Below are 68,743 nucleotides of genomic sequence, written 5' to 3'. Positions count from 1 at the left end.
GCAGAGGCCAGCAGCACCAGCCCAGGGTGGCGATGACCATAAATGTCTGTAGATGTCACGAGTGTCCCCTGTGGGAGGCAAACTCCCCCCAGTTGAGAAGCACTGACTTAAAGTGACTTTTCATTCTTGATCTGGCAGAAAGGCTTGGACAGCAGCCAGGGGAATCCACACCTCCCTCCATGGGGCCTCTTGAAATCCACGCAGCAGTGCCAGGCTCCATCTGGGGCATGGCACAGCAGTGAATGCCAGGACTTTTAGCAGCTTCCGCTGGAGTTGGGGATGGAGGGAGATGAAGGCCCCTGTAGTCAGCATGTGACTTGTCATGGGACAGGCAGCGTCCAGGGATACGGGTCCTGCAAAGGGGACCATGGCTGAGTTGTACTGAGGCCCCCGGGAGGGGGACTGCTGAAGCCTGCCGTGGTCCCCTTAGCCCTGTGGTAGGACAAGCTCATCCTCTGTGATCAAGCTCAAAGCATCCCTAGTTGGCCTTAATGTCTCACTGAGTGTCTCTGACCCGGGATGTTTTCTGTAACTCTTCAGAGCTGTATGACTGTTGATGTCAGCTGCATTTCCTGAGGCCTGTGAGCTCTAAAGCACCCATGTGCAGTTTCATTTCTGTTGACCTGTCCTTGGTTTTCATGCTCCAGGAGGGACCTTTAGTTCCGGTATGCCAGGATTGGGGGGCTGTTCCCCCAGCTCCTCCCACAGGCTCAGCCCCAAGTCCAGGGTGCTCACTCACATTCTACCATCAGCTGTGACACCCGGGCCCAAAAGTGGCTTCTTCTGCATGGATGTCCCCTGCAGGGACTGGCCGACACGATGGTGCTGCTTATGAGCATAATTTGCTCTCTCTTCTACAGAAATACCATGTTGCTCAAGCTCTCCCAGCAAATTGCTCCTAAGCACAGAAGAAAGTGGGCTCAGAACATTCATTTATCATCTTCCTGGTGGGGGCCGCTGAGAGCCCCGCATGTTCTGGCATTGAGGCTGCATCAGTCAACAAAACAAAGTCCTTTTCCCTGGAACTCCTGTCCTGGGTCAGGAGGTCATGGCCTAAGTGGTCACCATCCATCCCAAATCTGCTGTGTTTAGGAGACCATGGGCTGGAAGACCCAGGAGTGGATGCTTTTGCCCCAACGATGGCTGTCACCCAGAATCCCATGGGGCCGCCACCCTCCAGCAGCTGAGAGGGACCTGGTGGAGAATCATAACCTTCCCTACCATCCAGCAGCTCAGAGGTGGCTCTGCTGGTGGGAGAATCACAACTTTCCACCTGTGAGTAGTTGGATGCTCCACGTGACACACTGGGCAGAGTCGCCAGTGTTTCCCAGACATCAACATGCTTTCTAAATAGAGGCCACAACATTGTGGCCAATTTAAGCACAGCTCTGAGCCCACCAGCTCAGAGCCCCATGAAGTTCCATGAAGTGGAAACGTCAGGTATCAGTAAGTTACACCTGGTTTGGAAATTCAGCTGAGCCCAGGCTTTCAACAGGCAGGCACACCTGTCTTCCAGGCTCAGGGAGCGGCCTCCTGATGTCCGTTTAGCACGTGGCGAAGGCTCTTCCAGGGCAGCTTACAAGCTTTGAGGCTGGCGTTTCCCACCATGGCGCCTGTCTTCGCAGTCCTCCAGGACGGCGCCGTTGACTGCATTCCTGTCTGGCGGGAAGAGGCGGTTCTGACCCCGCCTGGCCTTTCCTACCATCATGGCCCCCACTCTGCAAGTCAAGAGACCAACACAAGGGTCTTCCCATTGCTGGTCACTCACACGAAGCCCACATTGTGCATCTGAGGGAATGAGCCAGGCAAGCACAGGCCACTGTGAGGAGAGTGGAGCCCAGACCCAGTTCTCCGTCTGGCCCCCAAGAGTTCCTGCCTTTGGGCCTCCAGGAGTTAGCATTGATTCAGAGCCGCTGTCTAGAAATTGCCAGAAGGCCTGTGGAATGTGTCTTCCTGCAGTGCAGTGACCTGGAAAATGGCCCCTGCAGGCTCCCTTTGGGGAAGGTAGCACAGATTCCTTCTGTGGTGTAGCAGCATCTTCACTCGAGGGAGCCTAGAACCCCGTTCCCGGGCCCTGATCTGGCTTAAGTCTGGCCAGGGGTTAAGAGGCCGTGATTCAGGTCAAACCTCAGTTTATCAGGGTTGGAGGTTGCTTTTTCTTGTTTTATTTTTCCTTTTCATGATACAAATCAAGTAAGATTTGAGTTGGCTGTTGCTATGGTTGAATGTCTCCTCCCAAACTGTTGAAGCAGCCCCCAGTGTGGCAGTGTTGAAAGTGGGGGGGCCTTGAAGAGTGATTGGATCCTGAGGGCTCTGCCTGCCCTGGGGGATGGATTAACCTGTTCATGGATTCAGGGAGTAATGGGTTGCCATGGGAGGGGACTGGTGGCTCGATAAGAAGAGGAAGGGAGACCTGAGCTGGCACGTTAGCAGGGTCGGGCCCTTGCCATGGGATGACCTGAGCTGCATCAGGTACCTGCAGAGAGAATCCCCCCAGCAAGATGGCTCTTACCAGCTGTGCCCCTCGACCTTGCACTTCTCAGCCTCCATAAGCGTAAGAAGTAAATTCCTTTTCTTATACATTACCTGGTTTTGTTAGCAGTGGTGGTTATGGGTGTGGGTCTGCAGCAACCTCAGTTCTGACCTCCTCAGAAGAAAGAATTCAACTGAGAGGCAGAAGGCAGAAGGAGAGACCAAGGTGAGTTTCAGAGCAGGAGTGAACATTTATTAAAAATCTCTAGAGAAGGAATGTGAGGAAGGAAAGTCCACTCGGAAGAAGGTCAAGTGGGTGACCTGAGAGACCAAGTGTGTGGCTTGGCCTCTCAACTCAGGGTTAGGCATCGGCATGCTTCTGGGGTCACCTCCCCCCACTCCTGAGCTCTTATCAGGAAGCTGCTCATCACCAGCTTCAGGTGTTTTCTATTAGGAGCCTGGCTTTCCCTGGCCCCGGCTGTGGCCAGTTATTACTTTAGAGAGACAGTGTGACAACCGCCTGACCACCACCTGATGGTCGCTGACACTCCTGGGGTGAGTGGATCCTCTCCTGCCCTGCTCACACCACACGGGCTGCCCACTGTAACAGGCTTCGGTATTCTGTTACAAGCAAAAGAGAACAAACAATCACAGCTCTCTCCTTGAGTCCCAGGAATGCTGTGATTCACAGGTTGTCATCAGAGATCTCTGTGGGCCAAGCCATGGCCATGTTTGGGCAGTCCTGCTGCCCACTGCGTGACCACAGCCACCTCATCTACGACTTGCCCCCGGGCCCCTGCCCTTCTGAGATTTCGTTTTCCCATCGAATTTGGGGGGCTCTGAGATAATGGCAGCATCTCTCACGGTGACAGTGGCCTCAGATCACGGCTGTGGTGGAGTCTAACAGTGGGGGCTCTCTTCTCATCCATGCCGTGGGGAGGGGGGTCCTCTGGACTCTGGAGGAAAAGTGACGCATGGGTGAGAAGGTCATGCGTAAGAAACCCAGCCACGGCGACAACTCCCTCTCACGAGCTCTGTTTGTCTTTCCTGGTAGCATTTGGCTTCATTTTACCATAGCAGCCATCAAGTCTGTGTTTCAAAACTGTTAGAGCCACCGATGGTCACTCAGACCAACACAAGCCAGCGCACGCAGTCAGGGCACCGGTGGCCGAACGTTCCACGTCTTCCACCCTGGTCCATCACCCTTAGGAGCCATTGCCACATATATTCCCTGTGTTTCTGTCGACAAAAACAGGCAAGATCTTGCAGTTCTTTTTGTGTGCATGGTCCCTCCTCCTGGCTCTGACCCTGGGACTTAGGGCTGGTGCTAGGTGATAGGAGGTGACAGTGGACTCGAGTCTTTCAGGCCAGGAGAGGGTGGTCGGGGCAAGAGCAGGAAGCGGTGCCCTGAGTGACTGGGGAATTCAGGGTCTCAGCTTCTCAGATTCTGCCCACCTGCCTCTCCCCACCTATGTCACCTCCACCTGGAGAACCTGCAGGGCTGTGAATCCCGCACGGCTGACTCAGCCTGTTGCACTGGTTCCCAGAAATTGCAGACCTGTGGATCCTGGAGATAAGGGCTTCCTTCAGGCCAGCACAGGAAGTCAGGAGCGGGTGTTCAGAGTCCCAGGGCGATCCAGTCCCTGCACCCTGCAATTTTATGACCCTGGTGCAAGCCGCAGCCATGGGTCCTGAGAGCCACGCCATGTGTAAACATGCGCCAGGCTCCAGATGATCGCAGTGATAACCGCGTGACCACTCCGGGACCACGTGTGAGTGCACCTTCTCCACAGGTCCCAGGACCACCCATCGGATCAGGGATCACTCCAGACTCCTCTCCTAGAGGCGCTGCCACCCTGAAAGCACATCTGGCACTCAGATCATGTTCAGTCAGAAAAACGAAGCCACCGCGATTATGATTATGGAAACGTAGGGTTTACACGGGGGAGTTGCTGGGGAGGGCATTTCAGGACAGCCTTGATCAAAGGGCTGGGGAAATGGTCCAGGTGATGCCAACCGGAAGCCCCAGAGGAGGAGAGGAAAGCCATCCACTAGGGAACCATCGCCGGCCCCGAGGTCTGGGTGGGCCCGGTGTCCAGAGTCTGCCGTCTGCCTCCTGGAAATTCAGGCTTCCTTTCACCTGGGCCTCCCCCTCCTCCCCTGAGCTTCCCTCACCGGCAGGCCAGCCCAGCCCTCAGGGACAGCTGGTGGGAAAGATGAGAATGAACACGTCCAGCCCAGCCCTGAGCCAGGGCAGGTGCGATACATATAGGCTGGGAGGCCCGTCTCCCTTGGTTCTCATCTCCCCGGGTTCTAATCTCTCCTGAAGTCTTTTACACACTAAAGCCCTCAAAGCCAGCTAAAGCACTCGACCGTGGTTCTGATTAAACATTGTTCTGAGAAAGGAAATATTATCCTAAAAGCCCTAATACTACAGATGGGCCCTGTGTCTCTGGGTCCTGCCCCGTATGCTTGGAGAGGGGTTTGGTGACTCAGCCATGCTCCAGGGGGAGGCTTGCCAGCCTGCAGGCCCCGCCACCTTCCTGTAAGCGCTGGTCTAGCTGAACATCAAGGTCCCCGGAGGGCCATATTTGATGCTGTAACTGCTGGTGTCACTTTACAGTGAAGACATTCATTATGTCCCTTTGCAGAGCATATTTGATGCAGAGGAGGCCGCTGGAGGCCTGAGAGGAGTGAGGAGAAAGTGCAGGTCCCTGAGCAGCCCCTGGGCGCTTCGCCGCCCAGCTGTGGGCAGGTCAGCAAAGCTGAGTCGCAGAGAACAGGAGAGGCCTCTCCAGGATCCAGGGCCGGGGCCCTCGGAACTCAGCAGTTTCCGGTTTGATGGGGGAGGGATCAATCACACAGATGTATAAAATGTAATACAGAATATTGAATTGCAGTGAACAAGTCTAAGCAACTTTAAAATGACCTTCCAGGAAGACCTGTGATACGATTTCTCCCTGGTTTCCATGTATTCCGTACCTACATTTAAATGGCATGATGCTTTTATTTTAAGTATCTGTGTATTTGTATCTCACACCATCCCACATGGATGTCATCCCATAATCGTCCGATTTATCAGCCAAGCAGGACCCCTCCTCCCCCCACAGGCCAGGGTCTGGGTGGGCAGGGGCTGGTCTGACTCACAGCGCTTGTCAAATGATGGATAAGGATGAAGTGAAGAAACACATCAAACCATGGATAAGGTTGTGGTGAAGAAACGCAGACACACCCTCGCTCTCTGGAAGTTTCCGTGACTGAGGTTTTGGGACCAACATTGATTTTAAATACAAGGACAGCAGTTTTAAGGACTCAGTGTGGTGAGGACTCATCGGAAATAAAACGTTTGCCTACTTTACAGATTTTTATGTTTTCTAAAATAGGTCTGTTTTTAAAAAAGACATTTTAAAAGGGACATGTTACATTCAATGAGGGAAGAAAATGGTAAATGTCAGGGATAATTATTTTGTGCTTGAAAGCAGAAGAAAATGAATGATCCCTGATTTCCTGAAGCATTTAAACTAAAACAGAACAGCACCCTGCTCTGTGTAGGTGTGGAGAGAAGGGCATGTGTGGACAGTGTGTGTGTGTGGGGAGAGGGTGTGTGTGGGGAGAGGGTGTGTGTGGGGAGAGGGTGTGTGTGGGGAGAGGGTGTGTGGGGAGAGGGTGTGTGGGGAGAGGGTGTGTGGGGAGAGGGTGTGTGTGGGGAGAGGGTGTGTGTGGGGAGAGGGTGTGTGTGGGGAGAGGGTGTGCGGGGAGAGGGTGTGTGGGGAGAGGGTGTGTGGGGAGAGGGTGTGTGTGGGGAGAGGGTGTGCGGGGAGAGGGTGTGCGGGGAGAGGGTGTGTGGGGAGAGGGTGTGTGTGGGGAGAGGGTGTGTGGGGAGAGGGTGTGTGTGGGGAGAGGGTGTGTGGGGAGAGGGTGTGTGGGGAGAGGGTGTGTGTGGGGAGAGGGTGTGTGGGGAGAGGGTGTGTGTGGGGAGAGGGTGTGTGGGGAGAGGGTGTGTGGGGAGAGGGTGTGTGGGGAGAGGGTGTGTGTGGGGAGAGGGTGTGTGCGGGGAGAGGGTGTGCGGGGAGAGGGTGTGTGTGGGGAGAGGGTGTGTGGGGAGAGGGTGTGTGTGGGGAGAGGGTGTGTGTGGGGAGAGGGTGTGTGGGGAGAGGGTGTGTGGGGAGGGTGTGTGGGGAGAGGGTGTGTGGGGAGGGTGTGTGGGGAGAGGGTGTGTGGGGAGGGTGTGTGGGGAGAGGGTGTGTGGGGAGAGGGTGTGTGTGGGGAGAGGGTGTGTGTGGGGAGAGGGTGTGTGGGGAGAGGGTGTGTGTGGGGAGAGGGTGTGTGTGGGGAGAGGGTGTGTGGGGAGAGGGTGTGTGTGGGGAGAGGGTGTGTGTGGGGAGAGGGTGTGTGTGGACAGTGTGTGTGTGTGGGGAGAGGGTGTGTGGGGAGAGGGTGTGTGGGGAGGGTGTGTGGGGAGAGGGTGTGTGGGGAGGGTGTGTGGGGAGAGGGTGTGTGGGGAGAGGGTGTGTGTGGGGAGAGGGTGTGTGTGGGGAGAGGGTGTGTGGGGAGAGGGTGTGTGTGGGGAGAGGGTGTGTGGGGAGAGGGTGTGCGGGGAGAGGGTGTGTGGGGAGAGGGTGTGTGTGGGGAGAGGGTGTGTGGGGAGAGGGTGTGTGTGGGGAGAGGGTGTGTGTGGGGAGAGGGTGTGTGGGGAGAGGGTGTGTGTGGGGAGAGGGTGTGTGGGGAGAGGGTGTGTGTGGGGAGAGGGTGTGTGGGGAGAGGGTGTGCGGGGAGAGGGTGTGTGGGGAGAGGGTGTGTGTGGGGAGAGGGTGTGTGGGGAGAGGGTGTGTGGGGAGGGTGTGTGGGGAGAGGGTGTGTGGGGAGAGGGTGTGTGTGGAGAAGGGTGTGTGGAGATGGATATGTAGTGTGGAGGGAGGGTGTGTGAGGTGCCCTGTCCTCTAGATCAATCCTAGTGGGTCCGATGCTTCCTTCCGCAGGCTCCCGACACAGGTGGCTAATCCGGAATCCTGGTCAACAAAGTCTGCAGCCCTGCAGCCTGCTGCGATGTTTGCTGAGCAGCAGAGACAGGTGAAGAGTTGCTCTGATAACCCCCTGATCTGCTGCAGCTGTAGGTGAAGGAGCAGCTTAGGATAGAAACCAAGATAAGAGCAACAAACCCAGGCTCCCGCGAGAAGCCAGTGGGTGTCCAACTTGAGGGCGGAGGAAGGCCTGCACTGCCTGGACGAGGACTGACTGCGGCAAATTCACTCCAGGGCTGGGCGTCCACGTCCAGCCAGAACGCAGAACTTGCCGGGGTGGGCCGCTCACACAGGCCCCGCCGTCCCCGCCGTGAGGGCGCTCAGCTCTGCGTGGCTTGACTATGGGCCCTCAGGTGTCCTTGTCCAGGGCTCAGCCTCCCCATCCTCTGCAGTGGGGACATTCTAAGTGAGTGTCTTGTTTAGAAAACAAAGGTGGTAAAAACTGGAGTGTGAGAGGTTAACATGTTGGCTGCTCCTTTACTATGGGGGGGTCCCTGGCAGCTCCTCTGTTGAAGGACGCATGAGGCATCTGTGCCGCTTCCGTAGGGACGTTTCCAGGGCCTTGTGTGACTGTGTCCACGTCGGCCCCTCTCACCTCTGAGCTCCTCCCCACCGCGTTTGTGAGTGGAGCAGCCCAGGAGACTGTATGTGGGGTGTTCCAACCACAAAGCGTGGGGGCTTTGGAGTCTGACATGCCCCTCAGCATGGCCACATGTGCCTCTTTCTCCACTCCTGGCCATCAGCTGCCCTCAAGAAGTCAGCCACCCCTGCAGATGGACAATGAGTACCCAAAGCCAGGGAGGAAGGGCTTTGTCGGGGGAGCTTGGCGTAGGCGTCCACTTCGTCAGGGCCTCAGCTTTTTCCTGGTGATTCCTGTGGGCTGATGTACCCATCACGGGGCACAGAGTGGGACGCCTGCCATCCCGTCCTCCCTGCAAACCACAGCCAACGTCCAGGCCCTGCCTTTCACTCGAAGCTCAGTCCTTGTTCTGGCCGGGGGATCTGGTGCATCCTGCTGTGTCCAAGGCCCTTGCTATGGTCCCTGGAGTGGTCTCAGGGGCTGTGCCACACCGCAGGGGCCTCGGATGGCCCCCATGTCTCACTGAGCAGACAACCAATTTTCAGTATGCAAGTGACAAGCAAGAAGCGGCGTCACCCCTAAACCTTGAAGTTCTCCAGTCCTGGGCGTCCCCACTGCCTCCTTCCGGGTCACGTGTTCACAGAGCTAGAGGAAGACTGAGAGACTCCAACGTATCCTCCAGGACCTGCAGATGGGCAGAGGCAAGTCCAGCACCCGTGCCGTGCAGTGGAGACCCCGAGATCAGGCCAGGTGCCTGCATCTGTGCCGGCTATGCCACCGCAGTAGCGCTGTCCCCAGACACCTGGAACCGTCCGCATGCACAGGCTCGTGGCTGCCCTGGCAGACGTGCCCCATGCACCCCCTCATCTGATGTCAGGTATGCTCCTGCCCCAGGCCGGTGCTGTTGCAAAGCTGGAGTTTGTGTTCAGGCTGATTATCTTGAACTTGGGCTAATGTTCCACGAAGAGAGTCTCTATTATCTGATTCATTAATTACGGGCCCATTTATGGCTCCCTGGTGAATGGGAGCCACTTGCGCCTGGGACCGTCCCTGCCCACTGCGGGTGAGGGAGGCCCCGTGTGCTGTGAACACAGGGGCCTGGGCAGGAGCAGGGGGCAGGAAAGCAGGGGAGCCCCCGGAGCCCAGCCAGACGCAGAGAGCCCTCACCGGCCTGCCGGGAGCCTGCAGGCTGCACTGGGCTCCTAGGCTCTGAGGCTGGGAGTGCAGTGGCCGGGCCCTGGAGGAGGCTGGGCTGGCAGGTGTCATTCCCTCTCCCGGACTGTCTGGGACAGGAAGGCGGTGCATGTGAGCACTTGGGCGCTTCATTCTGGAGAGCAGCAGCCTCTGGGGAAGAGCAAGCTCGGGCCCCAGCACTGGGGGGCCCAGAATGGCTGAACTCCCGGGTGCTGGTCCAGGGCTGCCTGCCGACACCTGGTCCCACATGGGGTGGGGCAACTCCATCCTTCCTTCCAAAAAATGAAATAGGCCCCGGGGCCCTCTGTAGGTGCAGGCCTCTGATGGTTCTTCCAGCCCACTCTGAGCCTGCAGGAGGCTGTGCAAACAGATGTGCATATGTGTGTATGCATGCACATGTGTGTGTCCCTGAGTACCTGCATGTATTCCCACACGTGTGCCTGTGTGCCGCATGTGTATGTGCATGAGAAAATGGGAGAGGGACACATGGAAACAAACGGAGAGAGAAGGAGGAGTGTGTGAGTGTGAGTGCATGTGTGTCTGTGTGTGAGTACGAGTGCCTGTGAGTGTGTCAGTGTGAGTGCATATGCGTGTGAGTGCATGCATGCCTGTGTGTGTGTAAGTGCATGCATGCCTGTGTGTGAGTGCAAGGCTGTGAGTGTGAGTGCATGCATGCCTGTGTGAGTGCATGCGTGCCTGTGTCAGTGTGTGTGAATGTGAGTGCATGTGTGCCTGTGTGAGTGCATGTGTGCCTGTGTGAGTGCATGCGTGCCTGTGTGTGTGAGTGCATGCGTGCCTGTGAGTGTGAGTGCATGCATGCCAGTGAGTGTGTGAGTGCGTGAGTGCATGCGTGCATGCGTGCCTGTGAGTGTGAGTGCATGTGTGCCTGTGTGTGTGTGTGAGTGCATGCGTGCCTGTGTGTGTTTGCATGCGTGCCTGTGTGAGTGTGAGTGCATGCATGCCGGTGAGTGTGAGTGCATGCGTGCCTGTGTATGAGTGCATGTGCGCCTGTGTGAGTGCATGCTTGCCTGTGAGTGCATGCGTGCCTGTGAGAGTGCATGCGTGCCTGTGAGAGTGCATGCGTGCCTGTGTGTGAGTGCATGCGTGCCTGTGTGTGAGTGCATGCGTGCCTGTGTGAGTGCATGCTTGCCTGTGAGTGCATGTGTGCCTGTGAGTGTGAGTGCATGCATGCCTGTGAGTGCATGCGTGCCTGTGAGAGTGCATGTGTGCCTGTGAGAGTGCATGCGTGCCTGTGTGTGTGAGAGTGCATGCGTGCCTGTGTGTGAGTGCATGCGCGCCTGTGTGAGTGCATGCTTGCCTGTGAGTGCATGCGTGCCTGTGAGAGTGCATGCGTGCCTGTGTGTGTGTGTATGCGTGCCTGTGTGTGAGTGCATGCGTGCCTGTGTGAGTGCATGCGTGCCTGTGTGTGAGTGCATGCGTGCCTGTGAGAGTGCATGCGTGCCTGTGAGAGTGCATGCGTGCCTGTGTGTGTGAGAGTGCATGCGTGCCTGTGTGTGAGTGCATGCGTGCCTGTGTGTGAGTGCATGCGTGCCTGTGTGAGTGCATGCTTGCTTGTGAGTGCATGCATGCCTGTGAGTGCATGCGTGCCTGTGTGTGTGTGAGTGCATGCGTGCCTGTGTCTGTGTGAGTGCATGCATGCCTGTGTGAGTGCATGCATGCCTGTGAGTGCATGCGTGCCTGTGAGAGTGCATGCGTGCCTGTGTGCCTGTGTGTGAGTGCATGCGTGCCTGTGTGTGAGTGCATGCGCGCCTGTGTGAGTGCATGCTTGCCTGTGAGAGTGCATGCGTGCCTGTGTGTGAGTGCATGCGTGCCTGTGTGTGTGTGAGTGCATGTGTGCCTGTGAGTGAGTGCATGTGTGCCTGTGTGAGTGCATGTGTGCCTGTGAGTGTGAGTGCATGTGTGCCTGAGTGTGTGAGTGCATGCGTGCCTGTGAGTGTGAGTGCATGTGTGCCTGAGTGTGTGCATGCGTGCCAGTGAGTGTGTGAGTGCGTGAGTGCATGCGTGCCTGTGAGTGTGAGTGCATGTGTGCCTGTGTGTGAGTGCATGCGTGCCTGTGTGTGTTTGAGTGCATGTGTGCCTGTGTGAGTGTGAGTGCATGCATGCCGGTGAGTGTGAGTGCATGCGTGCCTGTGTGTGAGTGCATGTGCGCCTGTGTGAGTGCATGCTTGCCTGTGAGTGCATGCGTGCCTGTGAGAGTGCATGCGTGCCTGTGAGAGTGCATGCGTGCCTGTGTGTGTGTGAGTGCATGCGTGCCTGTGTGTGAGTGCATGCGTGCCTGTGAGTGCATGCTTGCCTGTGAGTGAGTGCATGTGTGCCTGTGAGTGTGAGTGCACGCGTGCCTGTGAGAGTGCATGCGTGCCTGTGAGAGTGCATGCGTGCCTGTGTGTGTGTGAGTGCATGCGTGCCTGTGTGTGAGTGCATGCGCGCCTGTGTGAGTGCATGCTTGCCTGTGAGTGCATGCGTGCCTGTGTGAGTGCATGCTTGCCTGTGAGTGCATGCGTGCCTGTGAGAGTGCATGCGTGCCTGTGTGTGTGAGTGCATGCGTGCCTGTGTGTGAGTGCATGCGCGCCTGTGTGAGTGCATGCTTGCCTGTGAGAGTGCATGCGTGCCTGTGAGAGTGCATGCGTGCCTGTGAGAGTGCATGCGTGCCTGTGTGTGTGTGAGTGCATGCATGCCTGTGTGTGAGTGCATGCGTGCCTGTGTGAGTGCATGCTTGCCTGTGAGTGCATGCGTGCCTGTGAGAGTGCATGCGTGCCTGTGAGAGTGCATGCGTGCCTGTGTGTGTGTGAGTGCATGCGTGCCTGTGTGTGAGTGCATGCGTGCCTGTGTGAGTGCATGCTTGCCTGTGAGTGCATGCGTGCCTGTGAGAGTGCATGCGTGCCTGTGAGAGTGCATGCGTGCCTGTGTGTGAGTGCATGCGTGCCTGTGTCTGTGTGAGTGCCTGCGTGCCTGTGTGAGTGCATGCTTGCCTGTGAGTGAGTGCATGTGTGCCTGTGAGTGTGAGTGCATGCATGCCTGTGAGTGCATGCGTGCCTGTGAGAGTGCATGCGTGCCTGTGTGTGTGAGTGCATGCGTGCCTGTGTGTGTGCATGCGTGCCTGTGTGAGTGCATGCTTGCCTGTGAGTGCATGCGTGCCTGTGAGAGTGCATGCGTGCCTGTGTGTGAGTGCATGTGTGCCTGTGAGTGAGTGCATGTGTGCCTGTGTGAGTGCATGCGTGCCTGTGTGAGTGCATGTGTGTCTGTGAGTGTGAGTGCATGTGTGCCTGAGTGTGTGAGTGCATGCGTGCCTGTGAGTGTGAGTGCATGCGTGCCTGAGTGTGAGTGCATGCGTGCCTGTGAGTGTGAGTGCATGCGTGCCTGTGAGTGTGTGTGAGTGCATGCGTGCCTGAGTGTGAGAGTGTGTGCATCTGTTCAAGGGGGTGTGCACGTGCAGACAGAAAAGGCCTCCTCAGCAACTCGAGCCTCCTAGAGCCTCCCTGGTTGCCAGAGGGGCTGGGGCTGCTGCCTTGTCCAGCTCTCTCCTGCCCACTCCACTGTGCTGCCATCTGCCCTGGGGGACAGCAACTGCGCCTGGGGACCTTGATAACCAAGGAGCACTTTGCCGTTCCCGGCGCCTTCAGATGCAGAATCTTACCTCACCCCCGTGCTCACTCCCTTCAGCCGGCCCACCCTAAGAGCAGCACAGAGCCTGCAGAGGCCCCTGGGCCTTCACCCGTGGTGTGATCAGGAGGCCCGAGAGGCACCTGGCTCCGTTTAGGTGCCCTGTGTCTCCTCTGACCACACACCAATCTGGTGCTCAGGAAGGCAGGGCATGCACTGCCAAAGCCACGGCAGAGTGAGACCTGCCCCAGGGCGCCCGCGTGCCAACACGCACAGTGGTCTCTGTTTCGTTGTGACCACAGACACCCCCAAATTTATTAGCTTAGCTGTGAGGCTTCCTGACACAAAAACATAACAGGTTTCTCCTTGCCACATCCAGTTAGGTGTCTACGGGGTGTTAAATATTACATGAAAGCAACCTTTCCTCTGACTTTTTGCTCCTGCTAACTTCACGCAGGTGGATTATTGGATATTTTCTTTCAATCTCTTGCTTCCCCATGCCAGGGGAACCTCACCCGTTTGAGCCAGCCACCTCTGCCTGCTGCAGCAGCCCTGGCCGGGTCCTGGGAGCCTCATGCCAGGGGCTGCAGCCGTGCTTGCTCCCGGAGGCCTGAGCCGGCCCAGGCCCCCTTCCAAGTCTGCCCATTCCTTAGACGCCTTTCCTTTGCTCTAGGGTCTCCTTAAGGCTCCCTCCAGCCCTGTCACTGGATGACAATTGTCTACACTACAGAGTCGGTTCCACAGGCAAGCAAGTCGATGCTAACCCCACCTACAGGCTCTCCCCAACTCCAGCCCACATGACTCCCGTGGGGCCCCTGTCTCCCCTCATCCCTGTGCTCCAGTTAAAGTAAGCCTTGTCCTCCCCAGTGGCCTGGCCCCTGCTCTGGGCTCCGCCCACACCCCACCCTTGGACGACCTCCCTCCTCTTGCTCTGTTGGTCAAAATCTTACCTGACCCCCAAGACTCAAGCCTGGGGCCATCTGCAGTGCCGCCCCGCTCACCACAGCCTGGGGCATGGTTTCAGCAAGGACTAGTGTGTGTGTGTGTGTGTGTGTGTGTGTGTAGTGGGGGTGGCAGGGGGTGCGGACAAAGGCAGGGCCTGTGTGGTGTGCTTGACTGGCTCGGGTTTCCTGGAAATGCTTCCAGAATCCTGCAGGGATGCTCTGGTGCTCCTGCCAGCCTGGAGGTTGTGTCCTCCGCACACCCTGCCCTGCTGCCTGCTGGGCCGGGGACAGAGACAGCTCAGCCCTGCTCAGGGGCTGGACCAGCACCTGCAGGCCCTGGACGGAGCCCAGAGAAGGAAGGACATGGTCCAGTGGAAATGGGGCCTCACACGCACACACAGATGTACACACAGGGTTCATCTGCTCCATCCTTCGCTGGCCTGAGGAGGCCATACATGTTATGAACACGCGTCTTAAAATCATGCAACACATTGAAAAACAAGGACTTAAAATGAGCTCAGCTGATGTCCTTGCCAGGATACCACTCCTCTTTGGAAGGTCCCGCCTCTCCAGCTATCACTGTCATTCATGATTTCTCCATGAGCTGAGGGTCTGTTATCACGTGGGCAATGCTTCTGAGTCCAGGTCTGCGCCAGAGCAGTGAGTGGAAATCCGAGGGGGGCCTTGAAATGACCACGTCACTGTCGCAAAGACAGAAGGAGCAAGGGGTGCTCTGAGCTGCCTGAACGTCTCACCTGGGGAGAGTTTGGACAGAACTTCGAAAAACCCTCATTCTTCCATTCAATTATTTGGGCATTTGGTACCTTCCTACACGTTGGTGGGTTCAGTTCGAATCATGAAGGCTTTTAGGGGAAGGCAGCTGCCTCCAGAACCCACTCTTGGTTTTCTGATGTTGTTAGAAGGAGCAGCAGCTCTCAGGGGACTCCCCCTTCTTAAAGCCCAGAGCGGGTCTGGCCGACGCCCGAGAACCTTTGGGCAAAGTCCACTCCCTTCCTTCCCTAGCAGGAAACTGGAGCCGAAGCTCCTGCTCAGGGCTGCTCTGGTGTCCTGCGGGATCCCACCTCCAGAATCCTCTTGGGAAAAGACATTTTGCTCCCAAGTATTTCTTCATAAAGCTGAGGCCCTGCATCTTGGAAGACGGTTCCCCTGCCATCTACCACTAGGTCTCTCCTCCTCCCCTTAGCCTCCCCTTCTCCCCCCGCCTCTCCCCATCTGTCCCCTCTACCCCTCAAATTGCCCTCCCCTCCCCCACTTCTTCCCTCTGCCCCACCGTTCAAGGTCCCTTCCAGCTGGGACTTCCCCAGGGGTAAATTAAAGGGTGTGGTGGTTCCCTCCCTGGGCCTGGCTGCTCTTCACAGTGTGACCCTGGGTAAAGGTCCGTTTGGTGGCTCCGATGGGAAAAAATTCCCAGGCAGGCATCACCTCCATGGAGGTGACAGTATGAAAGGGATGTGACTGCCCCCAGAGCAAGGGTTTCCCTAGAGGGACCCCAAAAAGCTGGCAAGAAGGTGGCAAGGGTGAGGAGGTGGTGGGGAGCCCCTGCCTCAGTCGCACCAGGTGGAGGGGTTCAAGGCAGCTCCCAGCTTCTCCTCTGTTGTTAACTGTTTCCCCGGCCCCCCCTGCTTCGCCCCCTCCGTCCCATCTGTCCCTATGCTGGAGGCCTGGGAGCAGGGCCTGAACCCAGTGAGAGACCACTGTGGGGGTGCCTAGGTCATGGAGAAACTGTGGGCCAGCCAGATGTCTATGGGGTGGGGGGTGAGGCTCAATTTCCTTTAATCCGCCATTCTTCTGATGGGGCGGGCTGCCCATCTACCAGGAAACCTGCAGGGTCCTTGCCCCGGGAGGGGATGGATCAGGGGAGACCTGGCTGCTTCTCTGCCTTCTGCTATTCCCTTTATGGGGGGTGGGGGGAGAGACAGAGAGGGAGGAAGAGAGACAGAGAGATTATTCTAGACAGAGTAAGGGAGAGGGGGAGAAAGAGGAGAGGGAGAGAGGGGAGCAGAGTGGAGCTGGAGGGAGACGGTGAGGGACTGGGAGACCGGGATGGGGAGAGAGAGGGAGGCCGGGCTGTCTCGTCAGCAGCAGGCGTGCCCAGGGAAACGCAGGTGGCATACATCGCATGCATAGTCTCAGGAGACGGCCACTTTAAATCTTAATTGGTTGCCTTTTAAATATCATTTAAGGGCTGGCTTCCCTGCCTCTCTCTCTAGTTAAGAAGGTGTCGTGTCAAACTCTATTACCTTGCTGGACGTCTCTCCCTTAAGTTAAAAAAAAAAAAAAAGGAAAAGAAAAAAAAAATGGAATCATCAGCCGCGGTTTGAGAGGTCGATAAAGCTTTTAGATTTGGAGGCGTTTTCCGGGAGCCCATTTCCTGCGGCTAAGAGTTGTTAATGGAGCTTAAGGAATTATCTTAGGCCGGGCGGCCGGGAGAGCCGTATATTTCCCGCGCCTGTTCCCTTGTCGAGCCTGAATATGCTGCTGTCAGACTCGCTTAATGAAAAGTAACGCACCGCTGATTACAGTTTTATTTGGGCTCTATGTAAAGAGCGCCGTTAATTTAGCATCCCCTCCTTGGTGTGTTTGAATTCGCCACGCCTGAATAACTGAGCGCGCCGGCCCTGCCGGCCTCCCGGCGCCTTCCCAGCCCTTCTCTGACAATCTCCCTGGGAGCCCAGTCGCCCGCCCCGACCCTTCCCTGTCACGCCCCCGCCCCACTGACATCGACCTCCCTGGCGCGTCCACTCAGACACCTAAAATTCACCCGCTCTGTGTCACCTCTTTGCAGACGCCCCCCCCCCACCCCGCTCCGACTTCGGGATTGTCCTGCTTGACACCTCCCCACCCCACAAGATCAGCCAGAGGGTGTTTGCGGGTGCCTAAGGCAAACCGGCTGGACTGTGCCCCAAGAGAAGGGTGTGGGGGAAGCGCCCAGCGAGGGGATGCCATTTCCTGCGCGTCCCCTTAGAATGTGGCTGAATCCGCCTCCCCACCTGACGTCTTTATTTAACACAATCTCGCAGCTTATTCAAATAAGCCAGCTTTGTCAGCCAGTTCCACTAAGATCCGGGGGCTCCAGCGAGATGGAATTCCTATGGCCAGGGCCACGGGGAGGGGCTGGGGTCCCGAGGGCAGCAAGCTTGGCTGGCGGCAGGAGCCCTGGGTCCTCCCCAGGAGAGGGACCCAGAGCCCAGACCAAGTCCAACCCGCCAACCTGCGCCACCCATGCGCGCACTGGGGGCTGCAGAGCCCCGCCAGGCTGCCCGCGGCCGGGAGCGTAAGGCCGGGGTCCGCGCCTCGATTTTCAGTGTCCGCAGCCCCTACCCCGCCTATCTGCGACGCAAGGCGAAACCTTGTTTTTGCGGAAAATGCCTGGCTTTGTCTAGGGCTGAGGTGGGGGCGTCTGGGCAGCCACCCTCGGCCACATTAAAATTCCTGGCGCCCCAGCCTCGGGCCTCAACGCTCTCCCCCGAGACGCCACTTTCGCTATTACTGTCAAGTACCCTTGACTCTTTATTTTTGCCCTTTTATCTATTACAACTAATTCGAGTTCTTTTGCCCTTTTCAGTCTAAGACGTGGGCTTTCTGCAAAGCCTCCCCCTGCCAGCGAGCTCTCGGAGCGCGGAGCCTTTAGAAATTGAGGGGTTTACTGTCAAAATGAAAATTTCACTTCAAATTATCTTGGCTGATGCTCACTCGCCAGGCCGGGGGCTCCCGCCGCAGCCTTTTGACAGGCACATGAGCGGCGAGCTTCCCAACCTCGATAATATCATCTCGAGCGCGAAAGTCAATACGGTGACAGCGCGCGGCCGGATACAATCCAATTACGCTCGGCTGACCGGGCGCTCCTGGGGCTCGGGGTCCGGCGGCCGAGGGTCCCCCTCAGGGCCCGGTCCAGGCCCTGTCGCCAGGGTTCAGGGCAGGCCCCACCACGCGGGGGACTTTGGTGGCCCAGGGGTCCCCACGAGGCCGCAGTCCGGGTCCGTCCAGCCCCAGGGTCCTAGAGGAAAGCCGAGCCTAGTGAGTCCCTCCAAGGCCGCCCGCCCGCAAGACAGTCCTGCGTCTCCGGCTATCCTGTCCCAGGCAAGGGCCTCCTCGCCGCCCCCGGGCCGCTCCCGTAGTCCTTGGGACACCTGGGCCTTTGATGAGCCCAGCAGGGCTTCGGGCGGAGGGCTCGGGGTGGGGGGTGGGGGGCGAGAGGAGAGGCCTCAAGTCCGCCAGGCGCCTGCGGGGGATGCGGAACCGCCTCCGCCGCGGGGATGGGGAGGGGAGCCCGGATTTCTGAGCGTAGCCACGGCTTCGCCGGGCCCCCCGAGCCCCGGATCGCTCCGCGGGTTCCTTCCACACGCCCTTCCCGCCCTGCCCCGAGGCCTTTCCTCCCCGTCCCGCCTCCGGTCGGCGGCCTATGAAGCTCTGAGCATTTCCCCCCGCGGAGCCGCGGCTCGCCGGCTTTCCGAGCAGAGCTGATTGCGGAGCGGCCGGTCCCCGGAAATAGGAGAGCCGAGGTTAGGAGGTGGCTGAGACGGCAGAGGCGTCGAGGCCGCCCTAACTCCTGCCTAGGACGGGCAGAGGCCGCTAACAGAGAAAAGCAACGATGGGCTCCCACGCCTCCCGCCCACCCCGGGACACGGCTCTGTTAATTTAGAAAGTTTAAAATCTAATCAAAGAAATCCCTATTTTTTCAAACTTCTGGAGTTGGGTGATGGAAAGTACGAGTTTTGGGTCTCACACCCACTTCTATTAGGGAGCTCAGCAGAACCCCCAAACTCTACAGCGACGGTTCTTTTAAAAGTGGCTTAAAGTCTTGGGTTGAACTAGCTGCTTTTGGGGAGTGGAGTCTGGGTCAGTTCCTGCTCCCCACTCCTTCCCTCCCGGATTAGCACCGCTTTCCCTCGGGAATTCTCAAATCCCCTGGTTTTAAATGTGTTCATTTTGCAATACAAACACCATCACTCGGTTTTATTGGTTTTGTTATATTAGCCTCTGAAGCAGGCAATTATTGGTGTGAACATACATCTTAAAAAGCATCATATTATGGAGTCAAGAGTGTGCAAGAGTCAACTCAGTGCAAGTGCTGTTGGTGAGCATTACGTGCTGAGGATGAAATCGGAGGCCCGACAGGCCCAGGAGGCCTCACGTCCAGGGGACAGCAGACCACACTTCAGAACGGAACCGCCTTCTCCATGTAAACTTTTGACGTAAACTTTATGCTTCAGGGTATCTGGCCTCTTCTGCTCCGAGAGCCTCTCCTTCCGCGTCCCAAATTTGGGAATGGCCCGGTCAGGCTCAGGCCCAGGCGGTGGAGGCCCCGGCGTGGCAGCGCCGGGCTTGTCCATGTTCCCAGGAGTCCAAGTTCAGAAGCCCCCTCTCCGGTGGCTTGGCGGCTTCGCGGTGGCCGCGCTAGTCTTCCTCTGGAAACTCAGTAAAGAGAGTCGGCGCCGTCCGCCTGAGCGCGGGTTCCCTCCTGGGCTCGGGACCCGCCCGCCTCAGGCGCAGAAGGGTTTGCCGCCGGCCTTGGGCAGGGCGAGCAGCTCCCTGGCGGCGCCTGCAGCTGGAGCGTCCTGGGGCACGGCAGGCGGAAAGGCGCGGGCCAGGGGTGCAGTCAGCACGTTCGCGCCCGCCCCCAGCGAGCGTCCCAGAGGCCCGGGGTCCAGGAGGGCGCCCTTGGCGGTGGCCCAGGCCTGGTTCAAAGTGCTGTGCCTGAGGATGGGGTCGTGGAAGACCCCGTCCACCCAGTTTCTGAGACTGGTTACCGGGGAGTCCTGGTGCCTGTCCAGGGCGCCAGAGTGGGGAAGGGCCACAGACGGGGACGTGGCGGGCGCGGAGGACACAGCCGCAGGGGCCGCGGGACCTTGGCGCTTGAGCATGCACGACGGAAACTCAGTCTGGCTCAGGGAGGTGGCGGCGGCGGCGGCGGCGGTGGCTGTGTGGGCCAGGGACCAGATGCGCGGCTTAGCCTCCAGGCCTGCCGACGCCCCCGCCGGCACAAACCCCAGCTTGGCCTCGCAGACCTGAGGGCCGCCCTCTGCGCCCGGCAGTGGCTCCGGCCCGGCCGCCGCGCTGCGGAGACAGCTCCGGGCCCTCTCCAGGTCCTCGTCCAGAGCAGCTCCGCCACCCGCGGCCAGAGACATCCGGAGCGCGCCTGAGGCCTCCTTGACCGGGCCGTCGGGCGCGGCGGGGACGCGCTCCAGACCGCCGTCCAGGGAGTGGAAGGGCGGCTTCAGCTCGCACGCCGGCGGCTCTGCTTCCAGCGGGTCGAAGTCGTCCAAGTCACTAAGCTCCAGCTCCTTCTCTTCTTTGCCCACGGGCTCTGCGGGAGAGAATGCGTGGCCAGTGGAGGGAGAGGATTGGTAGGTGAATCAGACCCCCTGTCCCCGTCCAGCATTATGAGGCCTGATCCCGCGCTAGGAAAAGCACTCGGCGCTTCTCTTCGCGTCTCCCATTTCCTCCAGAGGCCACCAGGTCACAAACTGGCAACACAGGGGCCTCCAATGGGGGAGGGGGGTGTCTAATTTTTTTTTTTTTTTTTTTTTTATGAGACGGAGTCTCGCTGTCGCCTAGGCTTGAGTGCAGTGGCGGGATCTCGGATCACTGCAAACTCCGCCTCCAGGGTTCACGCCATTCTCCTGCCTCAGCCTCCCCAGTAGCTGGGACTACAGGCGCCCGCCACCACGCCCGGCTAATTTTTTGTATTTTTAGTAGAAACGAGGTTTCACCGTGTTAGCCAGGATGGTCTCAATCTCCTGACCTCGTGATCCGCCCGCCTCTGCCTTTCAAATCGCTGGGATTACAGGCGTGAGCCACCGCGCCCGGCCTACTATTTTTATACGTGATTTGAGTTCCTTTAAATGCTCAGGGGTCACCACCACAGTCCCCACATTGGTAGCCTGAGGCAGAACCGGTTTGCACGGTGACCGCCTAGGCATGGGGCTCGGCGTTTGGGACCCCCAAGACGTCCTAGAACCGCAGAGAAGGCACTGTGCCTGCACTCCAGGGCCTCAGCCCCCAGTGACAACCTCCCAACCCACCTGCGTTCTTGGAGCTCTTGAGGGGCTCCTCCCGCGCCTCCTCCTCGCCCCCCTCCTCCTCCTCGCCCTCCGCGTAGGGCCGCTTCTCGTCTGCGCACTTGTTCCGCGGCGGCCACGTCATCTTGTTCTCCTTCTTGAGGCGCCGGCGCGCGTTGGCGAACCAGGTGGAGACCTGTGTGAGGGTCATCTTGGTGATGATGGCCAGCATGATCTTCTCGCCCTTGGTGGGGTAGGGGTTCTTGCGGTGCTCCTGCAGCCAGGCCTTGAGCGTGCTGGTGGTCTCGCGCGTGGCGTTCTTGCGCCGCGTGCCGCTGTCCATGGTTCCATACCTGGAGACAGGCTCTGCAATGGGCTCAGGCTGGGCCCTCTGGGCCCCGGGCATCGCGGGCATAGGGGTGGGGGTCGGCCAGGGGCATGCCAGGATGGGCTTTGCTTCCCCGTCGTGGGGTTGTGGTCATGGTCATAAGGCCCAGGTAGGACCCGAGCCCCAACCAGGTGCCGCTGCCTGCTGGCACTTTTCTTCTGTGGCCAAAGGGCAAAGATTATATTTGACTAAACTTACAGGGAGCCTGGGCTCCTTCCCAAGCCAGAGAGGTCCAGGCCAATTCCTTTATGGGGATGACCGCCTAGCCGTTTGATCCTCAAACCATAAAAAGGTATAGACATGTGAGCCCACACCCTGAGATGTAACACCTGTGGCAGGAAGGGTCATTACTGCCCAGGAGGAGAAAGCACCCAAGGGGCCTAAGTGTACTGTCTTTGGATAAATTTGTAATGGTTGCATTGAGGAAAGTGGGGCATCCTGTCCAAAAGTGGGACAGGAGAGAAAGGAGGGCCACCAGGGGTTCCCCACTGTTCCCACTGTAGGGGCAGTGTGGACACTCGGAAGGAGGTGCCCAGAGTCTGCAGAGCGGGCTGCCCCGTGAACTGGGCCTTCCAGATTTGACTTCCCTGAAAGCTGCCGCACATTGAGGACTTCTGGGGCCCAACAACGTGGGGGACGGGGAGACTGGGGAGCATTTTAACCATGGCTGTGCAGGAGCAGGTTGGACAGGAGGCTGGACCCGACAGACCACAGACTCAGGTCATGCCTGACCTAGGAGTGTCTCTCTTCCTGCCTCCCGCCTTCCAGAAAGGGGGCATGATGGTGGAGGGGAGTTGGTGGCTGACAGTGCAGAGGGCCCGTGGAGCTAGCGCTGGTTAGGAGGGGTGGGTCCTCACCTGTCATAGGGGTACTGGCCCAGAGCCGGCTCGTAAGGGTAGTAGGCGGCAGCGGCTGGTGCCAGGCCCCCATGCGCAGATCCCGAACCGTCCTTGGAATCAAAGCTGTTCTGTGGGAGCCAAGAGTCTGGGGTCGCAGTTTTCAGGGAGGCAACCCCACTCCAGCCTCTCTCCTAGGAGCCCCCCACTCCCAAAGGCTTGGCAAGGATTCCTGGGCAGCCCTACGCCCCGGCAGGAAGGAGCTGATTTCCCGCTTGCTTTAAAACCTGGTCTCGCAAACGTGAAGTGGGGATGTTCTGAGTTGCAGAAGCAGTGTGTGGTGGGGCGGGGGTGGGGAGCGGGGATGTGGAGTAGGAGGAAGGTGGAGGGAAGCGAGAAAGAACTGGGAAAGAACTGGGGGCTGGCAATAGGGGGCAGCTGGGAGAAGGAGTGGGGATTGGAAGGGCTGGGGATGCCCTGGGATGCACTCAAGTGGGGAGGAAAAAGGGGTGGGGAAAGGGGAGGGGCTGCTGAGCGAGGGGATGGAAGCCAGGAGGGGAGAAGGGAGGAGAGAAATGGGGAGGCGCAAGGGGTGGGGGAGGAGCAAGGAGGGGGAGGAACAAGGAGGGGGCGAAAGCAGGGGAGAGGGAGGAAGAGGGAGATAGGAAGGATGAGTCAGAGAGGGGCTGGGAGGACAGGAAGAGGGAGGCCAGGAGCCTGAAGGAGGCGGGGAGAGGAGAATGGGGTCAGGGAATGAGGGAGGGAAATCTACCAGGAGGGAAGAAGCGGGAAACACACGCAGACCGAATCTGCCAGCTGATGAGGATTTAGTAGGGAACCAAAAACAAGAAACGCAGTGGCCACCTGCCGGGTCACCCGTCCCAGGGGGTGGGGGTGGGGTTCTGAGGGTCTCGGCTGGGAGGCGCAAAGTTGAAGGCAGCCAAGGTGAGCGCCTCCCCTCTGTGACAGTCCGGGGACCCGGACTAGTGGGCCTACTGGGGCAAAAGTGGGCTTGGCAAATCGAGGGCCAGGGGCAGGGCAAGGGCTAGGGATGCCCCCCTTACCAGCGAGTAGAAGGCGGACGCCTCCGAGCCGTAGGTCACGTAGTTGCCATAGCCCTGCGATCCGCCATAGGGACCCCCATAGACGCCCAGCGCCGCGGCCGAGTTGAGCTCGTGGCGCGCGGTGGCCAGCAGCCGGCTCTCGTAGACCGGGCAGTAGACCGGCGCCTGGGCCGAGGCGGCGGGCCCGGAGTCCGCCAGCGTGCGGCCGCCGGACTCGCAGCACGTGCTCAGGGAGTTGGTGGCCATCAAGAACTGCAGAGAGAGGCCGCGAGGACTGGCGGGAAGCCGGGCTGGAGGCTGGGGCCCTGGGCCTTGCCAATCCCGCGCGCCGCCCACGAGGCGTGCCCCGAGTCCCCCGGGGCCTCCCGCAGTCCACACCAGGCTGCTCGCCCCTTTCCACTAGCTTGCGCGCGTCTGGCCTCCTCCGCTACGTGGGGCCCGGCCGAGCACCTACACCCTTCCCGGGAGGGTTTCCAAGGCCTCTGACGCCATTTGCGCGCCAAGCTTCCTTCCCCAGGGGCTCCTTGGGGTCCTAGGACTCCCCTGGGGCACAGCCTGAGCCTGGTGGTTCAAACATCAGGGAACCCGGGCCCGGCCCGTCAGATTTTCTTAGCGCCTCGGCCTTTCCCCGGGGGTTGGGGGAGCAGGGGTTGGGCGTGAGGGGCGCGCGACCCAGGCCTTGCTAGCTCGGAAGCCGCAGGCAGTCGTAGGTCGGACACTCCCCACCCCCCGTCCCCGCCCCATCCGCCCTACCGGCACCTGCGGTGGCCTGGGCGGGGCGGGGCTCCGCTTACCTGGGGAGCCGAGGAGTAGGGGTATCCAAACTGAGGGTAGGACATGGCGGGCGCGGCCCGGGGCGGACGGGCGGGGCCTGCAGGGTTCTGCGCGCTGGGGCCGGCGTGGCGCGGCCACTGCTCCGGAGCTGCAGGCTTCTAGGCGCTGGGAGGGCGAAGCAGGAGAGCCGGTTAGTCCATCCCTGCGCTCCGCAAACTTTTCTAACCGGGTAGCAAAGTGAGCCGCGGTGGCCGCAGCGATACCTTTAACTTCGCATTCCGGAGGCTCGAGGGGGCTCTGGGACGGAGCGGCCTCGCAGCGGCGACAGAAATACATATTTTACGAAAAAGAAAAAAAAAAAAAACGAGTCGCGCGAACCCGTCAAGTCAGATGTGCGCGGCTTGAAGCGGCGGAGGCTCTGACGTCAGCCCCACCTCGCGCAGCCCGGCCTGGCCGCAGACTCGCCGGTCACTCGCCGGCGGCTCAGGCCGGGAGGGGCCAGGACAGTCCCGGCCGCGCGGTGGACGGAGGGGCCATTCCTCCGGGCGTTAGCAAATAAATTCCATCCGAGTCAATATCGCCCAGCGAACGGTGTTTCTCTTTAGTCACCCGAGAACGAGAGGCACTTTTAATTAGAAATTAATTAATGAGCAGCTGCTCCTTCCCGCCCCACTGTAATCATTCGTCTCAATTACAAATGAGACCTATGAAAGAACACGCTGAAGATGTAATCAACAGTTAAAATTAGCCCGGCCTCGCGCTGGCGCGCTCTGCTCCGAGTGGCAGGAAGGGGCTCGCAGGCGCCCCGCACGCGTCTCGTCACTATTGTTTAATCGGGAATCTGCAACGCCTCCCGCCGGTTTCCATCCTACGCCGGAATGGACTTTCAGAACCCACTGCGGCCGCAAGACAGCCCGCAAGAGCCGGTCAAAATGCCCTCAGGTGCGTGGGGGCTTCGGGGCCTTAGTTAGAGCTCGACACCCTGAGACTGGCGGCCCGAGGGCTGTAGGGCCGTCCCGGGCGCGCGCCCACCGGCTTTGCACCTCTGGGCAGCCGAGTGTCGCGGAGAACGCCCCATCTTCTCCACCGCGGTCTTTTAAGTTCCCGCTCAGCCCACCGCCCCCGCCTCGCCTCCCCGACTTTCCTCCCCGATCGCCTTTCCGCCGGCCGTGCTCTGCCGGCTTCCCCTGCCCCTCGCGGCTAAGCCGGGGACTGCCGGGCGGCCCTGCGCGCTCGGAAGAGCAGGTTCCTCAACCCAGGCCCCGGCCCCTCCCGCTAAGCTCGCCCCTCCCGGCGCCCCGCAGGGCTGGCTGCGAGGGAGGGGGCGTTGGGTGCCTGGCGGAGGCGCCCTCCCCGGTCCATTTTGCCCAGCTTTCTGTCTGGGGCGCACGGAGCAATGGGAAGAGGGGACCGAGCGCTCACCCCAGTACTCCCTCAGCCAGTACCCTCCCTGGGACCTTGCCCAAGTTCAAAGCGGAGGCCAGTGAGCAGGCGGCAAGGGGGCGCCCGGGCCATCCCGAACCCGTTCCCCGCCTTCTGCGCCATCGCCCTCTGGGACCGGGACTCGCCCCGGTTGCCCTCGCCCCCTGGGCCGGCCTCCCGTGGTAAGTTGGGAAGGAAGCCGTGCAGGGCAGCGTTGTGCAGACTTGCTCAGAAAGATTCCTGGGTTCAGACCTGTGAATCGCCCCAGGGTCACCCTCTAATTAATGATGACGTCCTCGCCCTCTCCCCAGCTGCAAGCCTGCCTCCCAGAAACGAAATCTGCCCGCTCTTCTGACAGCTCGGTTGAAGGTGATTGATGACTATCTGGAGACCACAGTACACATCATATAATATCTGCTGCGTAATTGCTTTAATTTACAGATGAAAATACGAGTTCTGCAATCGCGTTGGACCGGAGCGGGCCACGTCCGAGCAGCTTGCAGAGGGAAACCATCGGAAATAATGAATAGCCGCTCCATGCAAATTATTCAGACAGTTTAGCGTCGTAGCCGCGAGAAATATATAAAGAACACGAGTCAAATGACATTAATAATTGTTTCTGAATTCTGTATTGATTTCGCGGCAGGCCGTGTTTATTTCTTTCTCACCTGAATCGCTAATATCACCTTCCTGTAAATAATAAGAAACTAGCCACCGGGGTTTCTCGCTAGAAATGAATCTCTCAACCCCTTTCTCTCTCCTCCTGCTCCTCCCCTCCCCCACCCTCCTTCCTCCCCTCTCCCACCCTCCCTCCTCCCCACTCCTTGCAGTTTTCTGGCTTTTCCCGAGCATCCTTCTACTTCCTATTATTTATTGTTTACAAACTACTCGCTCTCTCCAGGTAATGAGGCCCGGCTGAAGGAGGGGCGTGAGCCCAGCCAGGCCAAGGGCTGGGACGGGGAGTAGAGACCCCCAGAGGGGAGGCATTCAGCTGCGGCTTGTCCTTTCCTCACCTATACTCGGGGACCTGGCCTCGGCGAGTGTGAGCGCTCAGCCGGCTGAGGGGGAGAGCCAGGGCCCAGGGGCCCAGCCACCTACGCCCTGCACCTCTGGGCTCTAGTGCAACAGCTCAGCCCACCCAGACCTGAGGCTGGTGCATTTCCTTCCTTCCAGACCCGGCGGGGCTTAACTGGAGCCGAAGCCCCAGAACAGGCGGCCATTCATCTTCTGAGCAGAGTCTGGGAGAAGCAGCCTCCACTTCCCAGGGCAGCCAGTACGTGGGGGCCCTTTCGGGGGCTTCCTTTGACCACCACCGCCACCTTCTCCTGTTCTCTTTTGCCTTTCCAGCCTGTGTGCATAAATCGACGCTCCAGTCCCCACCAGCGGGCGACCCTTTCTCCCTGACCCAGAAACCTGGCCTCTGAATCGGCTTTCCCAGGCCGCCGCACACACACGCTCCACTTCCTGCCCGCCAGCAGGCCCCAGCGCCTGGGGTCCGGGCCCAGTCACAGTCACCCTGCCTCGGGAAGCTCACAACTGCCCAGGAGGCCTCCTGACCCGCCCGGCCTCACCCAGGCCCCACTACTCATTCCAGGACACAGGGTCAATCCAGCCTGTGGATTGGCGACCACCGGGACATCTCACTGAAACCCTGTAGCCTGGCCTAGGCCCGCCTGCCCAAACCGGGGATTCTCACTGGGCCACCCTTCTCCCATAGATAATACTGGAATATTTTCCAAGTGCCTTCACCAAAAGGCCAAGCCTGGAGCGGAGGCACCCAATGTCCCTTTCACCAGCGATAGGACGCTCAGCATCTCAGGTATCAGCTGAACGCGTTTGCATAGACTCGGAGTGCTGAGCCTTCCTCCCTCTAGGGACCCCCGGTACTAAATACACCCGTGAGCAGGTGGGCCAGAAGTCAGCCGGCTCCCGGAGTACACAGCACCGGCTCAGCTTCGGGGAGATGAGGTGCTCCCGCTGGCCTGGAGCGCTCCGAAGCAGCGGAGGACCAGGGCCGGAGCAGGCCTCAGGGGAGGCAGGGCATGGTCAGCCCCTAACGCGAAGCGCAGGCGGGTCGCCTATTTTGACGGGGTTACTGTTGGCCGTCGGAACCATGGAAGGCCTCCGGGGAGACAGGCCGGGCCCTGACCCTTCTTCGGCCAGCCTAGCCCTGGTGCTTCAGGAGTTACCCTGGGGGCCACCAGTTCCCCGCACCAAGAGCTCGTCCGGAGGGAGCTCCTTCCAGCCCAGAGAAGTTGACTCCAGCCAAAGGCGAAGCCGGGAGCCCGGGGCACCAGGCAAGGGCCTTTCTTTCTGAGGCCTGGGGCCAGAGACCTTGGGGGCGCCTGTGCCCGCCCACCGCTCGGGACACCCGGCTGGGGTGTGGGTCTGAGAGGCCTCACGGTCGCTGACGCCGCACTGGCGAACCTGGAGGTTGGCAGGTCATTTCCTCACAGCCCCGAGGCCCCCTCGGAGCCAGTGGTAGGAGAAGGAGCCACAGGGACAAGCGTTGAATCTCTGGATTCCCAACCGCCCTCCATGGGGGCCCGCGGCCCTCTCCCTCCTCTCTCCCGCTGCGCCCCCGCCGCTTGCTCCCTGGGTACGGCCTGAGGCTGGACGGAGCGCAGTCCGGGCGTCCAGGACTCAGGCCTGGCCACTCCGAGCCCCCCACCCCCCGCCCCGCGCCGGCCCGCGCACCCTGCTTCCCGCAACTTGCAGCAAACGCAGCGGCCTCTGGAGAGCCTAGCGGCGGGTAGCAAACTTTGTCCCCTTAAGCGCAAGAGCAATCCTCGCAAAGTTTGTGCGGCGGAGCCCACTCCCTACCTGAGCTGGGGAAGCTCCCGCCCGCGCCGTGTGGCTGCCGGGGCCGCGGGGAGCAGCTCGCAGCCCGGGACGCACCGGGGAGTCGCCGCAGCCGCCGCCGCCCGCGCCCCTCGGCGGCCGCGCGGAGCCTCCGCCTCCTCGGAAGGGGGGAGGGGTCTCGGAACCCCGGGGCGGGGGCGGGAGCGGGGACCTCACCTACCTGCGGTGGCGCTGGGCCACTCCCGGCAGCCCGCGAGGGCTCCGCGCGGAAGCTCGGCGCGCGCGCTCCAGCGGGGAGCCGGCGACAACTAATGGAGACATTTCCAGGCGGAGCACCTGGCGAGCGGAGCGCGCCGGCGTCCCCAGGCGCCGCGGTCGTCAGCCGAGCCCGCACCGGCGTGACGTGGGCGAGCGAGCGCGCTGCTCCCACCCGGCCGCCCATTAACGCTTTCTCCCGCGGGCGCCGCGCTCTTGCCAACTTTCCCCTCCGTCCGGTCTGCGCGCGGCGCGCCGGGTGCAGGAGGTGGGGTGAGGGCGCCCCGGGTGCCAGCAGGGGCGCTGGGAGCTGTTTGGGCGGGGACGTAGGGCTCCGGGAGGTCACACAGCCCTAACAGGACAGTGGGAAGGCGCGCGAGCCAGATTTGGCCAAACGCTAAGCTCGCTGCGGCCTCGGGCCCTCGGCCCACGGGGCCCCTCTCCCCGTTTGGGCTGCCCCACCCAGGGACGCTTGGGCCGGGCGCGAAGAGCCCGGAAATAGCCACCCTTGTCGTCGGCCCGGTTTCCCTCCGAGGTCTTAGTATTTCCCCCCTCCCCCACCCCCCAAGGCCTGTGGAGGGCGAGGCTGCTGCTCCAGCCAACCCTCGGAATTGGCTGCAGGGCGCTCAGGTCCTGCCTTTCTTCCCCTGCCCCTCTCCCAAGCCCCTCCGTGCTAAGCGGCCCAGTTCTGGGTTCTCTCCTGGTGCCCACGCTAGTCCCTACCCGGCTCACTCTCAAAACAGCAGGCTGTGGCAGGGGCAGAGCCTAGGTGCGGGCACCAGGACCCGGGCAAGTGGGCGCGAATGGACCACAGTGATAAGCCGCCCCAGGACCAATGAGTCTGTGACCTGCCCGGGCTAAGGGGGGCATGCCCTGGTGGGGAGCCTGGTCCCAGCCGCCAGGGTTAGGGGAGGGCATGGGGGCTGGACCTCTGGCCTGGGGTCACACTAGGGCTGGAGGGTCTTCCGCTTCTGCAGCCTGAGGCCCGGACCCAGTCAGGGAAGGCGCGCCTGCGTGCAGCTTGCCCTGCCCCTCCCTCAGGGAGCTGGGGGGCCCCTACCCTGCCCCCGCCCCCTCGCCCCCGCAGCTGGGCACAGGTCTGTTTGTCATCCACAGAGCCGCTGCTCTGCAGAGGTCAAGACAGGCCCGGAAGGGAAGCCGGAGCAGCAGGTGACCGGCTGCCCAGGTCAGAGCCAGAAGGGACTGGAGGATGATGCAGCCCCAGGGCTCCTGGGGGATGAAGGAACTGGGGCCCTGAGAGGGCCACTCTCCCAGGCACTGGCCTGGCTGGGGCTGCAGACGCGCCTCCTGGTTCCCATGCTGCCCCCATTAGTGGCGATGTGCGGGGCAGGGCAGCCTCACTCCTACCTGGAGGATGTCCTTTTGGGCAGTGCCATGGGGTATTTGGGGCAATCCTCACATATATTTGCTTCCTTCCTTTATTCTACCCTCCTCCTCCATCATTTTTACTTCAAAGAACCATGAACTCGTTTCTTGTCATCTGTGGTCACGCAATGACATTTGAGATTTGTTGACTTGGACAATCTCTGAAAAAGTTATTTGCATCGTTTTCTTCAGCTCTCTCTGTAACTGCAGGAAAGGGAACAGGCCTCTGCTTGCCTCCCCATTGCACAGGGAACCATCCTTGTCTGCAAGCCTTGCTCATCCTTCTTTTCCTCCACCCGTGGGGCTTCCACGGGGAAAGAAGAGGGCCCAGAGTGTCCAGCCCAGGTGCTGCATGGAGAGCTCCAGGGGCTCCCCCGGGAAGGACGAGGCTTTGGTCTCTGGCCTGCTCTGGCAGCAGGGAGGGAGGTGGAGTGGGCCGTGAGGCATGGTGCGGGCCGTGAGGCATGGTGCGGACCGTGCGTGTGAGTCACCAGTGCAGCCCACGGGCGGACTCTGGGGCACAGGGAAGGGGGCTCTGGTTCTAGGTTTCTTCCCTCCAGCTTGCTTCAAAGCGTGGGGGACAGATGGGCGGGAGCAGGAGTGCCCTCCGTGTCAGATGGAATCGTCCTCCTTGGGAGGTGGGGAGAGCGTCTTCAATTCCAGCCAGAAGGAAGTTGAGGCCCAGCAGGCTCCACCCCGGAAGGGAGAGGAGGCCCCTCCGTGCCGCACTGGTGATCTTGGCAGGCCCTTCGGGACCAACAGGGACAGTGCGTCAGGACTGCCTGCAAGCTCATGTGGACTTAGGTTCTTGTTAAGGCTCAGTGTAAGCAAAGCGTATGTGCCTTTCCAACCTGACTTCATGCAATGAACTCCTTACATAGGCACTGCGGCCTCTTCAACAGCAGCAACAGTGGCTAAGAGGCCCTGAAGCCCACAGATGAGGAGCTCAGGGTCACTACCCGCCAGAAAGGGCTCACTGCTAGGATCTTCATAGCTCAGAGACTGTCAGGCATCCTCTGAAACAACCCCGCCTCCCATCCCTAGCGAGGCTCCATGTGTGACTTTGTCCCCTTCCCTGGAGGGCAGGGCCAGCTGTGTCTTCCCCCACCGTGGTGCTCCGTCCTCAGCACAGGTCCTCTGCACACTGCCAGGCCTGACCTTACCCTGATTTCATGACTCAAGCGACCATGGGCATCTGCAGCTGCCCTCTGCCCCTCAGCCCTTGACCTTGAGGGCATGGGAGCTGCCCCCACCCTCCTGCTGAGTTTCCAGGCCCTCCTGGGCTGGCGCTCTGAGGAAAGGATGGAAATTCCCAGGTCTTGGCCAGGAGGCCTGGCAGGGAACATCTGTCTGGGGCCTCCAAGCGAGCAATCAATCCAGAAAGTCTGTCTGCAGCCTGGGCCACCCCTGCAGGGGAGTGTCCTCCAGGGCCGGCTGTGCCTGGCCTCTGCTCCGTATCCTGCTCCCCCCATGGATCCTCTTTCAATCCCTCTTTTGTTCTTCCTGCTGGCAGGGCCCCCAGAGTGCAATCTGAAATAGAAGTCTTTGTGCCCCCAGGGCTTGGCCATGCTGCCGCCGCCTCCTCCTCACCTGGATGCTGCTGTAACATGCACAGGCATCTGGGGTGGAGAACGCCATCCTGGATTGTCCTGAGGCGTGGTCCTAACTTGGCCCCCGGTGCCTGTTGTCACCCAGGGCCCCACAACCTCATCTTCTCCACCCTTTCCAGAGACCCAGGAGGGGAAGGAGGCCCTTCCCCAGGCCAAGGGGGAGGCCTGGGAAACCTGTCTGAAGTGAGGATGGTCTCCAAAGCATCCCTGGGCACTAGTTCACAGAGATGCTCTTGTCCTTGGAAGGCTGGTCCTGACAGCAGAAGGGCAGTGTTTGCAGGATGTAGCTCCCTAGGGGTGTGGCGTGGACAGCAGTGTCTTTCATCTCTGGAAGCTCCCTGAGCTCCTGGCTGCTTCAGAGGGTCCCCAGCCTTGGGGCCCAGCCAGTGCTGCAGGGGCAGCCTCCCTTGTACAGCACAAGGGCAGACACAGTGAGTTTCTTTCCCAAGCGGAGTGGCATCTGGGTGGAGACGGCGCTGTGTGGCCAAGGATCAGTGGTGCGCATGGCTGCTGTAGAGTGACCACCAGTGGCTAGCCAGGGGTGGAAGCTTGAGCCCCTTTCACTCTCCTTCTCCTGCTGTCCTGTCCTTGTGAGGCTGGAATGAGGCCAAGGGAGCAAGAGTTGAGAAGTTATTTATTTTTCCTCTTTTCAGGATGAAGAAACTGTGTCCATAATACTGAAATGCATCAGCAATTTTAAGAAGGCCTCATTATTAAAAGCGAAAGGCTATTAGTTCCAGCAGTGTCTGCAGTCTGTATATTTAAATTTGAAATGTTTACCTGGCACAACCTCAAATCATGAGACCCCCAGCTAGAAGAGACATCCACATGAGATTAAGTTATTTTAAATTGTAGAAAAAGGCAGCAGTATGTACGACTGCCAAGTGACTTGAATATTGTTTTGAATTATTTGATGTAGCATTAAGAAAACCTTCAGTAGGTAGAGAAGAAATGTAAAAGTATATCTTAAATGCAATTACTATTTGCATATTGCTATATGTGGTAGGAACCTCAAAAATACCGAACTATAGATGTAGGAGAGGCCCTGAAACCTGGGAGCTAATGGGGTCTCCTGCCTGGAATTTGCAGGGAGGTTACATTCCTGAAATGAGGATGTATGAGAAACAGCAGAAATGAGAAACAGCATTGCTGCTTCCTGAGGGCTGTTACTGACATGAACGATTCTCCAGTACTTGGATGCAAAATGTACTTTAATAAATAGAAGGTGACAAGACACCATGTAGCATCTTCATGGGTCAGTACGTAAATAGGAGAGAAGAGGCAGAGCCCTCCTAAGGGTGACCTCCGTCAGCCCCAGGAACTTGGGCCTGGGTGCCGCCCTCAGGCCGAGTTCTCTGATACTAGTCCTGTCCTGCCACGGCACGGCATTGTGACTTCTTCCCTATACTCCCCAGCAGGGCTTTGGGGAGGTCCGTGATACTCACCTCCACTTCTGTGATGCCCAGAAAGAGACAGGAAGTGAGGGAACACGAGTGCACGTCGAGGCACCATGTTTTGTCGTTTGCGGTGAGGAGCTGGCCTCTGTCTGCACTTGGCTGCCCTTTGAGCCTGGGCGTGCTCCCTTTAAGGGCTCACCCAGGAACATGTGCCAGCGACCCAAAGACGGTCCTAAAAATTAAAGCGCACTCCCTGGTCTCACAGACACCTGGGGAGCATTCCTTATCCTAAGTTAAACCTCAGTGCTGGCGGTGGCAGCGCGCCTGCAGTGACCAGTATAATGCACCAGTCATTTAATTACCGTGGCAGTAAATCTCGCACGAATATCCTCCAGGAGTTACCTGATTTTTATATAAAAAAATTTCAGAGTATTTCTTGAAATTCAATTAATTGAAGGCCCCAGATAAAAGGAACACATTGTTAATGGCTATAAAATAACCCTGAGGGAGGAGACGGAGCGCAGAGCCTGACTTCAAAGTGTGGTGCAAATACTTACTGTCTTACTTTAAAAGTATTCAGATCAATGAATCAGTTAAAATTGCTTATACGCTTAGCAACCTTTTCATTGACTGTTTGAAAATGACACAAAGAGAAGCTTTTATTGTCCATGATATGAAAGCTCCGGAGGAGAAACTGTAGTTTTGCCACTTGGTCAGGAGCAGCATCAGGACCAGACCTGGAGGCTCAGGGCTTTGTGAAGTGGGAACGCCTCTTCCCTTTCCTGCTAGGAGGTTGTAGGAGGGTCCTGGGGCTGTCACAACAAAGAATCACAACTGGAGGCTTTGGCAACAGAGCCTCGTGTTCTCCCAGTCCTGGTGGCCAGAGGTCTGAGATCCAGGTGTGGGGAGGGCTGGTGCCTCTGAGTCTAAGGCTGGGACAGAGCCTCGGCTTTTGGCCAAAGCCATTCACCAAGTCTGTCTTCTGCCATGGTGGCTGCCGGCAGACTGTGGAGTTCCTAGTGGGTGCATCTCCCCAGCCCCTGCCTGCGTCGTTGCAGGGCCTTGCCCCTGTGTGTGTCTCTGTGTCCATACTTCCCTGTTTTATAAGGACCCCGGTCATCTTGGACTGAGGCCCATCCTTCTGCAGTAGGACCCCACCCTAACGGATGACATCTGCAGTGACCTTGTTTCCAAATAAGGCCTCATTCTGATGAAATGGGGTTAGGACTTCAACACATGAGTTTTTGGGGGACACAATTCAACTCAGAACAGAAAGGTCCCCTGTGATGCCACCTCTGAGGCAGAGTCCATTTTTTTGGCTTGAACTCCCTTCGTCCCTGACTTCCCAAGGGCTCCCAGCATCCCGGCGAGCCCCGCACAGCCCTGTGGGTAGTGAGGCCCAGCATGCTCTCCTCCTTCCTTCCTTTCTGTTTTATCGCTGTCCGACACGCTGCACGGTTGATTGGCTGTCCTTGCCTCCCTCCTCTGCTGAATGAATGCTCCCTGAGGGCTGTGTGTTGCATTTCCCTGGGACAGTACCCTGCACCACTTAGTGAGCGCTCAGTGACCATCTCACGAAGGAGGAAGTGTATGTGGCATCTCCAGGAAATGAGAGCAAAAAAGAAAGAAGCAGCCGCACCTCCGTAAGGCAGAGACTCTCGGGAGTCACGGATGGGGAGCCTGAGACTGTTCATTCAACAGGTGTCTATGGAGTGTGTGCATGTCCCGGGCACTCCCGCTGCCTCTTGGATACATCAATGAAGGGACAGTAAGCAGGAGCTCATGGGCTCTCAAAAGAGACACATAACACTATCAGCACCGTGAGCGAGTGAATGGGCTGAGCACCTCAGCGGCTGGATGAACGAGCGATGCCTGGCATCAGCTGTCTGTGGCTGCACAGCAATCTAGCCTCATCACACAGCACAGGCACATCCACCTGTGTCCTGCTTGACGTCCTGGGCCCCGTGCTCTCTACCCAGCCTATTCTCTAGATTCTGTCCATCCCTGCACAAGCTGGTGGGATTTTTACTGAAATTACTTTCTGGAGAAGTTTGCGCCACTTCCTCGGCTTTAGCTGGGGTTCACTGTGTTAGATTACATACGTACTGCAGGTCTTTCTGAGATGAGTCTTCTGTCTTAATCTCCTGCTGAGATGGCTGAGAAACAACAGACTCTTCGTGTGACCAAAATTCTCCGACCTTGGATGTTTCTGAGGTCTTCTTAGCTCCACCTTGCCTTTTTCACCAGATCACGTTTTCTGACAATGCTTTAAAGTCATCTCTGAGCTTGAGTCTTTTGCCATCTGGGGGCACTGAACGTGTTCTGTTGCCAGTCCTGGCTCTGTTTTGCGCTCTCCTCTGGCATTTGACCAAAAGCAGCAGGAGGAACCATGTGGCGCCTTTAACATCTCGGAAGTCACCTGTGATGCTGCTTCCCGCATCACATCACACCACATCTCCGGCATCATTGCAGGAGGTGCTGCAGCCGAGTTTCTGCCACCCTGTGAAGATCCCAGCACCATGCTCTCCATTCTCGCACATCCTCTCTGCAGCATGCTCAGGTCTGCGTTTTTGCCCACATTCTGCTTGAGGTTCTTCTGGCTTTCTCTATCCTGGTCCTCAACCTTTTCTGGCTTCTGCCTGCTGCTAGCTCCCAAAGCCACTCCCGTAGCTCTGGGATTTGTTACAGCAGCAGACCGCTTCTGGTTGGTGCACTGCTTGTCTATTGCTGCATGACAGTATTACAAGAAACCTGGCTGAGAAGAGCACACATTTCACATCTGATTTTTGTGGGTCAGGGACGCAGGCATGGCTTTGCTCAATCCTCCCCTCAGGTCTCTAAGGCAGCAATCACCGTGTTAGCCAGGGCTGGGCTCTCAGTGGGGAGCTTGACAGGGGAAGGGCTCCTGATATGATTTGGCTTTGTGTCCCCATCCAGATCTCATCTTGAATTGTACTCCCATAATTCCCACATGTTGTGGGAGGGACCGGGTGGGAGATAATTGAATCATGGGGGAGGTGTCCCCCATACTGCTCTTGTGGTGGTGAGTAAGTCTCAGGAGATCTGGTGGCTTCACTTGGCTCTCATTCTCTCTTGCTGCTGCCCTGTGAGATGTGCCTTTCACCTCCCGCCATGATTGTGAGGCCTCCCCAGCCACGTGGAACTGTAAGTTGAATAAACTTTTCTTTTGTAAATTGCCCAGTCTCAAGTATGTCTTTATCAGCTGTGTGAAAATGGACTCACATAGCAAATTGGTATCAGTAGAGTGAGGCGCTACTGAAAAGATACACGAAAATGTGAAAGTGACTTTGGAACTCGGTAACAGGCAGAGATTGGAACAGTTTGAAGGGCTCAGAAGAAGACAGGAAAATGTGGGAAAGTTTGGGACTTCCTAGAGACTTGCTGAATGGCTTTGGCCAAAAGCCTGATATCGATATGGACAATAAGGTCCAGGCTGAGGTGGTCTCAGATGGAGATGAGGAACTTGCTGGGAACTGGAGCAAAGGTGACTCTTGTTATGTTTTAGCAAAGAAACTGGCGGCATTTTGTCCCTGCCCTGGAGATTTGTGGAACTTTGAACTTGAGAGAGATGATTTAGGGTATCTGATGGAAGAAATTTCTAAGCAGCAAAGCACTAAGATGTGACTCGGGTGCTGTTAAAGGTGTTCAATTTTTTTTTATTTTTAGCTTTTCTGTATTTTTTTAATATACTTTAAGTTCTGGGGTACACGTGCAGAATGTACAGATTTGTTACATAGGTATACACATGCTGTGGTGGTTTGCTTCACCCATCAACCTGTCATCTACATTAAATATTTCTCCTAATGCTCTCCCTCCCCTAGCCCCCCCATCCCCCGACAGGCCTTTCACCTTCTGCCATGATTGTGAGGCCTCCCCAGCCACGTGGAACTGTAAGTCCAACAAACCTCTTTCTTCTGCAAATTTCCCAGTCTCAGGTATGTCTTTATCAGCAACAAGAAAATGGACTAATACCGCCCCCTTCCCTGCTCGGTTTGTGTGGTTGTCAGCAGCATTCATCCCCTTGCAGTTGCAGGACTGACAGCTTCAGACTCTTGCTGGCTGTTGGCTGGGGGTGTGCTCAGCTCCCAGAGGCCATCCCCAGTGCTGGGCCTTGTGAGGCTGAGCATGGCTGCTGGGTCCCTTGCAGCTGGCAGGGGACAGACTCCAGACGGGCTCTGCAGTCTTATGTAACGTAACCACACAAACGTGCTTATGTGTAGCTGGTTAGCTTTGTCATATTCTGTTCATCACAAGCAAGTTGCAGGGAGGGGATCACCAAGAGGTGAATGTTGAGAGGCAGCGATCACAGGCCACCCAGAAAGCCTGTCCGTCTCACCGAGAAACAAAGACATAGGAGATTATGCGAGGCACGAAATGCTGTGGGAAAACCGAGGACACAGACGCAGGGCTCGGGCAGAGTTCCCATGGTGGGCACAGCTGGGCCCTTCCTGGTGGTGTTTTCTCTCTGTTTCTTGTTCCCAGCTGGTTCCCCTTGTGGTGTGGCCGGGGACCTGTGGTGACATGGTGGCAGGCCGTGCTGCTCACTGCGTTGGGGGCCTCCTGCTCTAAGCACTGAGTGGGACTGCACTTCCCTGCCCCTTGCAGCTCCTCTGGCCAACGGGATGTGAACAAGGTGACTGTGTCTCAGCCATAAAGAAGCCTTGGAGGCCAGTGAGAGTCCCCCTCCCCTTCCACCTGCCGTGGCAAACAGGAGCATTTCAGACAGTGGAGACTGGCAGACGAGCTCCCTGAATGAGCTGGTGCGAACCGGAGCCCCTGGGACCTGGGCCGACACCTGTGAGAGCAGGAGCAGCTGCAATTTTCAGCCACTGACAGGTGGAGATTGTTTGTTACAGCCACACGGTCCGTCCTACTGACTGATGCAGTGATTCCTTTGTAAGTCAGTTTCATAATATTATAATTGCATATTAGGTGATTTACTGTAATATAATAGTAAATTGTATAATTATATACTATACTTGTGTATTATTATGTGATTACATACTGTAATATAATTTTCAACATAGAAAAAGCTACTAGACAGAAGGGTACTTGTGTGTCTCTGAAGTGCCTGTGGGCATTCCACCCGGCCTTAAAGAGGAAATGTAATGTAAGGACAAAACACACAATGCCAATGAAAGACCCCATACAGGAACCTGCTGACCCCCTGCTTCCACCTGCTGGCTGGCTAGGAAGGGGTGCAAATCAGAGCAGCCTCCTTGGACCTCGGAGCAGAAGCCCTTTGTGGAGCTGGGTGGAAACGCCCTGTGCTGGGCCACCGCCCCTCTACCCTCTTAGTGAGCGAGGAGTGGCTGGGGACGCACAGGAGCTGCTCTGCATTTGGGCTCTGCCTTGCAGTAGAGTCTGTGCCTTGTGGCGCGGCGGGGCTGACCTGAGGCAGCCGCAGTGGAGATGGGCCAAAGAATCGGAGGAGGGACTGAGTGGACTTGGTGAATTGTTGGGTGCGGGGCTTGAAAGGAGACATCAGAGAGGATTCCTGGACTTCTGGCTGCGAGGGTGGGAGGCAGCTCGTGGAGCCATGGACACAGTGAGAGTGCATGAACGGCCACAGGTGCCCTGCCCGACCCAGGGGAGTAGGTGCCACAGCGAGGTGGGGTTCCTGCAGCCGCGTGGGGCTAAGGGGCCCCGGCCTCGTGCGGGCCTCAGGGATGACTCACCCAGCATGTTTCACTGTGTGTTACATCTATATAGGAAGGTGGCAGTGGGGACTCTCCTTGGGGAAAGAAGAACAACCTTGTAAAGGTGTCCTAGTGTAGTAAATTGCTAGAGTTTTCCAAGCAGGTCTGTTCTGTGTTCTTTCACGTGTGATGCAATGAGATAATGGTGATAACATCACCGTGGACATTGGTAGGGTGAAGTGGATGACACCTGACTTTCTGGGCGCAAAAGCGCACATGCTCCCAGAGCCACACATGCCCAGACGCCCATGCTGTGTGCTGGGCTTCGGGTTTTGGGCCATGGGACCCCTTGGAGAAGGCACTCCTGCCATGGGACTCCCTTGGAGCAGGCAAACCTGTGTCTGCTGGAGCCTCAGCTGGCACCCGGCGTCCAGAGCACTTCCTGCCTTTCCTCGGGGAGAAGGTCCACACAGGCCTGTGGGGGCCGGCTGCTTCCTTGGGAAAGGCCGGGCATCCCTGGCACCCTGGACACTGGCCTCTGCTACACAGTTTGCATGCGCTTCCAACTCCAGCTCCGAAGAGGCTAGCTCCACGCCTGAAAGTCTTGTACCTGAGGATGTGTTCAACTTTCTTCATCCGTGAAACAGACTCCCCACGCACATGGGGACGTTGCCTTTGGGAATTATTCCTGGTGCCTGCCTGCGCCTGAGGGAGGGCTGGGATGGATCTCTGTGCTCCTCACCTAAAGAAAACCTCAGCCTTGGGACAGCCTTGCTTCTTGCACAACTCTGGTGCGGGCCCAGCCTCCAGTGGCCGGGGAGTCCCCGTCTCAGCCGGTGAGCACCGCTCAGATCACTCTGTCCCCTCTCCAGACAGGGCGGCCTTGCCACAAGGTGAAGGAGCTGCCCAGGATCTTTCCTGCAGGACGTTCTGTCACAAGGAGAACGCGAGAGATGAAGTTGGTGAAGACTCTGCTTTGCAGGCAAAGTCCTGGGTGAGTCACAGGCCCCTGGAGCAGCTGGCGCAATGCCTAGACTGCAGCCCCTCGGGCTGGGCTGTGTGGGAGGGGACTTGTGTGTCTCTGATGTGCCTTTGGGCATTCCACCTGGCCTTAGACTCCCAGCCTAAGCAGGTGCTCCAGGTTCCACCTGGCCTTAGACCTCCCCGTCCTTCGTCACCAAGGCACTGACGCTCAGGGCCCCTGTACACATATCTGTGGGGCATGGGGAGGCGGAGTGGGTTCCCTTGTGCTCAGGGTGGAAGGGAAGCCCTTCACCACCAGGAGCCCTAACTCTGGGGTTTGGGGCATCAGCTACTTGGCAGAGGAGGCATCTCATTTTGAATCCTCTAATCTTCATAATTTAGGAGAGCCCCCCGCCCCACCCCACCAAAATTGGGGAAAGCTTGGTTTTCTGTTTAATTCTTAACAGGTTTTTGAGAACTGGGTGGATAGACTGATTTTCTTTGGGCTAAATATTTTGAAAAGCATTGAACTGGTAGTTCGAACACTTGCATTTTGCTGAAATCTCTCTCTGCAGCCACTGTGAGACAGAAGCCTGGAGAGGAGGCAGAAACAGCCACCTTTATCCACAGCCAAACATGCCGTGAAGAGCGGAGACAGGTTATACAGGAGCGATGTTTTAATAGGAAACCCAGAAATAGAATGTGTTCAGTTTGATAATCGTTTTAAGCTTTTCTTCCCCCTGTAAATCGTGGTAACTTGGTTCAATATTGTGAGTCATGGGTGGTGAGGAAGAGTGAAGCGTTATTGTCAGATACTGGAGCGAGATCTCTTTATTGGCTGCAGATCCCTGAAGCCTGTGCCCAGCAGGAAATCAATGTCCATCTTTCTGGCTTCACTGCCTCCGGGATCCTCATTTTCCGCTTGTTTGTGTGTGGCTCTGATTTGTTTTTAGGTCTGATGTTGCCTCTTACAGCCTGCTTCCAGAGCTCCATTAAAGCTTCGGTGAAGTCTCCCCCAGCCCACAGGATCATGTCGGCATTGACAGTGTGCCTTGCAAGGCTGGAATGCACTGGGCCTCTCCCAGACTGCTGCCTGCAAAGCAAAAATCCCCTCTACCAGGATGCGGTGGGCTTCAAACTCTTGCTGTTCACCTGCAATTCCAATTTTGCATGGGTGTCTCTCTAGTCCCCTCCTAGTCAGCCTCTTGTGGATGATGGGCCAACATTGTGGACACCTCTTGAGTCAGTGGCCCCGAAGCTGCCGTGGGGTCTGGGGTCTGGACCAGAGCATGTTCTCAGGGCAGGCCGAGCCATGCTGTCCGGATGTGATGAGGGAGCTGTGTCAGGCAGGCTGACAGGCCCTGGGGCCTGCTCCTGGGGCCACAGGGCTCTAGGGACCGGTTACTGAGATCTGGGGGCACCAACAGACCCGGCCTGGGTGGGCGGCCAGCAGCCCAGAGCCAGATGCAGCTGCACCTGCCTGAGTGTGTGATGTGATGCTGAGCTGAGATGCACGGGAAGTGAGTTCAGTGTTCTGGAAAAGATTCCTTCGCTGATGAGAAGAGACAGGAAGGGAGGACCTCTTTTTCCCCTGGATATGGTCATATCTCGAAGCGACCTGGGGACCAAGCAGGTGTTATGCCAGCAGGGGCCCCACATTGGCCAGAGGTGCCGGGCTCTCCCCTGGGACCATCACTTTGACTCTTAGTCTAGAAATTGGAAGCGTGGAGGTCAACAGCTGCTGGTGTCCCCTCATCTCACCTACATTTAAAAACCATTTCTCATGGAAAATTCCAAATATTTACAAAAATAGGGAGACTTATTGAATAGGGAGAAGAAGTGGGCACCCGTCAGCCAGTTTCAGCACTTACATAATTCATGGCCAATCTTACCCATTTTCCCCAACCAATTTGCTTTGGAGCAAGTTCAGGGTATCGTATCTGTAAAAACAAACACACACAGACAAAAAAAAAAAAACAACAAAAAACAAAACTCCTATGAATATCATACGTGAAAAGGCAACAATTCTTTTCATATTTTTAAATTTTTAAATTATTTCATTTTATTTTATTTGTGGAGACAGGATCTCACTATGTTACCCAGGCTGGTCTTGAACTCCTGGGCTCAAGCAATCTCCATGCCTCAGCCTCCCGAAATGCTGGGATTACAGGTGTGAGCCACCATGCCTGGCCCAATAATTCTTTAATATCTTCAAATACGCAATGTTTCCGTTTCTTTGCTTTTTGACAGTTTGTTTTTATGTTTTATTTTTAAATAACAGCTTTCTTGAGAAACAATTTGCATAACATTTACTCTTTTAAACTGTACAATTGAGTAATTTTTAGTACATTCATGAGCTTGTGCAACCATGACCATAGATTGCAGAACAATTTCATTACCCCCCAAAAAGAACCCTGTTTCCATGAGCGGTGCCTCCCTGTGCATCCCCAGCCCCCATTTCAGGGTGATGGGACTGTCGTTCTGTTCAGAGCATTCTGTGTGAGGCAGAAAGCCTTGGTCCTCTCCGCCTTTCTGAGTTCTGTGTGAGGGTTTAGACCCTGGTCCTCTCTGCCTCTCTGAGTTCTGTGTGAGGGGTTAGACCCTGGTCCTCCCTGCCTCTCCGCGTCTGCATATTCATTTCCAGTTTGTGTGAATCTTCGGGATCCTGTGACAGTGACGTTGAGCTCAGTTGATGTGTCCCTTAAGCTTCTGAGGCCTTCAGGTTTCCCATCCACCTTTCATTGGTTTGTGCACTGTTTTGCAGTTGTTCCTTCATGATAATCTACAGAACCACCATCCCATCCGTGGACGCTTGTTTCCAGAAACATCGCGACGTAGTGTCTGACTGTGTGCATAACCCAGCAGAAGAGCTCTCTGAGACCTAGAGCCGGGGAAACAGACTTAAAACCCAGGGATGCAGGAGCCCTTTGCTGGCTTGTCTTCTCCTTCTGTTGCTCATTCCTTGAGTCTCTTTATTAAGAATTTGTAGCAAAGTTCCCTGGAACAATAAGCTTTCTCTTATAAACTCAATTGATTTTATGGTACTCAGAAATGTTTTTCATAAGCACCTCATTGGAAAAATATTCTTCAGTAGTCTCTGCCAGCAAATCGACATGAAAAAAGAGTAGAATTCACTGGACAGCTTTTCCATGGTTTAATCCATTGCCCCAATTTTGAGACTTTAGGAAGAGCCAATAACACAAATCACAGTGTGTCATCTAAAAGGCTCTAAATCACAGTGCAGCAGGATGCCAAGCATGAGACAAACAACGGTCCTCTTGCCAAGAAGCAACCACCACCAGCCGTTCCCAAGGGCCCAGACTCACGAATTCCACCCAGGCACTGATGAACCCTTTCTTCCTTGCTCAGGCCTGGAAGAGTAGTAGGCCCTTAGCAAATGAGCCAGATTGAAGAAATGAATGAATTTGTGCACTCACAGTGGCTCCCATCCCAACCAGTGGCTCTAATGGGATCTCCCCTAGCCCTGTTTGTTCAGGTGCCCACCTTCCCTGCTTGTGGCCTCCAGAAAGGGTGACCGTATCCTCAGCTCCAAGGGTCAGTCCAATTGGCTCAAGGCAGTCACTATGGTCTCACCCCCTGCCCCAGTGATGGCTCAAGTTTGTGTTAGTTATCTCTTTCTACCTAACCAGTTGACTTAAGCTTTGGCAGCTTAAAACAACACACCATTATCTCTCAGAGGTTCTGTGGGCTGTGGACGTGGGCAGAATTTACATGGCTCCTCTGCTTCTGTATCTCCTTACAAGGCCACAACATGTCAGCCAGGGCTACCATCTCATCTGAAGGCTCTACTGGGGAGGGAACTGCTCCCAAGGTGAATTCTGAGGCTGCAGTCAGGATTCAGTTCCTTGAGGAAGTTTGGACTGAGAGTTTCAGGACCTTGCTGGCTGCTGCCTGAGTGTGTGATGTGATGCTGAGCTGAGAAGTACGGGAAGTCAGTTCAGTGTTCTGGAAAAGAGTCCTTCACTGATAAAAAGAGACAGGAAGGGAGGGCCCCTTTTTCTCCTGGACATGGTCATATCTTGGAGTGACCTCTGGAACAAGCAGATGTTATGCTAGGCTGAGGATGAAGCCAACAGGGAAGGGTGGAGCTGGGGTGAGTAGAGGAGCGGAACCATGCTGGGCAGGGGAGGGGAAGTGCACTGCGCATGGGAGGGGAACTGCACTGGACAAGGGAGGGAAACCATGCTGGGCAGAAGAGGGGAACTGTGCTGGGCAGTGCCCAGCATGTAGGCTTCCAGTGCGGGTGGGAAAATAGGTCTATGTTGGGTGGAACAAATTTGAGTCACGGCCTCCTGTTGCTTGCAGCCAAAACACTCTAACTGCCATCTCTTGTGACCATGTTCTCAATCTTCCTTATGTACCATTTTGGTGGGGTTTGGATCCTGTTAACTGATCAGACTTGCCAGCAGCACGTGGGATAGCTTCTGGGTTCCTTGGGATGGAGTTTGATCACCATCACTAAATCAAATTAGTCAAGAACGGGTTAATAGTTTCCATTACAATTCAGTAGCTACATTTGGTTCTTAGACTCCATTTTTCTTCCATGTTTAGTTGATCATTTTCTGCTGTGCTCTGCAACATAGCTAGGTACAGAGAGCAGGGTGGTTGAGAGGACAGTGAGTAGTTTTATATAAGACGAGAGAGAGGAAGAAACAGAGAGAGAGGACAGAGAGAGAAAGAGAAAGGGAGGTCACCTATCTGTAACACCTGCTGAACTGCATTGGCGATAGGCTGTGTGACTTGGATATTTCAGTCCCAGAAACAGCTCTTTAAGGACATCGATCCAGTTTTCCTGTAAGGTAATAGCTGTAGGGAAATGGAATGCTTCTTGGAGCTCAGGATTTGAACGCAGTTTGGTCTGGGGTCAAAGCCTGTGCTCTCAGGCACTACCGCGGCTTCCCCTTCTATGAGCTCCCTGCACACATTTAGAGCACCATGCAAGGGAGAGGCCCACCAGCAGGGATTCTGCCAATGTGTGTATGTGTGTGTGTGTGTATGTGTGTGTATATGTACGTATATATATATTAATATAAGCATATGAGTCTTATGAAAAATACCTGTGAGTATTGTATTAGGGTTCTTCAGAGAAGCAGAACCTATATATATACATACACACATATATATGTGTATATGTGTGTGTGTATATATATATATATATATATATATGAGTAAATAGATATAAACAGATAGATAGATGTAGATGTATGAGAAGTCCCATGATAGGGACAGGTCCTTGGCAAGTGGAGACCGAGGGATGCCAATGGTGTGATTCCATCCAAGTCTGAAGGCTCCAGAACCAGAGAAGCTGATGGGGTAATTTTCAGTCTGAGACCAAAGGCCAGAGAACCTGGGAGGCCACTGGTGCAAGTGGGATTATAAAGGCCAGAGAATGAGGAGTTCTGATGTCTGAGGGAAGAAGAAGTGGGGTGTCCCAGCTCTAGAAGAAAGAGCAAATTCACCTCTCCTCTGACTTTTTGTTCTACCCAGGCCCTCTGCTGACTGAATGATGCCCCCCAGCGTTGGATCTTCCTTACTCAGTCCACTGATTCAAATGCTGATCTCTTCTGGAAGCGCCTCACAAGCACACCCAGAAACGATGCCTTACCAGCTATCTGGGCATCCTTTAAAACAGCGAAGGTGACACCTAAAATTAACCTTTACAAGTGTCACAAAAAACAAGGTGTGTTAGTTTAGAAACATTTCCCCATCTGAATGTGTTTTATGTCTGAACTACTGAGTGGCCAACACAGGGAAGACCCTGTCCACCTGGAGCTTATGTTCTAAAGGGCAGGGACATCACCAGTCCAGGATGGAGAGCAATGAGGAGGCCGCCTGAGACAGGTGGTTGGAGATCTCCCTGGAGGAGATTATATTTGAGCCAAAATCTAAAGGATAAGATTGAGCAAGAGGGAGGTGAGGGCAGAGTCTTGGGGATGGTGAGGAGCTGGGTTTCATTCCAAGAACTATGGGAAGCCACTAAAAGGTTTAAAAATAGGGACATTTGGAATTTCTGAAAAAGATGATTTGATTCTCATGACTTTGTGATGAAGGGATGGGAGATGAGCTAGACTAGGAGAGGGGAGAACATTCAAGGGGCAGCTGCGTTCATCCAGGACGATGATGGGTGGGCCTGGGGCTGGTGGGGCAGAATACTAACGCTCAGGTTGCCGTTTCCACCATCAACGGCTCAAATTTCTATGCTTTTTCCAGCTTTAGAAAGATGAGCCACAAATTGTTCTTCTTATATCTTGCATCTTAACTCACAAGAGAAAGAACTATTCATTTTGGATGGATGCCCCAACCCAGCAGACACATAGAAGACCTGTACCTTGCCCAGTCCCCGGGGATCCTGCTGAGGATACCAAGACAAATGAGATGTTCCTACCCTGGCACAACTCACCATCCTGAGCAGGAGTATCAGGGCCAATTAGCAGGTAATTTAATTTAGGGTTAGGGTTCCAGTGAAGCCAGATATAAGGAGCCAATGAACCCTGAAGCCATTGCATTCTTTGTGCCAGAGTACATTCCCATCCACCTTGGGGAATGGCTAGGAGGCTGGTTCTGGGGTGTACTTGGTGTCATTACTGGGCAGAGATGGTGAACAGCCCTTGGAAAATTCTCCAGGCTTTCTCTCCCCTGCCTTGGAGGCTATGGAGGCCTCATGTTGAGTGGAAGGAACCACAGGTTAGAAGCACTGGAATCCTTGAGTCACAGCATGGAGGACAGCTGCCCTCATGAGCTGTTACTGCTGACCCAGACTCATGCTAAACTTTGCTTGAATGACAAACCAACTTTGTTGAGATAAATCCCTAGATTGGGGGATTAATTATTACAGCAATTACTCTAGGTTATCTGGACAAGTACGCCATAGATAAAGCCCTGCCTTGGTACCAGAACATTAAACAGAGATACAAAATGACCCAAGGAAAAGGCATATGCGTGTGTCCCCCAGGGAAGCCACAGGCTCAATCTATCAGTTTTTATTAATCTCCAGGTTATTATATTAGCTGTCATTTTCTTAATTAAGTCTACTTTATCAAGTTCTCCCTACATTTATTTAAATCTATTTATCCTGAAATTAAAATACTTGAAATCCAATAGTAAGTTTTAGTATACTAATTCAAAAATTAAAGGTCTGAGTGGACTTATTATTAAAACCTATGTATTTGTGAGTGTCTTATAAAAATCAACAGTAATTTAATGTCTGCCAGAACAAAAGTCAACATTCTTTAGAAGAAGATAACAGAATCCAGAGTGTCTACAAAATATAATTCACAGTGCCTGGTATACAAACAGAAATTACTAGACATTCTCTAAAGATAAAAAAGTGAATGACCCGGATGTTGAATTAGCAGACAAAGACATTAAAACAGCTTTTATAAATATGTTAAAGAATTTATAGGAAATTATGGCAGATGGAGAATGTTAGCAAAAGAAAAAAAAAAAGGAGAGAAGTGAAAAGACTGAAGGAAAAACCCAGAAATAAAAAGCACAATGTCTGTTTTTGTTTTTTTCTGAGAGGGAGTCTCACTCTCACTCAGGCTGGAGTACTGTGATGCGATATCTTGGCTCATTGAAACCTCTGCCTCCAGGGTTCAAGCAATTCTCATGCCTCAGCCTTCCAAGTAGCTGGAATTACAGGCACGTACCACCACGTCCAGGTAATATTTTGTATTTTTAGTAGAGACAGGGTTTTATCATGTTGGCCAGGCTGGTCTCAAACTCCTGACCTCAAGTGATTCTCCCGCCTTGGCCTCCCAAAGTGCTGGGACTACAGGCATAAGACACTATGCCTGGCCAAAAGTACAACTGCTTACAAAAAAAGTTTTGAAAAGTTTAAAAGCAAACTGGACATAGCAGAAGGAAGGATAAATTACCTGAAAGATAGATCAATAGAAATGATTCAAACTAAAGCATAGAGAGGAAAATGAATGGAAAGAAAAAACAAACAAACATGCAAACACAACACAGCAACCACATAAGTGGGACAACATCACTTCGTCTAATAGGTGCATAAATTGGAGACCCAGGAGGAAAGGGGATACAAGGGGCAGAAGAAATGGCTAAAGATACATTGGACAGAACTTTCCCAAATTTGATAAACAATTCAACCCCACACTTCCTAAAAGCTAAATGAACCTCCAACAGGAAAAAATAAAATAAAAAAAAAGGACAACAAAGGGGATACCACAGGAACACTACGAAACCCCAGAATGAAGAGAAAAGCTAAAAGCAGCCAGAGAAAAATGAAACACTGTATTCAGGGAACAACAATAAGAATGATGACTGACTTTTCATCAGAAACAATAGATGTAAAGATGAAAGAAGATGTTTTCTAATAGAATTCTGTATTCACTGAAAATATCACAAACTATAAAGGTTAAATGAATATATTTTTAGACAAACAAAAGCTAAGGAAATAATTTGCCATGAGACCCATATACTAGAAAGGCTAACTGATCGTAAAAAGAATGAAGAGCAGTGGAAACGATAAATATCAGATAAATAGAAATGCGATTTTTTGCCAATTTTCTTAACGAGAATCTACTGAATAAACAAAAATATTTAAAAATTTATCGTGAGTTTTATAACACACATAGAAATATATGACAAGAATAGCACTCAGGTCTGAAAGGGAGGAAAACAGTGTCATACAGGAAGTGATATGATATTAGGTACACTGGGATAAGTTAGTAATGTGTGATGTGATTACTAGAGCAATTGCTAAAATTTGAAACAAGCACAGCTGCAAAACAAATGGGCATTTGATAAAACACATCAAGGTTTGTGAGATTCAACTAAAACAGTGGGTAGGAAGACACACAGCAGTTTAGTATGTGTGAAAACAGAACACGTCAGAATCTGTTGGGTGTACCTAAAACAGTGCTTAGAGGGACATTTATAGTGTTAGATGGATATAGTAAAAAGAAAAAGAAAAATGAAAATCAATTATATTTTCTTTTTAGGAGGTTAGAAGAAGAAAAGGAAAGTAAATCTAAGAAAACAGAAGACAATAATAAAACTAAGAGAAAAAATCAATAAGATAGAAACCAGAGAGGCAATAGAAAAAAATAAACAAAGCTAAAAGTTGATCGCTCGAAAAGTTAATAAAATTGATATGTCCTCAGAGACTCAAAAAATGTTAGAAGGCACAAATTACTAATTTCAGGAAGCAAGAAGGGAATATTCCTACAGATCCTCCAGACATTAAAAAGAATAATTCACATATGTTATGTCCATTTTCGAATGTGTACACATCACGTTCAGCATGCTCAAAACCAAACTCATGCTATCCTCATTTTCTTTTCATAGTAGTCCTATCCCCTGAGATTGTTTTTACTCTTTTATTGTCCTTCTCTTATATTTACACATACATTTATTTACTTATGTATTCTTGGACCCTAATAGCTGGCAAATATCTAAATAGTGGTGAGTGTGTTTGGTGATAGTCACTACAGAACACAAAAATGACTAACATACACAGAGTCTGGTTTTACACAAATATCTAGTTCCTGCTAAGATGGCGAAGTTGCACAGGCTTCTGGTTCTGTCCCTCAAAATAAACCCTGAAAATAGAGCTTAGAGGGCAGCATGCACTCCAGTGTGGCAGACAGCATCCAAGTGGCCACAGCGTTCCCCACCCTCGGAAGTAGAGTTCATGTCTGTATCCTGGAGGCTGGCTGGGCCACCTGACCTGCTTTCCCTAAGGGAGCTTTAGTAGGTGTGACATAAGCAAATGCTTGAAATGTGCTTGCACCTGCGGCGTTCGCTCTCTTTGCCACTGTGTGAATAAGCCTGGGCTGGCCTACCAGGGACACATAGTCCAGCCAACTGGCAGCACCACTGCTAGACATCGAGGTAAGCCATCCCGGACCCTGGAGAGATGCCAGCGACCCCTGGATGAGCCCACTCAAATTGTCAGTCTGTGAAATCGTGAGTAATTTGGAGGAGCTTTGTTATACAACAATATGTAACTGATAAATCCATACAAAAACCATGATAATTTAAAAATCAGAGATAAAACTCTGGGGATATTAAAGTGTCTCTTGAACTGGAGTATGTGGGGAGGTGGGTGCTTGCAGCATGCTTTTAAAAAACTACCAAGCAAATAAATATATTACAATTAACTTCCAATGTCTGCCAGTGGAAGTCGCATTTTAACTGCCAGTTTGACGTGATTGTGTCCTAGAATGCCAGGAACCACCTTACCAACTGAACTAGGAATTATATTCAGATGCCTATGAAGAAAACCCAAACAAAAATGGCTTACTTATATAAGCCAATCTGGACGTACAAAGTCCAAGGCAAGTCTCTCTACCATATGAAGTTATTGGAAAACCAAGCTGCTTCTACCCTTCCGTTCTAGGATCCTGGTGCGTGGGTTTAATGGTCAAGGTCACCCTGTGGTCCAAGATGGTTACTGGAGTGCCAGCCATTACATCTGTATTCCAGGCAGTGGGAAAGTGAGGTGAGGCCTCAGGGGTACACCTTCCAGCTATGGAGGCCTCCTTTTTACCACCACCTTGTATTTATATTAATATAACATCTTGCTCTTTATTTTCTATCATAATCTCCTATTTATTTTCTATATAAACAAGTGAAGTCTTTCCTTTGGGTATTTGCTGGTTACTGTTCCTCTGGTCTTCCTTTTGGTAAGTTTTTGCCTTCTTGTTACATACACACATGCACACACACACGCACACACATGCTCACACATGCAAATGAACACACACACACACACACACACACACACACACACATGCACATTTGGGAACCGAGTTCTAAAACACAATGTCTTTGCCTCCAAGAGCAGAGAAATTAAACTTTTCCCTTAAAAATGAGAAAGTAAGTCAGCGTTGTGAGACCCAGCCTTCCCTGGGTCATACGGGGTTCTGTTTCCTCCAGCCTAGGGAATGTCTAGGTGGTGGTCACAGAGTGGTCAATGCCTGTGAGGATGGGCTGGTCCCACTGGATGGGGCCTCAACAGAGCGGATGCCCAGGGCTGCCAGTGGCACAGCAGGGTTGACGGGGGCGGCAGGGCCCTGGGCTTCCCTTTGGCCCCAGCAGAGACGAGTGCCTCCTGGTTCGTATCCATTGGAGTTACCTTCTCCCTCCTGTCTATCACAAGGACCACTCACACATTGCTCTGCCAACACCTGGCCCTTGCCCTTCCTCCCCCTGTCCAGGCATATGGGTCTTGGCATCTTACACCGATGTCCTAATCGCTGACCCTTCGCCTGCCTCTGGTTGGGCGTGGGCTCACCTGCTTAGTGCTGGCAGTTCTCCGTGGTTTTATCTGCTGATGGGTGCTCCCATGCAGTGAACATCTGGAAAATGAAGTGGACATTGTCTGGGGTCATTGTGTGGCTTTGTTTGGGGTTGGCAGACCTGGGTGTGGACCGGAGACCTGATGCTTTAGTCATTTGGTACTCATCAGCCCCTCCCCCATGCCTGGACCCAGCAGGAGCTGGGCAGCATCGTGAGCCTCAGTTTCCCCTTCTGTGAAGTGCAGATTGTCAGCAGGTCCGTCTAAGAGGATGTTCTGAGGATGACCAGAGCTACCCACGTGGAGCCCAGCAGGCAGAGACCGCACGTGACACATGCTGCTCACTGCGATAATCGCCGGGGAGGATCCAGCCCCAGCAAGCACGTTAAGCCTCCATCCATGAGCCTGAAGATCATGCAGTCCCCAGCGCAAGGCTCCGCCAGCCTGAGGAGCCCCTTTCCTTCCAGCAACCTGGTGTCCTCACTAGTGTCCTTCCTGCGGGTGACACCTTCTCCTTGGGCCTGCTTATCTTTCTCTGCAGTGGTGTCCAGCAGCTCCCCATCCCGACGGCCGCTGGGTTTCTTTCTCTTCCCTAGGTTGGCCCCTGCCTCTCTGATCCATGCTGCCCATTGATGTCCCCTCACTCCACCTCTGGCTGTTTGGAAGGCTTTGCTCTTATGTGCTATTATTCTCTCCTAGTCACTGGTTTCATGTTTTGGCAGAGATCAGAGACCATGTGAGGCATCTAGTGAAACTACAGAGCCATTCTAGAAAAATATACGTCCCTAAGAATTTGCACAAAACTTTTGCACATCGTTTCAGAGAGTCTGCGGCCTGTCGGGGATGTGTCTGTGGGCCTCGGCTGAGGGACCTCTGGCCTGTGACATCTGAGCCCCGTGCTGTGGGTCAGTCCGAGGCCGGGGACCCTGCATTGGGTCTGTGTCCCTGTGGATGAGGAAAAAACAGCTCTGGGGATAGAGTCTTGGGCCACACGGCTGCTCACGTGCCAACATGCCATGTCACCCAGGTGGGGATGCGGTCATTACCACCGAGTGGTCTTGGGCCTCTGTGGAGGAGCCCTGCACCTGCCCAGGCTGGTGTCTGACTCCACATCACGTGCTCTGTGGGAGGAGCCCAGCCAGCCACGCACAGGCTCCTGCCTTGAAATATCTGGGCCTTCCGAAGGAGAGGAGAGGATCCACCACTGGGGGGGTCAGAGCCCAGTGTTGTCTCTGCAGGTCTTCTGTATACGCTGGAAGGCGGCCTGTGCTGGGTGAACAAGTCCTCTCTGCAGCACGACTTCAGGGGGCAAACGAGGTGCCAGCCAGGCCCGCCCCGGCAGCTGGTCCTGCACACGCCTTTGCCCACCATCGCTGAGAGTCAGACTTCTGATTGTGAAGGTTCTCCCCAAGCTTGAGCCAGAGGAACAAACATTTAACTTGTGGGAATGTAGATGTAGCAGCATTCATTAGAGGGACAGCCACATGGACCTCCTTTCTGGGAGTGGGTGGGGACAGAGGGAAGGGTGGGGACATGGGAAGCCCTTGTGGTGGCCGACCTAGGCCATTCCCAGTCCAGTCTGTTCCCAAAGATGCGCTTGTCATTCCCAAGGCACAGACAGGCCTGGGGCAGCTGCAATTCCCCACACTCACCTGGAGTGAACGCTCGGAGGGGTCCTTGGCCCCATAGCCCAGTTAGGTGCCCTGGCCCCACTGTGCCTCAGAGGTCCTGGCATGGGGAGAAGCCCTGCTGCGCTCCTAGGTGAGGCCGGCAGGGGTGGACGCATGATCCGAGGCCACCTGCTCGTCTTAGGGTCAGTGGCTTGCAGCCCTTAGGATAGGGACCCTGTGGGGTCTTTGCACGATTCTGATGGGTTTTCCTGTTGTAAATAAATTCATTTAAAGCAATTGCCGGGGCCCAGCCCAGAACTTCGGCTGATAAAGAGCCGTGATTAGGGCCCATGTGAGGCCCCCTGCTCAGGCTGTTTAGACAGGAAGGAAGGTGTCTCCCAGGCTCCCATTCCCCGACCCTCTCCCTACCACCCTGCCTCCCCATCCCATAGAAGGCTGCCTCCGCCTGCAAGGGTGACAACATGTTCAGCAGTCAGTGTCTGGTGACGTTGCAGAGGGAGAACCGTCTTCAGCTCTTGGTTCCTCCCAGAGCCCCACCTGGCTTTGCTCCTTTCTCTGTAGGCCCAAGAGATGACTGTGGGGTGATGACAAGAGAACTGCCAGGGCCGGAGCTTGGAGCCCTGAGCCCACTTTGCAAGGCTGGCCACAGACCTCTGTGCCCCGGTCCAGCTGGGGCTCAGCCTAGTGCTGCCCAAGGACTCCTGGCCTGGCTGTGGCCCCGGGACACCAGCTCTTCCTGTAGATGGAGGAGGATGAGCCTGGGAGAGGGGACAGGAAGGCCAGGGCCTGCTGGGGAATGTCGGCCCCATGAATGAGCTGGTCCTGATGTTTGAGGGGGCGTGTCCTGGGATGAAAAGGCAGGGAGTGAGGAGGCCCACGGTGTGCTCTCGGGGCTGGTATGAGAATCCGCACATGGGGCGGTGGGGCTCATGTTACATTGGGTGCATCGCGTAACCTCATTTTAACAACTGGGCTTCACCACGTCGTGGCACGTCAGAGCTCCGTGCCTTCTCGCTGCCAAGGGATGTCCACGTGTGGCCGGGCTCACGGCGCGTCTCACTCACCAGGCGAGGTCACTTGGGTTGTTTGTGCTTCCTGGCTATTGTGAATCGTGCTGCGAGGAACATTTGTGTGCAAGTGAGAGAAGCCATGTGTTGTGATACGGTTTGGCTGTGTCCCCACCCAAATCTCATTTTGAGTCGTCAGTCCCTTAATCCCCACGTGGCATGGGAGGGACCCAGTGGGACGTAATTGAATCACGGGGGTGGTTATCCTCCTGCTGCTGTCGTGATAGTGAGTGAGTTCTCACGAGGTCTGATGGTTTTATGAGGGGCTTTCTCCCCTTTGCTCGGCACTTCTCCTCGTTGCTACCGTGTGAAGAAGGACATGTTTGTTTCCCTTTCCGCCATGACTGTAAGTTTCCTGAGGCCTCCCCAGCCATACTAAACCGTGAGTCAATTAAACCTGTTTCCTCTATACATTACCCAGTCTCGGGTATGTCTTTATTAGCAGCATGAGAAAGGGCTAATACTGTTGTGCGGCAGCATTTATACGTGGTGTCCGGAACAGACAAATCTACAGAGACAGCCCATAGATAGCGGGAGCCAGGGGCAGGGAACAGGGGAATGAGGAGTGACCACAGATGGGCTCAGGGTGATGAAAATGCTCTGAGGTTAGATCATGGCAATGGTTGTATAACAGAATTGCACTGCACACTTTAAGTGGCTGAACTTCATGTGAGTGAGTTACATCTTAAATCTGTTTTAAATATCGGATTTGGCCTTTTCAGACCCTGTCACTGAGAAATCCGAGGGCATTGTGATGTGTGTTGGGTCTGCAAGGTCGCCACTGCTCTACATCTGGGGAGGGGATGGGCTTTGGTTGAGACCCAGCTGTGTCATCTGAAGCAATGGAGCGAGGGCTGTGTTTTCAGAGGTGATGTGCACTGTAAGTAAGCAGCTGGCTTCTGGCATGTGGACATGGCCAGTGACAGGCATGTTGTGTTTAAAAGGATGGCCTTGATGGTCCTTGACCCTCGGGAGCTGGGCGTGGGAAGGCCGTGAAGGACCAGGGTGCAAGGCCCTTGCTGGCGGCTCTTTCAAACAGAGTGGGTGCTCCCCGGTGGGGCCTGCAGCCATCCCTGCAGGGGGACACTGGGAAGCCTGCTTTGCCGCTCCCTTCCAGCTGTGAAACCCAGATGGGGGTGGCAGGAAGGACTGGGGCATAGGACAGCATTCCTCACGAGGTGCCTCGATGCCTCTGGTGTGAGCTGCAGTAACGCACATGTGCACAGGAAACCAAGACCCTCCCACAGCCTTCCTGTCCCTCGAGACTCTGTTCTCCCACTCCTGACAGACAACGGGTCCTTAGTGGGAAAGGCCGGCTTGGGCACAGGGGCTCAGCAGAAGGGAGACCTGGCTCCTCCCACCTCGGCTGCACCTGGATGACCACCTTGGCTCCCTGGAGCATGGAGACACCTGCTGGGCTTTGTGCTTGTCGCCTGGTGCCTGGCATTTTCTGGCAAACTCCATGGAAGGAAGGAAGTCTTCCTGCACTCGGACACCTTGTTCTATAAGGAGCTCTCTCTTTTCTTTCTTGTGTCTGTGTTTCGGTTCCATTCTGGGTACAACAGTTAGAGACTCCCGCAGTCTATGAAGCAGCATGCCTGCAGAGGTTCCGGGGCCTCTCTCATGCTGGAGTCATGCAGGGTTTGCCTGGGTGGGTCTGGGTTTATTGTGGGGGAGCCTGGGGCGTCACAACTTCCTTTGAGGCCACCCCTTCACCTGGTGAAAGGTGATGCACCAACTGCCGACTTGGACCCCTCAGGGCGGCACCGCGTCCACCTGCACATCCCATGGCCACAGCTACACGGACGCGGTCTTCCAGCTCGCCAGAGGAAAGTTTTCCTCATGCCAGTGGTTTTTCACTTGTTAAATCTCATATTTCAGGCAACCCATTGAGTAGAGCCTGGAGAGATGCGATTAAACTGCCAGTCTCCTTCCAGAAAAGGGATTTGTGCTTTTATAGTAAACAGGAGATCTATGGTTTCAAAGTGTATTTTACTCCCGAGTATTTCAATTACACAGTAGAATATTAGATGATAACTCGTGCAGTTAGGATATAGTGTGTGTCACCCACATTACCGGGAGCACACACAGCAGTGCCCGCCGTGTGTAAAGGACTTGCTGCATGGGAGGTGCACCAGGCTCATCCCCCCCAGGTTGACTCCACGGATGCTTTCAAACTGAGTCTTTTCCACGCTGACCCCAGAACACAAAGATGATTTATACGCAGCATAAGCCGTTTTCATCATGTATGCGCTTATTTTACAAAAAGGGATGTCAGACAAATTAGATTTCTTTTCCTTGAGTCCCTTTCTCTGGGAAGATTATTTACAATAGTTTTTAAATTCCTCTCTGTGCTATTCCTCCAAAGGCAATGGAAAGCAATTCTGAGAACACAGCAGAAAATCAGCTTTTAATCAAGAAAAAACAATCTGTGGGAAATAGAGATGTGCTACTCTGCCCCAAAGAGATTCCTGTGGCCGTGGGACCACCCGCTTCCAATTTGCAGATACCAGGTTTCCCTTCTCTGGCGCCACTTCCTGCTGAGGCTTGGCTGGGGCCTTGGAAATGCTGTCTTGTCTGGTAACGTCTGATTGCTGGTTGGGCCAGGAGGCTGCTGCGGAAGGTGGGGGGCCAGGCTGGCCTATGGACCCTCACTGAGGTGTCTCCTTAGCACAAGTGGGCAGGAACTTGGGTCAAGGGACACAGTAACCAATGCAGACAATGTCACAGACCTTGTTTGGGTTCCTGACACCACCATGCTGTGAGGAAGCCCAATCGGCCTGAGGAGAGGACACTCAATGGAAGTGGAGAGGACACAGCAATAGGTGAGTGAAGCAGGCCTCAAATCTCCAAACAAGTGAATCCTTCCAAAACCTTTAGAAGTCAGGGATGGGCAGGTATAGCCACAGAGCAAGATGCCAGCATTTCTTTCCATGGATCTCTGTGGCTGTGTCCCTGTTGGACTCTGTGGCACACATTTATGGTTGAGTGGCCCATAGTGCGAGTCACTGAATTTTCTGCCTGATGTCCCTACATCACTGTCACCTCCCCCTGGGGTCCCTGCATCACCCTCACCTCCCCCTGAGTCCCCGCATTGCTCTCACTGGGGGAGGGGTGGACCAGAGGCTTCACACACCACGTGTCAGAATAGGGGTTTCCCTATTCTGGGTCTCCACATCACTCTCACCTCCCCCCGGGTCCCCGCATCACTCTCACCCCCACCTCTGGGTCCCCCATCACTCTCCCACCCCCAGGGGTCCTGCAATCCTGCCATACGTTCTTCTATTTCCAGAGCTGGCCTGGAAGTAGAGTTGTGGCCACACTCTGCTGTGCCTGGAACCTCTATTCTGACATGTGGTGTGTGAAGCCTTTGGTCCACCCTCCCTGCCCCCTACAGGCTGAATGCCTGACAGAATCCACCCCCACTCCCACTGCTGCCCCCAAGTAGTCAGGACAGCAGGGGACAGGTGGGACAGGCCACACAGGAGCAGGAGCTGCATGGGGGCCACCCTGCGTCTGGGGAGCAGCCCTCCTGCCCCCATGTGCTGAGGCCTCTTCTAGCTCGGGCTCTTTGGGCTGGAAGGTTTCGAGGGTCCTCACTGCATGGAGCTTCCCCACTGCACAAAGTCCTCAGCGAGGAGCGTGATGGCTCCGGAGCCCCAGATGTAAAGCTGAGTTGCCGCGGAGTAAGAGCTTTGGTCTCCGCCCTTGATTCATTCAGCTGGGGCAGAGTGGGGTGGGGGGCGGGGTCCACGGAAGCCTCAGAGCTGCCCGGGGAGGGAGGTGCCCCAAGACTTGGCCCAGAACTTCCCCCAAGATGGTCTCTGAAGGGTGACATCCTGGCCCTCCAGAGTGCCAAGGTACTGAGGGCATGATGGTCTTCATGTGGCCTGGCCCTTACCATCTCCATCAGGCCCTGAGGACATGGAGGGTGCCTTGCAGCTCTCAGGTTGCAAGACCACCCTGTCTGCTCACTGGGGACAAGCAAAGCTGTCACCCACCTACACCTACGGTGTGCACAGACAACCTGTGGGGCACCTGTGCTTGTGCCCTAACCACCTGTACCCTGCTGAGAGGAGGGACTGGCGGGACGTCCCAGGGGCTGGGCCAGGGCTCTCCAGGTGTGGGGTTCTGGGGTGGGGGGTTCCAAAGAGGAAGCAAGTGAGCCCATGCCCACAGCCCTCCCTGCTCCAGGAACCAGAAGGAGGCTCTGTACCATGTGGGGCCACCAGGCAGCATGGGCTGGAATGAGCCGGCTGATGAGGCTGGGGTGGTCCCAGACACACAGGAGGGGGCAGCTTCCCCTGCAGGGGCATTTCAGAACTAGCCATGGAGTGGGAGCCCAGAGGGAGCAGTGATGGCTCCCAGGAAAGAGGGGCGTCCCTGCCGTGGGCAGCCCCTTCAGCCCCACGTCTCCACAGCTGGACTTGCGAACGGATCCCATGTGGCCATGCCCCTCTGCTGTCCCTTCTCGGAGGCCTCTTGGAGGTGACACTTTTGAAATAGGATTCATGGAATGTTGTCCCGAGGCCAGGCCCAGGGATTACAATGTGGATGCCTGCCCACTGGTCCAGATGGGCGATGCCGTCATGACACAGGCCAGAGACAGAAGGGGCGGATTCTCCATGAAATGTGGCCTCATGAAGCCAGGGGTGTCCTGGGACCTCCGTCCCTCAGCCCTGCTCTATCCCCACTGCCTGCTACCAGGCAATGTCAGGCAGTAAACCTGGCGGCTGCCCCTCTCAGGCCTTGTGTTCAGACCCCAGCTGGCCTCTCCTGGTGAAGTGCCCCAGCAAGTTCCTCCATGCTGTGCCTCCACTTCCTCAGCCGCTAGTGCCCTGGAGAGGGAGGGACATGGGCTGCACTTGGTACCTGAGAACCGGGTGGACACCAGCTCTTGTGACTGTTCGTCTTGGAGACTCACAGACGCAGCCGCCCTGGGCTGCTTCTTGCTCTCCCTCCTGTCGCCTCCTGTGCCTCCCCCTTGCCTCTCTCCCCGTCTCTTCTTCCCTCTCTTTCCCTTTCCACCCTTCCCTTCTTCCTCTCTCTGCTCACTCCTCGCTCTCCCCTGCCCTTTGTCTCCTCCCAGCTGCCCGCTCTGTAGGGTGCCTCCTACAGCTTCTCATCCACCTCCACTCTCCCTTGGTCTCCTTACCTGATGCCCTCAAGGAAAGCTTCTGCCTCCTAAGGACAATACGGAAGCACGGGGCAGTTCTAGGTGATGGCAACTGTTATAAAAATTGTTTAAAATAAAATTACAGGCCGGGTGCGGTGGCTCACGCCTGTAAACCCAGCACTTCAGGAGGCCGAGGCAGGTGGATCACCTCAGGTCAGGAGTTCGAGCCCAGTCTGGCCAACATGGTGAAATCCCGTCTCTATTAAAAATACAAAAATTAGCTGGGTGTGATGGTGTGCACCTGTAATCCCAACTACTTGGGAGGCTGAGGCATGAGAATCGCTTGAACCCGGGAGGCGGAGGTTGCAGTGAGCCGAGATTACAGCACTGCACTCCATCCTGGGTGACAGAGCAAAACTCTATCTCAAATAAATAAATAAATAAATAAATAAATAAATAAATAACAATGCTCATTGTACAAAGTTTGGAAACTACAGAAAAAAATTCAAGAAAAAATTAAAAGCTCTTTGTAATCCCACCATTCAGAGAGAGACACAGACAAGACCTTTGGCCATGTCTCCCCTCCTTTCCAGGCTTATTTAATAACTATGATGTAACCCTATTTACTAGGATGCCACTGCCAGGTGTTCCGAGCTGTGGCTGCACCGCGCCTGTACCACTGTTCTCCTCTCGTTAGTCTGTCGTAAGGGTAAGCAAACTTTCTCTATAAAGGGCCAGGTAGTCAACACTTTTGTCCTAGAGAGCCATATGGTCTCTGTCTAAACTACTCACCTCTGCCGTTGTAGCGTAAAAACAGCCAAAGGTGACACGTCAGCATGGCTCTGTGCCAATAAAACTTTATTTGCAAAGACAGGAAGTGCAAAAACAAAGATCAGATTCATCTAATCTTTGAAAAGGCAACATTGTCTCTAACTAAAATCATTGAAATTTAAGTCAGTTAAACTGGACAAACACAGCTGTTAGGAGCGACTTCCATCTTTTCTGTAATCCTTACCTCTGTGCTTTCCCAGTGCATCTGAGTGCACGTTCCTCAGGGCCCTCTGCTCATCCTGGGTGTGCTGGCTTCTCAAGGCTGTGTCTGCGGTGTGTCCGGGGTCAGGTACAGATGGCATCCTGCCAGGCAGACCCTCATCCCTGCAAGGTGGACTCTTTAGAACTGATAACTTTTCATGAGAAAAATAATGAATCATGGAAATAGAGGCTTATAAGCCATCTATGTAGTGCCAAGTGGGTAGAGCAGGCCATTTGTGGGGAGCGCAAAGTTTCTACGGCTGCTCTTACCCGGCCATGAGGGGATCAAAGGAAGGTGGGCCCCGGACACAGAGCCCTGAGGGCTCTCTCTGGCTGAGACTCCTGAGTGCTATGCTGGGCGCGCCGGGGAGGGAGGGTGTCTGGGGACAGTGTGTGGTCCTAAGCAGCAGCCCCTGGTACTGGGGAGTCTGTCCCTGATCCCCAGAGGGAGGACCCCCCACGGAGGGCTGTTTCTCCCACTGCACGCCTCTGGGGGACGGGGGTGCAGACCTGGGGCAAAACTGCAACTCCCAGATTGAGTGCAGGGAGGCAGCCGGGTCAGCGCGGGGGTTCTTGGGGCCCAGCAGCACAGAAGCATCCCTAAATGTGCATGGGGCTGGGGGGATATGAGGAGGTGCACGTGTGCCCTGTGTCCATGTAACAGGTACCACAGACCAGGGGCTTAAACAGCAGGATCGCCTTCCCAGGGTGCTGCAGTCTGCAAGTCTGAAATCAAGGTGTCGCTGGCCTCGATCCCCGAAGGCTCCAGGGGAGACTCCTTCCTGCCCCTCCCAGGTTCTGGTGGCCCAGGCATCCCTCCGTGTGCCTGCATGTGGCTGCATGGCCTGTCTCTGCCTCTGCCCTCACGTGGTCTCCTCCCTTTCCTGTGTCTGTCCACCTCTGCCTCACTCTCCTAAGGACACTTGTCATTGGGTTTAGGGCCCACGCAGCTCATCCAGGATACGTTCCTCCTTTCACATCCTCAACTAAAGCACTTCTGCTAAGATGTGGATGCATTTATTGGGGGCCATGGTTCAACACGACCATGGTGCCCGACCTCTCAGAGCAGGTGCCCTGGGAGCTGCCATTTCAACAGAGAGGGGCATGGCTCTGCTGGAACAGAGTTACAGCCGGAGGGTCTTCAGGTCTGGTTTTGCCTACAGAACACCCTCTGGAGCATCCCAGCACCACTCACACCTGACTTGTCAAGCTGGGAGTGCTGCAGGTGTTGCTTAGCCCCGTATCCAGTGCTGCTCTGGGAAAGAGCGTGGTGACTCAGCACCTTTGGCTGAAGGAAGAGTTAGGGCAGTGGGTGGGTGGGAATCGGTGAAAATGCGGTTCACTGGTCAATATTCAAAAAGGCTTCTTAATGAGGGTGTGCTGAAATAGGAAAGTGCTACTTTAGAGAGTGATGAATTCCAGGCCTTAGCTCCTTGCCTGGCTTCTGAGGATGTACACAGATTTTGGTGAAGAAATGGACTCCTGTTTGGAGATTTCAGAGGGAAAGCTTGGACTGCCACTAGGCAAGAAGAGAAATAGAACAGATGGTCCACAAAGCCACATCCACAAAGATGAGAGTGTGGCTGCTGGTAAAAGACACTGGAAATGATGGCAGCTTAAATAAAACTGCACACAGCTTCTCCCATGCCAAAGGAAGCTGGAGGTGGACAGCCCAGGGCTACATGGGAGCTGCAGACTCCTCCGGTGTTGGGGCTCCTCCCATCCTTCCGCCCCGCCTCATCCAGCGGCTTTCCTAAGTGTGCTTCACAGTCCTGGTGTGGCTGCTGAGGCTGCAGCCACCACCTCTGCATTCCAGGCAAGAGGTGGGAAAAGTGGGAGGAAGACAAAAAAGGCCCTTGTTGAAAGCCTCACCCCAGAGTGACTTCTTCCCTCTACTTGACCATTTTCTTGAGGATGGCACTGATTGGGCGTGGCCACCAGTCCCTGAGGAAGTGCTCATTCATCTGCAGCAGAATGAGGCAAGTAAGAAAAAATGAGTTGGTGTTTCTTCACATTAATTTTTGTTTTTCCAAGTGTTTTTGACATTAAAATGTCCTTTTTCTTTTGAAATGATAGAGAAAGTTGATTGTAATTACTTATTTTGCTTGAGGCCATTGTTTTTCAAAATAGTTTCATTTGAAAAAATAATCTGAGCATAGTTAAAAAGTCAAACACTACTAAAAGGTTCATAACAAAATCCAATCCAGCCCCTCATCCCAGCCACATGCCCTCGAGTCTTGCTCCCCAGCACCACTGTTTTCTGTTACTTATTTCTTCAGCGACTTGTCTCTATATTTCCAATAATATAATATCTACTACTTATTGATGTCTTGTTTTTAGACCGTATCTATGGACTTCTTCCTGTGGTAGTTGAAGTTTAAGTCTCTTACACTCGACATCTTTTTTCTAGCACGACTCTCCCTGTTTCCTCATACGTCTATCACTAGTTTTGGCTAAATAACGTTTATTTACTGCTAAGCTCAGTTATGCACTGTGATTCTTTGTCTTCTGTTATATAGCTTTTCATTTTTCCTGGAATTAATATTTGCATGGTTGTTTTCCTTTTTTATTATCTGTCCACATAATTACTGATGCAATAATGATTCTAAGTGTCCGCACATATTAAATTATCTGATAGCTTCCTAACCACCAGGAACACCTCCCCCTTCTTCTGGCATCGCTGCCTTGGTGGGTCCCTGGAGTTCCCACTGTGGGAGTTTCCACTCTTGTGCTGGCTCTCCTGTCAGGCTTCATTTAGTATCTTGTTTCATTATTTACTATCTTTTTTTTTTTTTTTTTTTTGAGATGGAGTCTTGCTCTGTTGCCAGGCTGGAGTGCAGTGGCGCCATCTCAGCTCACTGCAACCTCCGCCTCCCGGGTTCAAGCAATTCTCCTACCTCAGCCTCCCAAGTAGCTGGGATTATAGGCACACGCCGCCATACCCGGCTAATTTTTTGTATTTTCAGTAGAGACGGGTTTTCACCATGTTGGCCAGGCTGGTTGCAGAACTCCCGAGCTCAGGCAATCTGCCTGCCTCGGCCTCCTAAAGTGCTGGGATTACAGGTGTGAGCCACCATGCTCAGCCTACCATCTCTTTCTTCCATGTTTTGCTAAAGCATGTCTCTCAGTAGCTGCCTACGAAAGGGGGTATGGGTGCCATTTTTTTTTTTTTTAAATCTTGGCTGTCTGAAAATAACATTTTCATGCTTGATGGAAAGTTTGGCGAGATATAGAAGTCCTGTTTGTCAATCGTCCCTCAGTATAGTTTTAAGTCTCCTTGAGGTATAATTCATATGCCACACAGTTTTCAGGGACCTGTTTGATGGGTTTTAATCAATTTATCACAATCCAGTTTTAAAACACTTGATTTTGCTCCCCTGCAAAACCTCTCCTGTTCACCTCCCACTCCGCGCTCCACGCCCCTAGCTCCAGGCAGCCGCTGATCTGCCGCTGTGGTTTTCTGCCTCTATAACTTTTCCCTTTCTAGAGATTGTACATAGCTGGAGTCATTCAGTATGGCCTCTCACGGACCTGACTGTTCTCACTTAGCATCATGTTTTGAGGCTCATCCACACACGGCCTGAATCAGAGTTGCTTCCTTTTTACTGCGGGGAGGTGTTCCACGGGGCGGATGGGCTAAATGTTGTTTACTCATCCCCCAGCTGATGGACGTTCGGTTGGCTTCCCGTTCTGTCTGTCATGAATAAAGCTGTTACGCGCACTTGTGTGCCAGTCTGCGTGTGGCCGCCTCTTCCTCGGCTTTCCCACCCGGAAGAGTGCTGAGGAGTGTGCACCTTCACTTCAGGAAGTCTCAACATTAAGAAAGAAGAGCCAACACTGGCCGAGGAGGCTTCAGAGCCTTCTGTTCCTCCTTGTGTCTTTTGAGTATTTTTTCATGGAAGTTTGGTGGGTTGACGTAGCTGAATTAAATTATCCAGAGTTGGTCCCCACCTGTGATCAGCCCCCAATGTTGAAATGAAGTCAAGAATCCACTGGAAGGCCAGGCGCCGTGGCCCATGCCTGTAATCCCAGCACTTTGAGAGGCCAAGGCGGGTGGATCACGAGGTCAGGAGTTCAAGACCAGCCTTGCCAACATGGTGAAACCCCGTCTCTACTAAAAATACAAAAAATCAGCTGGACGTGGAGGTGCGAGCCTATAATCCCGGCTCCTCGGGAGGCAGAGGCAGGAGAATCACTTGAGCCCAGGAGGCAGAGGTTGCGGTGAGCCGAGATCGCGCCAATGCACTCCAGCTGGAGCGACAGAGTGAGAATATGTCTAAAAAAAAAAAAAAAAAAAAGAATCCATTGGAAAATGTGCTTAGATTTACACCTGTAATTTTGAAGACCAGAGTTTGGAAGAATAAAAGTTGCTCAGGAAGTTTCTGACCTAGAGGGACTTTGGGCTCACGTGTCCTTCCATTAGCATACCTGGATCCTCAGCGCCAGGTGAGAAAACCCCTGTTACTTCCGTCTGAGCGAGTGCCCAGCCACGGCCCTCTGAGGGACTCACCGCTGCTGCTCAGGGACCCCTCCTCCCATTCTGGAAACCATCGGCAAAACCTCAGCAGACCACAGGGCCATTACTGTGGGCTCTGGTTTCCAGCCACTGCACTTCCAGACTTTTCTCTTCGGAGCCAGTGGGAATTTAGCAAATGACTGGATGGGGTCTGGGCAACCAGGCATCACGAGGCGTCTTCTCCTTCCACTCAGTGGAGCAGGGTCTCCACTGAATGCGGCGTCCACGCCTGATCGGGGCTCCTGCCAGGGCGGCCGTGCCTGCTGCTGGAGCCTCTGAGAAAACAGCCGCCTCCTCCCCTTCCCATGGTCTCTTTGTCTCTTCTCCACAGAGACCGGAGTGGGGGGCCTTTTCCTTTGGCCTACGCAAAAACTTGGCATAAATTAAATCATAACTGTAATAAACGAGAATGACCTGAATTGCAGTCCTCTGCCAGCTCTGCTCATGCGTCCCCCAGGCCCTCTCTGGATGTTGGGGCCACGGAGGTGTTTCCCTGCAGGACTGAGTGACCTGTGACCTCTTTATCTTTGCAAGAGATGTCGACGGTACAGAGAAGTAAATAACAGCAACAATGTTAATATAAATAGTAAAGAAAATCACCTCAGCCCATCTCCAGAGATGATCAGGGCTACATTTTGGCATCTACTTGTCCGGGCGTTTCCATCTTTATAGCTAAGTTATTTTAGCAAAAATGCATTCATACTGAACGTGCCGTCTTGGGCTTGATGCTTTACTTGTTGGTTTAGTTTTCACGTATTTCTATAAACTTAAATACACTGTGTGACTGAAAGCCTGTCCCCAGTAACATACGTATGGAGACGCCTAGTGCCTGTCTGCTGTCCCAGCCCACAGCCTGCTCTCCGGCGTGCTGTACACGAAGAAGGTGTCATCGGAGTTTCTTCCTGAACTTTTGAGTTGCTCTATCGCTTCTGGATTTGCATTGAGGTTTACAAGACACAAATTTCTTCCCTCCCTCCCTCTTTTGTTCCCTGGATTTTATGACAAAGACCCCTGTCCTTGCAGGTAGGGTTTTGTTACAAGTGCCGCTCTGGGGCAGGGAGGCCAGGGGGAAGGGGCCTCACCAACTCGGCTCAACACCAAGACCCCACTCCCTGGGTCCCCAGGCATTCCCACAGCTCAGGTCTCTGCTTGGACTGGGACCCTTCCTGCTTCTGAGCAAAGGTATGGCTGCCAGGTGAGTGGAACTGCGCACCCAGGTTTTCCCGGAAGCCGGAGTGAGGCACGGGAGACCTCAGCTGTGCATACCGGTGGGTCTCAGGCGAAATTAAGGACCCTCAGCCAACAATCGCTTTCCTCTGACACGCTCTGTCTGCTCCGCTTGGCACAGCGGATTTGCCTGAAGCCTCAGGGCTCGCCCTGCAGCCTGGGACATAAGGGTGTCCTGGAAGCCTGGGGTTGTCAGTGTAGACCGACCCTGATGAGACCCTACGGGCTTGAGTATTCAGAACTCGGGATTTCATGGTGTAGATGTCCAGATTTAGGGAAAAGAGCTGCCTGCATTCAAGGTCCTTTGGCTTGAAAGAAAGGATGGCATTTACACATACAGTTCCCAGTTTCTAAAACTACCTGATCTGCTCCCTTGAAATAGCAGAGGAAGGGGAACCGTACTCCCAGACCAGGAGCCCAGTGCCTTCTTGGGGGACTGCAAAGCCTTTTAGGGTATCTTTTCACGGCATTAACTTTCCTCAACTGTAAACTCTGTTAATATAATATAAGAAGGATTTAATTTCCAGAAGGTAAGCATTTTTCTTACTAATTAGTCATATCCCTTCCATCCGGAGGGGCGTTTGGGCCAGAACGGCCCAGTATTTAGCCAAATGCCCGTGGTGTGGCCTCCTCACCAGTGAAGCTGTGGCCCACCCGGGAGAATAAGCCAAGGAACGCTTGAGAAGAGCAGGCACCTCCAAACACCCAAACTCCTCTCATCTTTCTAAAAACCATGCCACATCCTTACATTTTACATTACGGCTAATCAACCTTTTTGAAATTCGTGGTTGAGGAGGACAACGTCATCATCAAAGTAAATGGTTTACTTAAATATAGAGTGTTTTGAAAAAGAGTTTTACTATTATCTAGTGAATGCAATTGTGACACCACAGTTAACTGTTGTAAATGTGGCTGCGAATGCTCTGGGTTTGATGGGGTGCTGCCGACAGATACCGCGGTTACGGTGAGACGGCTGCTGCCTGCGAACGTCCGTCATGGATGGTTTTCCTCTAAGTGGGCTTCCCTGTTTTTCCTTTCCCGTCGAGACTGATAAATAATTGAAGAGCAGCTTGGTGGCATCAGGTTCTTGAGCTGGGGAAACTAATCCAAGAACCAAATTATTGGTTAGACCAGTTCAACAAATGATGCCCCCACAAGGGAATTTACAAAGACCCCTGGGGTTGAGAAGGTGGAGGTTCAGATGAGGAGAGAGGAAGGGTCCTTTCTGCAACCCAGGAATATCCAGTCCCAAATCCAGCACCCTGTAACAACTTTCCTTTATCAGGAGTGTGCACCGCGGTGTGATCGGACCTTGCCTTCCACTGCGGGAGGTGGGGGCTCTGACCCCCGGGGTCGGGTCCCACCATGCTCCAGCTGTGATTGCCAGGTGGTCTCAGAGGAGTGTCCTGTGCAGCCCGGCCCTAAAATTCCAGCGTTAGGCTCCTCCGGGGCTTCCCAGAATGGCCTTGCTGGGACTGCAGCCACCGCATTTCTAGGGACTTTGTGCGTGCAACTTAGTCACACTGATGGAGTATTCACGCAGCTCCTTCCATGGCCTCAGTGGCATTCTGGGATCAGGAGGGAACACATTGCACCATTGGGGGGTGGCACCTCTCAGAAGGCAGAGACCCTGCTCCTTGGGGGTTCTGAGTTGCCATCTTTTGGACAGTGGGAGTTGTCTCTCCAGTCCCCCTAACCCCGTCGTGAGACGCCCAGAGCTCCTGGTGGCTGAATGTTAGAGAGGCTGGCGGATGGACACTGGGGTTGCTTCCGAAGTCTCACAGCACAGGGGGCTCCTCCTCTCCTGTTGTTCCCAAGACCTGGGGGTGGTTTTCCAGGTCAGGGAGCCTAAGACTTCAACGAGCAGAGTCCCTGGAAGTCAGGATCCTCTCTACAGAGTGCGGGGTCGTCTCTGTGTGGAATCACAAGACCCTAAGCAACGCTGACCCAGGGTCTCCCTGAGGCTCCGGCCTCTCAGTGACTTGTGCATTGGGTCCCCCTGGAGCTCTGTGCCTTCTGGTGACTCGTAAGTTGGGGTCTGTGGCTGCATGGCCTGGTCCCCTTCCCCAGCAAGCGAGTAATTTCTAAGGTGCATTTGTTGCCCTTAGGGCCTAGGGACTGAGCAGCCCTGGACACCAGGGACCCAGAGGCCTTGACGTTCACAGCCTGCTAAACCCAGCCACTCCCAACCACCTGGAGCCAGCCCTGCCCTCCAGCTCTGCCAACCCCCAGCTTCTCTTCTGTCCCTGAGCTGTGCATGGTGAGGCAGCCTGCACCTGCCCCAGCCCGTGCGCCTGCCACAGCCCCTGCCCCTGCCACAGCCCCAGCCCCTGTGCCTGCCCCTTCCCCTGCTCTTGCCCCTTCCCTTGCTCCTGTCCCAGCCCCTGCACCTGCCCCAACCCCTGCGCCTTCCCCTTCCCCTGCTCCTGTCCCAGTCCCTGCACCTGCCCCTGCCCCACCCCCTGCCTCAACCCCTATGCCTGCCCCTTCCCCTGCTCTTGTCCCAGCCCCTGCACCTGCCCCTGCCCCGCCCCTGTGCCTGTCCCTGCACTTGCCCCTGCGCCTGCCCAGCCCCTGCACCTGCCCCTGCCCCGCCCCTGTGCCTGTCCCTGCACTTGCCCCTGCGCCTGCCCAGCCCCTGCACCTGCCCCTGCCCCTGCGCCTGTCCCAGCCCCGGCCCCAGCACCTGCCCGCTGCTTCCCTGTGTTTTTCGCATTTTGGATCTCAGGCTTCTCCCCTTTCTTCACTGCAGCCCCTGGTTCAACGCCCCAGGCCTGCCTCTCTTGCAGCCTCAGGGCGTTCTGGGTGTGGCCCTCCTTCCCTGCTCCCCCATGGCCAGGGGTCCGAGCTCTGGCTGCCTCTGGGGGTCCCGGTTCTCCCCCCAGTTCTCCCAGAGGAGCATGGGCCCCTCCACGCCACCGCTCACAGCGATGCACTGGGTGATGTCCTGTGCTGGGTGAACGCTGGTCATGCAGGTCACGCATCCGTCCCCCTTTCAATAGCACTTTCCCTCTCACACGAGAGCTCTCAAAAAGAAGCAGTGTTTTCATCCTTTCGGGAGACACATGTTGAGAAGAGGAAGGAGAGCAGAGATGAGTCAAGGGCCGGGATAGCCAGTGTGCCGCCGGGAGAGCTCACGTTGCACAGCAGGGCTTGAGCGTGTGTTGGGCTGGAACCTGCGCCTCTACAAGCACCACATCCGCATCGGCCAGGTTCCTTGAGATGCTGCATCTGCAGGAGCCCCTGGTCCCTAGGACATAAGTTTGTCATAAATCAGGAGATGCGACTATGGGTTTGACGAGTGAAATGAGCGACTGAGGCTTAAGTCTCAATCATGGAGGTTTTTCTTTTTTCTATTTAATGGAAAGCAAAATAGGAGAAAAGAAAATAAATAAATGTAAAACATCAATTGTGATGGCATAAATGGTCTCTAAAACAACATGAATTAAAATTCTC

At 54.9% G+C, this 68,743-nt stretch overlaps 2 protein-coding genes across 6 annotated transcripts; one reads left to right on the top strand and one right to left on the bottom strand.

Annotated features, from left to right (window-relative positions):
• Positions 1-18,780: 18,780 nt before the first annotated feature.
• Positions 18,781-28,479, bottom strand: IRX4 (iroquois homeobox 4). Of its 5 annotated transcripts, none has more exons than XM_063700852.1 (7): positions 28,162-28,259; positions 23,937-24,081; positions 23,143-23,394; positions 22,100-22,209; positions 21,441-21,518; positions 20,879-21,207; positions 18,781-20,160 (listed from the first exon to the last, which is right to left on the bottom strand). In XM_063700852.1, exons 2-7 carry the CDS (start codon positions 23,979-23,981, stop codon positions 19,337-19,339), a joined length of 1,638 nt encoding a protein of 545 aa, XP_063556922.1. In that variant the 5' UTR covers positions 23,982-24,081; positions 28,162-28,259; the 3' UTR covers positions 18,781-19,336. The 5 variants fall into 5 exon arrangements, with proteins under 5 accessions (XP_063556922.1, XP_063556924.1, XP_063556923.1 ...); XM_063700853.1 differs by lacking the exon at positions 28,162-28,259 and adding an exon at positions 28,361-28,479 and having other exon boundaries at positions 18,795-20,160; XM_055367833.2 differs by lacking the exon at positions 28,162-28,259 and adding an exon at positions 24,180-24,331 and having other exon boundaries at positions 18,798-20,160.
• LOC115931306 (serine/arginine repetitive matrix protein 3-like) lies at positions 27,452-41,820 on the top strand. Its single transcript, XM_055367006.2, has 5 exons — positions 27,452-27,635; positions 28,114-28,668; positions 29,512-29,581; positions 39,373-39,442; positions 40,365-41,820. The coding sequence occupies exons 1-5, from the start codon at positions 27,452-27,454 to the stop codon at positions 40,368-40,370; spliced, it is 885 nt and encodes a 294-aa protein (XP_055222981.1). The 3' UTR covers positions 40,371-41,820.
• The last annotated feature ends 26,923 nt before the right edge of the window (positions 41,821-68,743 follow it).

The sequence above is a fragment of the Gorilla gorilla genome, chromosome 19, assembly GCF_029281585.2.
Source record: "Gorilla gorilla gorilla isolate KB3781 chromosome 19, NHGRI_mGorGor1-v2.1_pri, whole genome shotgun sequence".
In the NCBI taxonomy this organism is placed as follows: domain Eukaryota; kingdom Metazoa; phylum Chordata; class Mammalia; order Primates; family Hominidae; genus Gorilla; species Gorilla gorilla.
The sequence above is the reverse complement of the archived record's forward strand: the minus strand, read 5'-3'. Positions and strand labels throughout refer to the sequence as shown.

Excerpts from the sequence above, each read along its gene's own strand:
- LOC115931306 (XM_055367006.2), top strand. The coding sequence starts at position 27,452 with ATGGAAGGCCTCCGGGGAGACAGGCCGGGCCCTGACCCTTCTTCGGCC. Across the intron at positions 27,636-28,113 it reads CCGGGAGCCCGGGGCACCAG|CGCAAGAGCAATCCTCGCAA; the intron begins GCAAGGGCCTTT and ends TGTCCCCTTAAG. Across the intron at positions 29,582-39,372 it reads GCAGGTGACCGGCTGCCCAG|GACGTTCTGTCACAAGGAGA; the intron begins GTCAGAGCCAGA and ends TCTTTCCTGCAG.
- IRX4 (XM_063700853.1), bottom strand. The coding sequence starts at position 23,981 with ATGTCCTACCCTCAGTTTGGATACCCCTACTCCTCGGCTCCCCAG. Across the intron at positions 23,395-23,936 it reads CCTACTCCTCGGCTCCCCAG|TTCTTGATGGCCACCAACTC; the intron begins GTAAGCGGAGCC and ends CTCTCTCTGCAG. Across the intron at positions 21,519-22,099 it reads GGCCAGTACCCCTATGACAG|GATCAAACGGCTAGGCGGTC; the intron begins GTGAGGACCCAC and ends TTATGGTTTGAG.